The 72,089-nt window shown below is 38.3% G+C and overlaps 5 long non-coding RNA genes across 9 annotated transcripts in view; 4 read left to right on the top strand and 1 right to left on the bottom strand.

Annotated features, from left to right (window-relative positions):
- Window positions 1-9,691, top strand: part of LOC121241961 — a 21,930-nt gene extending 12,239 nt beyond the window's left edge. Inside the window, exon 3 of the long non-coding RNA XR_005935854.1 lies at window positions 9,035-9,691. This is a non-coding gene — a long non-coding RNA (uncharacterized LOC121241961). The remainder of the gene's footprint in view (window positions 1-9,034) is intronic.
- Window positions 9,692-22,669: 12,978 nt separating this feature from the next.
- LOC121242989 lies at window positions 22,670-28,508 on the top strand. 4 transcript variants are annotated; one of them, XR_005936034.1, is made up of 4 exons: window positions 22,671-23,927; window positions 24,232-26,427; window positions 27,979-28,109; window positions 28,282-28,508. It is a non-coding gene; the product is annotated as an uncharacterized LOC121242989 (long non-coding RNA). The 4 variants fall into 4 exon arrangements; XR_005936035.1 differs by lacking the exons at window positions 27,979-28,109; window positions 28,282-28,508 and adding exons at window positions 27,378-27,551; window positions 27,643-27,752; XR_005936033.1 differs by having other exon boundaries at window positions 22,670-23,208; window positions 27,979-28,508.
- Window positions 26,363-26,600, bottom strand: LOC121242991. The gene is made up of 2 exons (XR_005936037.1): window positions 26,499-26,600; window positions 26,363-26,457 (listed from the first exon to the last, which is right to left on the bottom strand). It is a non-coding gene; the product is annotated as an uncharacterized LOC121242991 (long non-coding RNA).
- Window positions 28,509-28,520: 12 nt separating the features above from the next.
- On the top strand, window positions 28,521-30,859 carry LOC121242987. 2 transcript variants are annotated; one of them, XR_005936031.1, is made up of 3 exons: window positions 28,521-29,673; window positions 29,753-30,118; window positions 30,532-30,859. It is a non-coding gene; the product is annotated as an uncharacterized LOC121242987 (long non-coding RNA). The 2 variants fall into 2 exon arrangements; XR_005936030.1 differs by having other exon boundaries at window positions 28,521-30,118.
- Window positions 30,860-35,655: 4,796 nt separating this feature from the next.
- LOC121242990 lies at window positions 35,656-50,083 on the top strand. Its single transcript, XR_005936036.1, has 4 exons — window positions 35,656-36,356; window positions 36,808-36,815; window positions 43,230-43,235; window positions 50,070-50,083. It is a non-coding gene; the product is annotated as an uncharacterized LOC121242990 (long non-coding RNA).
- Window positions 50,084-72,089: the final 22,006 nt, after the last annotated feature.

The following is a 72,089-nucleotide window of genomic DNA, read 5'->3' as shown; positions in this document are numbered from 1 at the left end:
GACCTCAATCTACCATGTTGTGTTTGCTTTCCACATTGAGATGTTGAAGAGCGCTAACTTGGGTCTTCTTGAGAATTCTGTATTGAAACTTGGATCTGGTGCTAGAAATGTGTGTTATTTGCAAGATTTGACTGAAGCAAATTACTTGTTGATGTGATGCTATCTTGTCCCGGTGGAAAATCGGTTGTTATTGAAGGTGGCTACATTAGAATGGAGTTGAATGTAGTTCCCAACAATTCACTTGTGGCCCTGTGTGCTAATGTTGGCTATGTTGACGAAGCTGTCAAGATTTTTGAAGATGTGAAGAATTCACGGACTTGCAAGCCTAACAATTGGTCAGTTTCCTTCTTGATTATGATACTTGCCCGCAATGAGACTCTTATGATCAAATCAAGGAAACTTACTCGCACCTTGTGGGCAAGGTGTCTTGATGGGAGAGGATCTGTAATAGTTCACATGGCCTTAGGCTCGTGGGCCTTATTTTGTTATTTTGCTATGTTAATTTTTTAGCAAGCACCTGCTTGCAACTTGTTGGACTTGAATCTAGTTAACAGCCTGGAGCCCGGAGAATAGGTTTACTTCCTTTGTTTTATTTTGTTGTTTACAATTAGATTGTTTAGTTTTTGCTTGGTAGTCGGGCCAAGCCCAATTTAGGGATAATAGTTACTCTCCACTAGCTATATGTATGAGCCTTAGTGGTCTACAGATAGATAACCAGAAACTAATATAAGCTTTTTTAATCTTCTTCTTCTTTATCTCTATGTTTTTCTTGGAGGTTCTCACCCTCAAAGTAAAGTTGTTCTTTCCACCCTCTGTGGTGTGTTACCCTGTTGCACGTGTGTTTATATAACCCAACTGTGCATATATATATATATGTGTGTGTGTGTGTGTGTGTGTGTGTGTGTGTATGCATGTATGTATCACCGTTGCTAGAAACCCTAGAGAAAATGAGGTTTTTTTTTTTTTCTAGTCAAGCATATTATAGAATAAAAAGACAGAATTTCAAAAAGTTTAAGATGAATCTTTTCCACTATCAATAAACAAAAAGCATCTAAGGAGATTATATAGAGGTAAGCATCCAAAAATATGATTGACTGCTACCTATTGCGCCACTGAGTGCACACATCAATTTTGGGATCAATGAATTTTCGCTAGTTTCCATGATGGGGGAGATTTGCCTAAAGAGGGATGAGTCTGAGATTTCAATGGTTGTGATGACAGATTGGGTGTCGCCGTCATTTATTGCTAGATTTTGTTGAGTTGCCATTTTGGAAGTTAGTAGTGCTACCGAGGCTTTAGCTATCAGAGGGTTTGAAGTTTGAATTTTTTATGTTCTGATTTCCAGGATATCCGCACCGTGGTTCCTGCGAATCGCTGATGCTACTGAGAAATTATTTCTAACTGCGGCATCGAAAGAGAAACTTTGAAAATTAGGAAGTGGAGGTTTCCAAGTTTCTTCTTGCCTTTTTTTGTTTTTCTTCCCATGCTTTATTGTATTCCTCATAAATTGACTCAGATGACTATTTTCCTTTTTTAGGGATAGGGTAGTGTGATTATGAACAATATCATTTTGTTTCCTCAGATAAAATCCATGATAATTACTACGAATAGCTGGAAGTGGTGTTTTTCCTTGTCCCGTTATCCCAATTCTTGTCCAGGGTATATGATCATCCCTATCCAATTTGAAATGGAGTTGATGGGCAAGTTTGCTAAATTTAATGGCCAGTGGCTTTGTTGCCATAGTATCCAGTTTATTATACACTCTGTGAAAAGATGTAGCAAGGTTTCTTCTGTTTGATAGCACAGAGGACATTCTTTAGATTCAAGTTAATTTCACTTAGCCTTAACTTGGTGGGGAGGATGTTCCAGAGTAGCAGCTTGTGACGGTCATGGATTCTTAGACTCCATAGAGGCTTGAAGAGCGCGATCATGAGATATTGTTGCACTGAATCTTGGCTGCTGATTGTTACCTGGTAAGCTATTTTAACCGAAAACTTCCCACTGTGGTTCAGTGTCCAAATGATCTTGTCTTGCCCCGATAAGATTGTAGGCAGCAGAATTTTTTTGATAAATGTAATGCTTTCCAGGTCAAAATGGTTTTGCATTTTTGGCATGTCCCACGAAAATGGATTGTTCATAATTATATCCGAAACTTCGAGGGAAAGGTAGAATAGTTCCATACCTTGGATCGACTTTGGTTTAAAATTTTCCAAAGAAGGAATCCACTGTTCTTACCAGATATTGACTGAAAGACCATTAAGAATTTGGTAACATCTTCCTTTTTTGAGTATGTCTTATGTTTGGAGAATACCATCCCACATGCATGAGTCAAACGATTTTGGTGCTACGTTCCAAAAATTTGTGTTTTGGAACTATTTTGCCGAGAGAATCGAATGCCACAGGCCATTATGTCTTTCGCTTAATTCTCATCCAGTTTTTTCTAGTAACACTTGATTCATTCTTCCCATCAATCTGAGTCTGAGTCCTCCTAGTTTTTTTGGTTGGCATATGGATTTCCATGATTTTAATGTCATGTTATGAGCTTTGTCCTTTGGGAATCCCCACCAAAAGTTTTTAAAGCTTGTGTCGAGTGCCATGCATACATATTTTGGGAGTTGAAAGGAGCTCATGTGGTAGGATAGGATAGTGCTTGCTACTGATCTGATCAACATTGTTCTTCCTGCTTGTGATAATAGTTTTGATTTCCAACCTTCTAGTTTGCTCCCCACTTTGTTCAACATTTCTTTATAGCTCTCTCTTTTATTTTTGTTAAAGGAAGTTAGTAAGCCTAAATATTTCATTCTTGCTGAAGATGCTTGGTAAGGAAGCCAGTGAAATATAGATAATTTGGTTGTTGGACTTTTGTTCCTTGTGATGAAGATGGAGGATTTGCTCTAATTAACTTTTTGTCCCGTCCATTATTGATATTGTGCTAAGCTTTATGAGATAACTTGAGCATTTTTTTCCATAGCTTTTGCAAAGATAATTGTGTCATCCATAAAGAGTAGGTGTGAGATGGGCAAACTATTTCTATTGAGTTTTACCCCTTCAAGTGTACTTTGCACTTCAACTTTTAACATAATTCTTGATAGTGCCATTGTGACTAGTGAAGAGGAAAGGCGAGAGCGGGTCTCCTTGTCTAAGTCCTTTTTGTATTTTGTAGAAGCCTCATGGTGAGCCGTTGATGATGATGGAGAATGTTGCTGTTGTTACACACTATTTTATCAGATTTATCCATCCTTGATTCAGTCCCCATGCTTTCATTATCATGAAAAGAAAATCACATTCAACCAGATCAAATGCTTTTCCATGTCAAGCTTTATGGCCATTAATCCCGTTTTCCCGGTTTTTCTTTTGAGATGGTGGAATAGCTCATGTGCGATTATGGTATTTTCTTTTATGTTACAACCTGGGACAAAAACCATCTGAAGAGGGGAGATAATATTAGTTAGCGTGGCTTTAAAGCAGTTTGCCAGTATCTTTGTTATGATTTTGTAGCTGACATTTGTGAGACTAATTGGGCGGTATTGGCTTGGGGAATTCGGGCTTGGGGTTTTTGGAATGAGAGCTATGTTGGTATGATTAATCTACTTCAAGAGTTTTCCACTTCTGAAGAAATTCTGCATTGGTTGGATGACCTCCTTTTTAATGATGTTCCAATAATGTTTATAAAAGAGAGCCGTCATGCCATCTGGACCTAGCGCTTTGTGGGTTGTGATTTGTTTTAGGGGTCCTAATATTTCTTCTTCATTTGAAATCGCATTGAGCGATTCATTATCACGATCCGAGATTTGCTTGTCGAAAAGATTTTCGAGTAACTCCAAGATTTGCGGATTGGATGAAAAGTATACTGAACTAAAATGATTTATAAATGAAGATTCAATAACGAGAGGGTCCATTGACCAGTTACTTGGTCCAAATTTGATGGAGTCTATGGCATTTCTTCTCCTTCAGATTGTTGTTGTAAGATGATAGAATTTTGTGTTGAGATATGTGGAGATGAGCTAGGTGATCCTTGATTTTTGACACCATAATGTTTCTTTATTTTCTGTTTACTTGTAGAGTCTATGTTGCAAGAACCTTTTTTTTCTTGATTGTGAGATTTCATTTGGCAGCTTTGAACTTCAAGTAAATCTCTTTCTAGATCTTGGATATTATTTTGAATTCGCCCAAAGTGTTTTTTGTTCCATTGTTTGAGTGCATCTTTGGTTGATTTGATTTTCTTGCAGACTATGTAGGCCAGATTGCCTTGATAGCTTTTACTCCATGCTTCTTTTATTATTTGATGGTTGAGTGGCTCGCAAATCCAGAGTTCTTCAAATTTAAAAGATGAGGCTTGACGATGTTTTGTCGTGGTATGAAGCAAGAATGGGTGGTGGTCTAATGCTGATGAGGCTAAATGTTGCAAGGATGCATCAGAGAATAATAGTCTCCATTCCTAATTTGCTATTACTCGATCTAGTCGTTCCCTTATAAGTGCTTTCTCATATATGTTATTTGACCATGTGAATCTTAGACCTGTGAAACCAATGTCAAAGAGGTTGTTTCTATTCATAAGAGCCTTGAGGCCTTTGTTTAGGTTAAAGATGATTGGGCGCCCACCGTGCTTCTCAGACTGGTCAATGAGATCATTAAAGTTGCCCATACATATCGAAGGGCCAGGAAAAGCTTGGTGTATTGAGTCCAGGTGACTCCAAAACTTAGTTTTATAATTCCATTGGGCTGGTGCATATACATAAGTAATTAACCATGGATTATGAGGGGGATCTGAGTAAACTAAAACTGAAATAACATTCATATTAATATGGACAGGTTCTAATTCTACACCCGAACTCTACAAAAGTAAGAGGCCCCCTTTTTTACAAGCAGCTAGAAAGTGAACAAATTAGTGGAAACCTATAATATTTACTATAGATATGGTGTGCTCATCCGACACCAAGGTTTCCAACAAAAAGATTATGTCCAGTTTATAAGTCCTAATATTAGCCCTTAAGTGTCTGATTGCCTTCGGTCGTGCTAGGCCCTGCAATTCCAAGCTAGTATCTTCATTCAGCGGGGGGAGGCATTTTGAAGTTTGCCTCGCTAGCTTGTTTGGACTTTACTAGAGAAGGTGGTGATGGTCTACTATAAGGAGACATGCGAGTTTTCCTTTTGAATTTTTTCTCTTTTCCCGTGAAGCCTAACTGCATTTCAAATAGAGTGAGAGCCAAAGCTGACTCCTCCATTTGTGATGCATTGGTTGTGGGCTCATTAGTTGTTTGCTTTTCTGTATTCACTAGGTGTTGGGATTTTCTCTTTAGGGGTTGTGGGGAGTCCGCTCTTCATTTGTCGCTTGGATGCAAGGATGGCTGGGTGAGGCTTCTTGGTTTGAGAAGGCGAAGTGGCTATTGGGGATGGGGTGTTTGACATGAAAGCAGGTGGTGGTGATTTTATTTGTTGAGTCGCTTGCGTTGTGGGGATGTTTGCTGGGTTCATGGGATTGTTTGGGGGTTGTGTAGTCATGGAGGTTGAAGTCGAGGTTTGTGGTGAGGTTTGACAGGGGTTTGGAGCGAAATAATGGTGGGCTTGCTAGGGCCTTGTTTATATCATGGGGTAGCTTGATTGGGTGGTGGTGTATAAGGCCTGGGTCTGGGGTAAGTTGAGCTCTTGGGCTAGGCAAGGTTGATGCATTTGAGTGCAGGGATTTTGGGATGTTCCACTGGCCTGAAGCAAAGGATTGAATTGGGTGGGTTCTGTAGAAGATTGGCTAGGCTTGGGAGAGTTGTCAGTCTGGCTTTCAGGGAATGGTGTGAGTGGACTTGGTGGGCAAAAGGTTATGGGCCTAGTAGAGAAAATATTTTTCTCTTGCTGATCAATAAAAATGGGCCTTTTTGTAATTGAATTGAAGGGTTGAGACTTGGGCTCACCTAGATGGGCTGAGGAAACCGTGGCCCCATGCTTGATCAGCTGTGTTTTGCAACTCTACATCGCCAAGTATATTTGCCACTGTGCCTTCTAAGGTGTATGTGTCCTAGCCGACATAGAAGAGATCGGCGGTGTGACTCCTAAGAAATTCTGTGGCTTTGCTGCCATTCTTTATGCTGTCTTAATTCCTGGTCCAGCTAATAAAGGGAAAATTGGCTGCGGATTGGATTTATTTGATTTGAGGTAGTAGTTGGTTCTACAGTGAAGATATTGATTTTGGTTGGTGGGGAATTGAATGCACTCGATTCACTGTAGCTGAACAATGGTGAAGAGTTGGAAGGCGTCATTCGAGTGGAGCTTGCTTCGTGTCGCTGGGTAGTCAATGGCGATGGAAAGAATTGAAGAAGCTCTGGAGTCTCCATTGCGAAGGGATTGATGTCGCCTCTGGTAAGTACATTCTGATCCAAGAAAGCTATCTGATAGTTTCTTTGTTGTTAATTGTTTGAAAGTTGGATTCTTTTCCCCTTACTGTTTCTATCCTGAGCCGCGGGTGGTTGAGCTGTGTTTTTCGAAGGGTCCACATCTGCATCTTGCCTTCCTTCTATTTTTTGAAGTATCTGAGAAAAGCTTGGGCTATTGAAATCCGCTCTGAGCCATGGTACATAGTTAAGCTTCATGGGAGTTGATTTTTTATAATTGCAAAAGATTTAGGAGTGACCCAATCTTCCACATGCATAGCAAAAATCAGACAAACAGTCATATTTTATGGAGACCCATATTTCATGATTCTCATACCTTGGCATTGCAAATCCTTGTTGAAGGGGTTTAATGACATCGATTTCGACCTTTATCTTAATGTATTTTCTGTATGCTATCCCATAGATAGGATCTTCTTCAACTTTGATCAAATTGCCTAAAGCTTTCCCGATATTGGTTGCATTCCTCAATGTCATATGGTTGAGGGGTAGCCCATGGATATGCATATTAAACAGTGAGTGTTTTAGAATAATCTCTTGCAAAGTAGCTCCTAGGGGCCATCGCTTGAGGATTAATAGGTGGCCTTTGAAGTTTCAGGATGCTTGGTTTAAGACTCTTCGCTTATCCTGGGGAGATCGAAACGTGAAAATGAACATGCTTGTTACTAGATCTTCTATGAGAAATTTCTGGATGAAGTTCCATGTTTCCTTGATACTAGAGTGGATTGCAAACTTGTTGAGTGGCCTATCTGCTACCGATCTTCCTACTAAAACTGTGTTTGATATGACTTTTGCTGATTTTGGTGCAGGTTCAAGATTTAAATCTTGCCAAAAAAGAGCTTCAGTTTGTGTGATGAGTAAATCCAAATCCATTTGATGTTTATGAGGTTTGAGGCGTTTGCGGTGAATGGTTGACTGGTTCCTGTTTGAGAATGGGTTGTTTTGTGGTGGCGGGAAGGAAAGCACTATAGTGTGTGGAGGGACTCTAGTGAGAGAGTCAGCTGCATGAGCTTTCTTCTAGAGAAAAGTAGGTTAAGCAGCAGCTACCTTGCACTGGTTTCCAGTCACACACACAAACCTAGCTTTACGAGGAAGAAAAGAAAGGGTCTTGATTGCATGGGTTTCTACTTGGGTTGGATATTTCCTTTAAAAAGATAAGCACGGGGGCCAACCAAATAAAATATAGGCTCATTTATTCCATAAATAGAAATTGGGCTTTAACCCATTTATTGCATTTATTGGGCCTAATAAATTGCAATTGAACTCTCCAGTACAACCTGTCAAACATAACTTAAGTCCATTAAGATTTTCTTTAAAATTATTGGGTTGGATCGTTACAATAATATTTCTCTTAATGCTTAATTTAAAAAAAAAAATCAATGCCATAATTATAAAAACACACATCATATTCTAGAAAATATTTAAGAGTAGTATATCATATTTTGACACTTCTATTCCAGTTTTACCCTTGTTTCAAAATTTTGTACAGTTTGGACAATATATTTTTGAGTAAAAATTTTGTATTTACTGTAGTTTTGTTTTTACCAAATTTTATTATTTAAGGTTGATTTTATTTTAGAGCGTCTTTTTTTCATATTTTATACTAATCTATTTTTTTCTATAATTTTTTTCACCGTGGGCCTACTCAAAGTTTTGTTGCCTATCCCTTGAGCCGGCCATGACTTTGTCCCACACCGCCTAAACAAAAGATAGGAAACGGTTTTAAACTTTTATATATGGTTTCAGCCGTCATGGGTATTGCCCGATTAGAGCGAGTGCACAGAGGCGTTGGGATAACATTAACAGCTGACCCGCCAATATTCCAAGCCGAGACTGAGTCAGATCTGGCTCTAGAGTCAGGTCTCGCATCAGAGAGAACGTCAACGAGCGTCTCACGGAACTTTCCGTTCTCGACGGTGGAAGAAGGATAACGGGCACAGCTGCACGTCTAAGAACCAAACACATTTTTTATTTTGTTGTGGATTGACATGGTATCGGCGCTTTTCCAAGAAAAGCTTCCGCAATTTTGCGACGTATTTTTCTCATTGTGGATGTTGACGGTGTTTCTGTAAGTTTAATGAAAAAAAACGGATCTTTTTTTATGATATTTGGTGTTTGTGATGTTTTATGGCCTCATGTGATTTCTGTGGTGATTGCCGCCGTTGTAAGCGCCAGAAATTCTGATCGGGAGCATCGCAAGGTAGAAGACGACTGCTGTTTAAAGAATATCCGTAAGAGGCTGTCCTTGCTCTAATCCAAGACTAGTTAAACATACTTACCATGCTGACCCGCCAATATTCCAAGCCGAGACTGGGTCAGCCTGGCTCACGAGCCAGGTCTCGCTTCAGAGAGAACGTCAACTAGCGTCTCACGGAACAAATAAAACTTTCCGTTCTCGACTGTGGAAGAAGGATAACGGGCACAGCTGCACGTCTAAGAACCCAACACATTTTTTATTTTGTTGGGGGTTGACATGGTATCAGCGCTTTTCTAAGAAAAGCTTCCGCAATTTTGCAACGTATTTTTCTCATTCTTGATTTTGATGGTGTTTCTGCAAGTTTAATGAAAAAGAACGGATATTTTTTTATGATATTTGGTGTTTGTGATGTTTTATGGCCTCATGTGATCTCTGTGGTGACTGCCGCCGTTATTAGCGCCGGAAATTGTGATCATCGCAAGGTAGAAGACGACTGCTGTTTGCCGAATATCCGTAAGAGGCTATCCCTGCACTAATCCAAGACTAGTTAAACGTACTCTGGCCCATTTGCGGAACTTGATAAGCTTCTTGAGCAGTTGCATGTCCTTTCCGAGGTATTTCTCTATCATTTCATTGTAAAAATCAAATTACTAGACTGAGGGTACAGAGGCGTTGATAACAGCTTACCATGCTGACCCGCCAATATTCCAAGCCGAGACTGGGTCAGACCTGGCTCTCGAGTCAGGTCTCGCTTCAGAGAGAACGTCAACGAGCGTCTCACGGAACAAAGAAAACTTTCCGTTCTCGACGGTGGAAGAAGGATAACGGGCACAGCTGCACGTCTAAGAACCCAATGCATTTTTTATTTTTTTGTGGGTTGACATGGTGAACGGATCTTTTTTTATGATATTTGGTGTTTGTGATGTTTTATGGCCTCATGTGATCTCTGTGGTGACTGCCGCCGTTGTTAGCGCCGGAAATTGTGATCATCGCAAGGTAGAAGACGACTGCTGTTTGCCGAATATCCGTAAGAGGCTATCCCTGCTCTAATCCAAGACTAGTTAAACATACTCTGGCCCATTTGCGGAACTTGATAAGCTTCTTGAGCAGTTGCATGTCCTTAATTTCCGAGGTATTTCTCTATCATTTCATTGTAAAAATCAAATTACTAGACTGAGGGTACAGAGGCGTTGATAACAGCTTACCATGCTGACCCGCCAATATTCCAAGCCGAGACTGGGTCAGACCTGGCTCTCGAGTCAGGTCTCGCTTCAGAGAGAACGTCAACGAGCGTCTCACGGAACAAAGAAAACTTTCCGTTCTCGACGGTGGAAGAAGGATAACGGGCACAGCTGCACGTCTAAGAACCCAATGCATTTTTTATTTTTTTGTGGGTTGACATGGTGAACGGATCTTTTTTTATGATATTTGGCGTTTGTGATGTTTTATGGCCTCATGTGATCTCTGTGGTGACTGCAGCCGTTGTTAGCGCCGGAAATTGTGATCATCGCAAGGTAGAAGACGACTGCTGTTTGCCGAATATCCGTAAGAGGCTATCCCTGCTCTAATCCAAGACTAGTTAAACGTACTCTGGCCCATTTGCGGAACTTGATAAGCATCTTGAGCAGTTGCATGTCCTTTCCGAGGTATTTCTCTATCATTTCATTGTAAAAATCAAATTACTAGACTGAGGGTACAGAGGCGTTGATAACAGCTTACCATGCTGACCCGCCAATATTCCAAGCCGAGACTGGGTCAGACCTGGCACACGAGTCAGGTCTCGCTTCAGAGAGAACGTCAACGAGCGTCTCACGGAACTTTCCGTTCTCGACGGTGGAAGAAGGATAACGGGCACAGCTGCACGTCTAAGAACCCAACGCATTTTTTATTTTTTTGTGGGTTGACATGGTATCAGCGCTTTTCTAAGAAAAGCTTCCGCAATTTTGCAACCTATTTTTCTCATTCTTGATGTTGATGGTGTTTCTGCAAGTTTAATTCAAAAGAACGGATCTTTTTTATGATAGTTGGTGTTTGTGATGTTTTATGGCCTCATGTGATTTCTGTGGTGATTGCCGCCGTTGTTGGCGCCGGAAATTGAGATCGGGAGCATCGCAAAGTAGAAGACGACTGCTGTTTGCCGAATATCCGTAAGAGGCTGTCCCTGCTCTAATCCAAGACTAGTTAAACAAACTCTGGCCCATTTGCGGAACTTGATATGCTTCTTGAGCGGTTGCTAGTCCCTGCTCTAATCCAAGACTAGTTAAACAAACTCTGGCCATTTGCTAGTTATACAAAAAAATCCGATTATGAAAATATTTTGCTCAACTCTTTCGGCCTTTTTTGCTCTCAAATGAAATTTCCTTTATTGCAGTGTGTGGCTAACTGGTGCTTTGCGTGGCCTTGAAGCTCCAAATTTTGATCCCAACTATGCGAAAAGAGGGTCACTGTCATATCTTGGAGAAGATATAGTGACTTGACTGATGAATACTCTCACTAATACCCCATCAGAACTTAGGACATGTTCCTTATCCAAGCTAGTAAGGGATGTTGTCTAACTGACATTTGATTTGTTGGGCCATTATCAAATATGGTAAAAACTTAGCTAATATTGATTTGTTGGGCCCTGATTTAAGTTGTATCTATTTCTTCCTTATTGAAAAAAACGTATGTATCTTGTTAATATCTACAAATTAAATATCCATCTCTCTCTAAAGATGAATGTATCTTGTTAATTGACTCCCTGTAACATATTCATATAGTTTTGGGAAAAAGCATAACACCTGGGGGGTGAATAAGCGTTTTTCAATTTTAATAGACTATTTAAAGTTATTGCCAAACAAACAGTCAATCAATGAACATTCATAGAAAAATAATCAACACATAAATTTAGTTACAAAGTGGAAACTCATTTGAAAAGCATCTTATTTGTAAGTCACTACTTAAAATCCACTATAGAAATTTCATTTGTTACAACTAATTTAGAAACAATCACATATTCCTATAAATAATACTTGAAGGTAACACATTGAGATTCATTCATATACATATATTGAGAATATTTCTCTAATTTAGGCATCGGAGTACTCTCAGGCACCTAGTGCTGCCATTTTATTTATTTCAGGTTGTTCGTGCAGTTGATGGTATGAAACACGTCCTTAATAATCACCTTGGTGTAGGGGCTAATCCAAATATTGACTCTCAACCTCTACTATCAAAGATATAGGAAGTGACTCTCAAGTCTTGCAGTTAGGAGTATAAACGTGCGAGCAAGTACTAAGTGGTCAAACCCCATTTCATTTAATTTTTATTCGAATACTAGTTGAGCTCGAACTTTTCATCATCTTATTACTTTTGATGTGGCTATTTGCAATAAATGATCCATACTAGCATCCATCTGCTGGAAAGACAATGGTTTAGTATTATTTGCCAAAACAGATTTTATTAATAATGTCAACCCAAACCAAGGAGAAGCAAGTGCAGCACTTAATGGCATCAAAGAAGTCGAAAGACTAAAGCTGAACAAAATAGTTATGGAAGGAGATTTAAATGTAACCATCCAAGCAATCTCAAATTCCTCTTATGTCTAAAAATGGATTTTGAGCCCCATCATAAATGATATCAGACACCATTTAAATTTATTTAAAGAATAGATAGTGAGAAAAATTCATCGATGCGCGCACAATCTAGCGCAATGGGCAGCGATAACACAAGCCTTCGGCAATATCCCTCTTATCCAAATTTTAACATCCTTACCGTAATTTTATAGTGGGAAGGACCCGCCTTTATCTTTGTAATTGTCTGGATCTCCATCTATGCATCGCACTATTTATGTTTAATATATCACTAGCAACTTGCGGGAAAAAAAAAAAAAAAAAAAAAAAAAAAGAGCTCTCAGTTTGTATTTATGGTCAGCCTCATTTGTTTTCCAGTCTATCTCAACTTATCTCATATAATAATTACAACTTTCCTAAATTTTCATGCAAAATAAAATAAAAAATTCAACTTTTTCAAATCTCAAAACAAAAATAATATTAAAAAATATAAATTCTACTAATATTTTATTCAACTTTTAACTTTTATCTCAATTCATCTGTGAAAACAAATGAGGCTACTCAGCTATGGTCATCATCAATTGATCTCATGAACTTTTTTTTTTTCTCATTCGCTTATCAATAATAAACAAACAAAGAAAAAGGAAGAGGATGGTCACAAGCGGCCTACCGGTTAGGTTGGAGATTTGTGGGTGGCTTGGCATATTTGTAATTAAAATAGTTGTGATTCTTAACACTCCATTTCCGTAGGTTAGGAGTGTCACATAGTTTTCATAAAATATAACCAGGTAAGAGATCTTATATTTAATAATATGAAATTAAAATTTATTTCTTAAAAAGATTTGTCTAATAAAATATCTTCCAAAAATATTAAATGAATAAACTAAATAAAATTTGTGTCATAAAAGCAAATTAAATCAACTGTTACTTCTAATCCTGACATGTCTATTCGTATTCATCATCCTCACCTAAGTGGTTAAGCATAAAATAAATTAAAATAAGTCAAAGACTTAGCAAGAGATTCATCACAATGTAAACGTAAGAAATATATGATTTTTCATAAAAATTTCATACTGAGAGCTTAAATTCATGACTGATCATGAAAATTAGGGTTTTTTTTTTTTTATATCCATTATGAAAATATGTTTGATGTTTTGATGAAATGCTTTCAAAATTGTATTCCAGAAGTATATTCTAGGTCCATGAAGTTCCATAATCCATAATTATGCAGCTCATAGTCAAGCATGCCTCCACACATGCACGCATGTATTTGTTGGAACGTTATCATTTCTGCTTGCTGTTCCCATCCACTGCACTGCACACATGCTAACAGAGCTCAAACTTAAAAAATCTCGGACGTTTTTTAGTATAATATGTAATAAGTTTCACCTTTCTTTGAAGTTGGAAGTATTATATAAACTTCCACGACTCTTGATGTTTGCTTTGTTCGAAGCTTTTAAGTTTTTTTTTTTTAAATAACACCTGAGTTTGTAAATTTAATGGACATCCATGATTTGTAAATGCCGGTATGGAAGCCTTCTATATACGTAGTTGGAAAGAGTTTCTTTTAAGTCTTATACGAATTTAAAGGCTTCAAATAAAAGAGAGATTAGGCACATGACATGCTTGCGCATGATAAAAATCTCAAGAAGATTTTTTTGAAGTTCTGTGTATAATGTTTGTGAAAGGGGTTTGACAAGGCTTCGTTTGGAAACATAAATTATCTCAACTCATCTCAACTCATCGTTATAACTTTTTCAAATCTTAATACAAAATATAATAAACAATTTAACTTTTTTAAATCTTAAAATAATAATAATAATAATAATAAATAATATTTTAATAATATTTTATCAACTCAATTCAATTCAACTCAACTCACTTCAACATCCAAACGCATACTAAATAGACATGTCAGGATTAAGGCCGCTTTTCTGGGATTCTATGAAAGTAGTTCTGATTTTTAACTTTTTTTTTTTTTTTTTTTTTTGCCAGAGGCTTTTCATCATGATGGGCGTCTTGTCTTGTGGTATGCAGATGCCCTGATGTTCAGGTTTGCTAAGCTTTGTATCAAACTGGGAAATGTGATCTTTGTGAGAAAATTAGTATTTTTTCCTTGGTCATGAGTGTCATAGATCGATTATTCTGAAAAGATGCATGTGCATCAATACTCTTGGTATTTATAAATAGAAGATTCAACTACAACAATAGACTGATCATAGAAAATTGCATGATAAAAAGAGAGTCTTCAAATTACATGGAACATTCCTGCACTCATTTCATATAATCAGAACCTTATTCAAGTCCCTAATTTAACTTTAACAAAATATAGTTTGGGCTGCCCAAGCAACACCTCATTCCATTGCATATAAATAACATACTCTCCACTTCACAAGTATTAATTAACACTTACAACTTAACATACAATCATGGAATGAAATACACCAGTTTAATTTTTAAACTAAAACATAAACAATGTATTGTACTTCTCTAACTTAAGTGTAAACAAATACACCTATAAAAGACAAAACCATCAAATGAAAGTATTACCATAAATCTCAGTTTTACACATGTCCACAATACCGTCTAATTCCATTTTCTGTCAGAAAAACAGAGAAACATATATGAGGAACTGAAATAATTTTCCATTAAAGTTACACTAAGAAAAAAAAAAACGTCCTAACAATACCTATAGTCCAAAGAACAGCTCCATATGGACATTATCCTTGGGATTGAAAACCAGATTCCCCATCTACAGCTCCATAAAGCTCTGGTTGAGTCACATCCCTAAGTTGCATATGTGAACATAATCTAACAGTTAAAATTGTAACTCCATATTTATGCGTAAAGTAATTAAACAAGACCAGTTACAATTTCTTGAGTCTTAATTATTGCAAAGTCAAACTGAGTTCCACTAAAGTCCAACACTTTAGAAGTGTTTGGGACGTTTAACAGTAGATAAAAGAAAATAGATCAATTTCAACCCAAAGAGCAAATAGTTAGAATCATATAATTTGTTCCAGTATTAATAAGATTTCTCTACAGTTTACAACAATAAAATCCCATATTTAAATCAATAGAAGCATTTTGAAAAATATACACCCTACTTAAATAATGAACTCATCACCTGTCGAGTTCATGAAGATGGGTTGGCATCAGGACGAGGTAAGAAGGGTGATAACCAAACATGTGGTATTGGTGCATGGCCCTTATGCATATAACTTGCGAAATCTGGATAAAATGACATTGATATTACCTAACATATAGATCAATAATGACAATTAAACAAATATGTAGTAATAAATATAGACATTAATATAACTATAGTGTCGAATTAATATTCAAAATACCTAAATTGCTAGATTGATTAATGGATTTGTGCTAGGAGGTGTTGACAAATATGTATAAAATAGTCGTAGTATCACCTAAGATGTCAACCATGTCATGATAATGAGCAAAAAATTGGATTTTAAGTAATATTCTGAATACCTGAGTTGATAGATTTATTGATGGATTTACGGTAGGAGGTGTTATAGGAGATGCGTGCTCTTTCTCTTTCCCATCTAGAGAATATTTATCAATATTTTATAACAATAAAAATCATCTAGAAAAGTTGAAATCACTTAAGAAGTAAAGAGATAATAAGCGTAAAATAAAATCATAAAAATATTCTTATATTTTTTAAGTGTTAGGTCCCAAAAGATTATAGGTTACCTTTCTTAGAGCATTAACATTGAATTATCCAAATGTCAGTCAAATACAAAATTTGATTCATTTTACATAAAAATTACCTGCATTGAATTATCCAAATACAAAACATATGGCTTTTATCTACAGTATATTGTACTCGGCGGTCATATATGACTCTATTGTACAAACACCAAATTATATTTTATTGAATAAACGTCCCATTTGACCTCCCTCTTTCCCACGAAATTCTGTTTCCCAACCGAGCTTCCTTCTTCTCTCCGTAGTGTCCGTCATACTCTCCCTCTCCTCTTCACCATTTTCGTTCTGTCTAGTGTCCGGAAACCTGTTGAATGATTTCTCTCATTGTCCCAGTGTTTTTCTCGGAGTCCTAGGTGCGTGTGTGCTTTTCCTTCCCTTTTCTTTGCTTCATTTCTATTTTGGGAATTTTCTCTTATTTTGGGTGTTCGTCGCACGCAGTTACACCACTCAGTTGCTAACTCTCTCATCTTCTCTCATCTTCCCTGTGTCAGAATCGACATTAACATAGTGAATCTACATCTCGGTAGACTTGCTTGGTTTTTTAAACAAAAGAGTCCCTCGCCGTCTTGCATATTTCAACCCAAAAACCCTTGGTAAGATATCTTGCTCCTTTCTTCTTGATAGTCATGAATTGGCTTTTGATACTCGTTTGATTTCCTGATTTTGATAGACTAGTGGCTGGACATTGATTTTTGCTTTGTGGTTTGTGGTTCGTGCTTTTTGGTTGGGTCGTGATTTGTGGTTTTTCATGGTCAACTGTGTGTTTGTGCTTCTTGCTGCTTCTGGTTGTGGTTTGAAAAAATTTCATGTTTTTCGTATGCTTGTCGTAACTATAGTTCCTCTATAGTGTAATCTTTCAAGGGAAATTTCAATGTTTTTCATATGATTGTATTTCGTTTGTAGTTTACTGAGTTATTGGTGGAAGTGAAAATTTTCTTTAGGTGCAAAGGAAAAGAAAAACGTGGGATCATATGATCGCAAGCTGTGCCTACAATTTCACCCTTTACAAATTCCAAGTTTTCGAGTTCTTTTTAGTCTTTACTGATGAATCAGAGAAAATTAGAAGAGAAATTGAAAATCCAAGTGCGATGCTTAGAGAATGGAAACCCATCATGAAGACTTTTGAAGTTTGCAACTTCATTTTTACTGTGACATTGTCAATGCATCATTATTTGTCAGCATCTAATTTTAAAGGATTAAAATGGGATATCAGTTATGTTATCTTGAATTACATGCTTGTTCTCAAATATTGAACTCAATGATTTTACTTTGGGCTGCTGGTTTTCTTCTGCCGTGTTACATTATGGCCTGGGCCATCAGTAAATTGTAGCGGCGAAGGCAAAGACAGGTTATCACTTGGTTCTTTTTGGAAGGAAGAGAATTGCAACCAAAATATATAACTTGATAATGGCTAGCTGTAGCAATGAGATTGGTTTGGGAGTCATGTGCATGTTGATCTATTGCTGTTTGTATATTTCTGTTTTCTTCAATAACAGTGGTTCAAGGTTAAGAATGGTTGTTCATGGTGGCTTGGGCTGAACTAAGTAAAAATTGAAAGCTACTTAAGTCGATCACAAGATTGAAGGATATATAGGAAAGACTTAAGAGCTGACTTTATAAAAAAAAATCCCCCAAAACAGAATTAACATACTTGAAGTAAAAGGAAAACTGTTTTAAGAAGTGCTGCACTACGACTTGGACCACACTTATATCAGGTGTGGAGATGAGATTTCTATCTGAGATGGTCAACATTCATTTTGACTCTCATTACATTTATTTTCACCAATATGAGAGGAAAAAATAAATTGACTTCCATACTTTGTTGGAATGAAAGTTTCATGTTAAACTCTGCTCTGAAAGAGCATACTCAAAACTCTAAATGACATATTTCTAGTGGGAAGCATTTGTAGCAACTTAGAGAGGAAATTAGTCACCTTAGAAGTTCTGAAGGCTATCAATTGTTGATCAACTAGTTTAGTAGGACTAATTCTTGTTGAGACGTAGTTATAATTGCAGGGCAGGTTGTGTTATGCTCTCTTTGGGTTTTTTTTTTTTGGCTTGTATGAACTAGAGGTCCCATTTTGATGACCTTAAGATAGTGTTTTCTTTGGATGCTACCAAATCCGTGGTTTTCTTGGGACCTTTTTCTGATGCGTATTAGTTTAAGTTTTGTAGTATTAAAATATATTATGGGACAAATAATAGATGTCAACGAAATTTTGATAATGCTTGCTACAGGGAAACCTGAATATACCTCCCCTCCCTTTGCCTGCCCCCTCTCCCAGTGCAAGGTTGTCGGTTGCTTGCCATTGAACCCAATTCTATGCTTGAGGTTGTAGTCGAGTTTGTTCACTATGTTAGATTTAGAAACATTTTTTCGTAAAATCTCTCTTTAAGTTGAAAGATACAACAAAAATTGAAAGTGTAGATGATTTTTGACTGGAGAAATGGTTTGAGATTGTTTGAAGTTGCTGTACTTTTTGCTGATTTGCAGGGCAGACCACAATGTGCAAGATTTAAGGGCTAGAATCTTCCCTTTTGTAAGGAAAAAGGCCAATGCACCTGAGGTGGTACCCTCAGTTCCATTTTCAGGAAAACGGAAGGAGAGATCCCTCTCTCCATTTAGGGCCAGCACACCTAGAATAAAATGTGCTGCAAGAAAGTGTCTTCCTCCACAGAATTAACATACTTGAAGTAAAAGGAAAATTGTTTTAAGAAGTGCTGCACTAAGACTTGGACCACTCTAAATCCAAGTCTCATATTGTATAATGTTAATATTTCTATATAGCTCTTAATTTAGAAAAAAAAAATTAATAGAACAAAAAATATTGAAAAAAAAATATTATTAAATTTATAATATTTTATTATTATTTTGACTAATATATAGATAATCCAATGTGGGAATAACTTTTAAGTGGAATAGTCAAATGTAAAATCATATCATATTATGCAAATTTTACATTTACATTTGCATAATTCAATGCTAATGTTCTTAGATGCTAACACTATCTGATTGGATCGGTACCGTGACACTTTTTCCAACTCAACAAATTAAGTTGAGAAAAGCTTCAAGTCAGAACGAGTGTGCACTTTAGAATTACACCAGTCAATAAACAACGGACACTTTAGAATTAAAATACTTTTTAATCTCAAATAAATTAAAAAAATATGTTTGTAAAAAAATATCATTTTAATGTTTTTTTTTTTCAAACTTGTTTTTTCAGATAATCTAGAACGTAGTTATAATTTTAAAAAGTCTATCAAATAGCGAATATTCATATAATTTTAAGATCATTACAACTTTCAAACTATCTAAGATAATGTCATAATTTTGGAAAAATCAAATAATCTTTTGTCATTTCTAATTCAAAAAATAATTTTTTAATATTTTTTTAAAATGTAAAATATTTTTAAAAAAATTTAGTTATCAAATAGTAAATAACTTTTTAATAATAAATTTTATTATTTAAATTTTAAATTATAAATCATAAAGTTGAAAACTATATTCAAATTATGGCTTGGTGAATGATGAAACTTCTCTATGGGGTCAAGGTGATAGTCTATAGTGGTCTTTTATTTTATTTTATTTTTGTTTGAGGACAAACAAAGTTTTAAGTTCGGGAGGTGTTTGATGACTTACATAATTTTTTATATTTTTATCACTTTTTAATTTTAAATTTTATTTGTTTTCGTTGATTTTAGGCTTTATTGTCATTATTTAAATTTATTTCAAATTTAAAAAAAATAAAAAACTAATTTTACAAGCCTATCGTTTAGAGACTCATTCTGATTTAAATGAAGAGTTTGACGCTTTAAAATATAAAATCTAAAGAGAATTTTATGCCGAGGAACGGCATGAACTGACGACAAGGAGATCATTTCCTTGTTATTTACGGAGCTGGACGCAAGCTGGCAGTTTGAAATTTGAATAGACGAGGTGAAAACGTATGATGCGGAAGGCTGGTTTTATGGAATGGAGCGACGTTGGTGAAATACGCGGTGCCTTTATTTTGATTTGAAATGAAGACGTAAGATAACTGGACTCTTGGCTTCAGCACGCACGAAAAGGTATTTGGCTGTTTGCTAGGCGGACGAAAAGGGACCAATGCTGAGTCTTCGGTTTCCTGGCTTCTGCACGCACGAACGAAAAAAAAAAAGGGAATTGATTGGAATTCTCATTTCCGGAAGAAAAGGGTGAGCAACGTAACATGGAACGTACGGAAGAAAAGAAACCAAAAAAAAAAAAAAAAGAAGAAAAAAGAGGGACGAATAAATTCAAAAAGAAAGGAGGGTCATGATTACTTTTTCGAATAGTGCTATATAACATTCATTATAGTGGTATACATAATATACACATTACAATTCATTAACTTTTTTCTAGATGAATGGTTAAGATGATGTTATATAAAGTGTGTAAAATGACTGCTCCTAAACAGTAGCTTCTCTCAAGATTATTTATACTTTTCCACCTACCATAAGAAAAGAAAAAAAAAATCTGAAGAGAAGGTTTATGAAAGGATGATTGAAGAAGAAATTCGACGCGGCTTGTGAGGGCGACACTGCAGATTGCAAGGAGTATTTTCAATGTTATTTTTTTTATTCTTCTCTCAGAAAAATTATGGTGAATTCGTTTATGTTGAATTTAATTTTTAGCATGAACTAAATTTTCTTTATTCTAGGAAAATGATGTAATCTAGTTCCGAACTATACTTGCTTTTCTATTCTAATTTGAAGTAATTCTCTTCAATATTTGTCTGATTTATTCTGAGCTTATTGCTTCTAATTAACTGGCCATTAATTAGATGATTTTAATCTTGTGATTTGCTGTCGAAAGAGAGAATTATAGGATAGATTTTAGATATTTCGACATAGGTAAATATAGAGATCGAAAGACTTATATGAACCTATGTAGTACTAAAATTATTGATTTTATTGCTTTCTTACTTTATTAATTTATATACTCTTGTGTAAATTAATGAACAAGAATAATTTTTAATTGACTGTCGAAAGAGGCTTTTTGATGTTTGTGGAGATTTACTAACAAACAGAGAGAATTAAATTCAATTAGCTAGATGAGTAAAGTATAGTGAAGAATTAGGTGAAATCGATTTCCTAGAAGTTTTCTTTCTCATTGATTTGATCTTTGCACAACTATTTTCTTTTGCTTTGAGTATTTTCTTTAAATTAATTTTATTTTAATTTGTAATTACAAAAATCTTAGCGATTTTTCTAAATAAAGTTAAGATTAGTATAATTTTAATATTTATCAAAAGTAAGTTATCAATCTCTGAAAACGATACTCTTCTCATCACTTTATTATAAAATTATGATATTGTACACTTACAGTTTTGTACCGATCAATGACGCCGGAAATTGAGAGCGGCTACCGCGCGGAGTGGAGGCCCGTGCCGAATGGAGGGAGAGGGAGAGGTGACTGCAGAAGAACTCAAGTATATTATCCACCGTAATATCAAACATGGACTTAACTCGTTAAAAGTAAGCTTCCACACAATAACTCTTAGATAAGTTGTTTTTCATGTTGTCGTCTAGGCAAGTCATCATTTCAAAACCTCCTCTGGATGTTTCCCATCACCCCGACATTTCTTTCCTTCAAGAAGTCTCTCCGGCAAATTTAGAAATATATCTCATTCTAAAATTTTTATCTTATTTTATTTTATTTTTTTAAAAATATAATTTAAATACAAAATTTTTAAACTAATTATTATAATATTTTCAAACTAATCTTTATAATTTTTCCAAACTTTTAAATAAAAAATAAAAACAATTCAATTTTTTTAAATTTCTAAACAAAATAATATTATAACACTATATTCTAATAATATTTTAATATTATAATATTTTTTACTCAATTTTTTATCTCTCATTTCTCAAAACTAAAAAAATACTCAACTCATGCCACACAAATATTATTACCCTATCTCATCTCATCATTATAATTTTATCAAATTTGTATACAAAATATAATAAATAATTCAACTTTTTCAAATCATAAAATAATAATAATATTAAAAAATAATATTTTAACAATATTTTATTTAATTTATCTAAATTATCTCATTTTATTTCACTATCTCACTATTATTCATAAATTATTTTATTACTATTTACAAAATTCTCGTTTTTTGTAAGTTTCATTCTAATTTGAATCGTTTTCTCAACAGCACGTTATATTCTCATATTTTAATTTCTACAACCTCCCCAAAACCGTAATTTTCTTCGCAAACACGATCTTTAATTTAATATAATTTTTATTATATATATAATTTAAGTCAATGTTTATCTATTCTACTTATAAAACAAACAATAAAAACATGAAATAAGATGGATAATTATGGATGGATAATTTTTTATACAATTGTAAAAAGTATAAATATCATATAATTATTTTATCAAATAATAAAATTTATTATTAAAATATTATTTTTTTTATCTGCTCATATTTTATTTGTTTATTTTAAACATGACGTGGAAGTTGCAAAAAGAACGGCACAAGATTTGACTACGACGTAAGTGAACAGCTAGTATAAGGTAGGAAAAAGTTAGGAATCCAGATGGGAACTCGCGCCCTTTTTTTTTTTTTTTTTTTTTTTAAACTTAGAGATTAAGAAAATATTATTTATTAATATTTCGATTTTTTTTAAATATTTAAAAATATTAAAAAAATGATGTGATAAAAAAAAAAAAAAAAAAAAAAAAAAAAAAAAAAAACTTTGAATTTGGCCGGCGGGAGCCCCAGCGGTGCGCGTAGACCCACTCTATAAAGTAGTATAAACCGACTTGGAATACGATTACGTGTTTCCACCGCCTTTCCTGACCGACTCCCCCCATTGTCTATAAATACCCACCTCTTCCCCAATCAGATCCTCATCGTTCTAACCTTATGGTTTCTTCCGTTTTAGGTTTTTAGGTATAAGATCGGTCTTGGGGAAGTTCTCCGTGTTGGGCTTTTTGGTGCCGATCATCTTCCTTGTGAAATCCGGGTTCGTTTCTCCTAATTATTTTGTCCGTTAGCTGAAAGGGAAGGATTTTTTTCGTTATAGATTTGTTTCAATACTTAACCGTCGGTGATGGTTTTATGTTTCTTGCGCATCCGTTCCAATTCTACGGAGAAGAGCGACGGTTTCATAGTCGTTCGGATTTATATTATGCTTTTGGATTGTGCTTTTATGGAGGATTGATTGCGAGATTCTTGAATTTTTGAAAGGATGTGGTCTTCTTTGCGTTAGGTTTTTTGTTGCATCGCCGATCATCTTTGCTGTGAAATCCGGGCTTTTTCTTCTGATTGCGTTGTCCTTTGGCTGGAAGGGAAGAATTTTCTTTCCCGTTAAAGGTTCGGATTTTCCTTCAATACTTATCGTTTGTCGATGGTATCGGTAATATTTTTTGCTTCTTGCTTATCCGTCCTAATGCTATGGAGAAGAGCGACGGTTTCATAGTCGTTCTGTTGGGTTGTGTTTTTATTGACGATTGGTTTCTAAATTCTTGAATTCTTGAAAGGATGTGAGCTTCTTCGTGTTGGGTTTTTTGATGCATCGCCGATCATCTCCGCTGCGAAATCTGGGTTTTCTCTTCTAATTGCGTTGGTTGAAAGGGAAAAATTTTCTTTACCGTTAAAGATTCGGATTTTCCTTCAACACTTACCATTGTTGATGGTTTTCTTATGATATCGTTTATCGATGGAGAAAATTGATTTCAGATGGTAACGATAAAGGTTTCTGTGTTTCTTCTTTTCCTTCAATAGTTACCGTGGATGATGGTATTCTTATGATATGGTTTGTCGATGAAGAAAAGTGATTTCAGAAGGTATCGGTAATTCTTTTTTGCTTCTTACTTATCCGTCCTAAGGCTATGGAGAAATACACGGTTTCATAGTTGTTCGGATTTATATTATGCTGTTGGGTTGCGCCTTTTGATGGTTCGTTTCAGAATCGTGCATTTTTTAAAGGATGTCCATCATGGAGAAAGCGACGGTTTCATAGTTGCCAAATCTGGATTTTTCTCCAAATTACGTTGTCCGTTGGTTGAAATGGAATTTTCTTTTTCATTAAGGTCCACTTTGAACTTAACTCATTTAATCTTAGCTTTTTTAAATTCTCACGTAAAATATAATAAATAAGTTAATTTTTTCAAATTTTAAAATAATAATAATATTAAAATATAGTATTCTAACAAGATTTTGTTCAACTTTTATCTAAATCTATCTCAACTTACTATCTAAATCTAACCTAAAGATTGAAATTTTCTTTCAATACTTGTCATCGTTGGTGATGGTTTTCTTATGATGATGTTGTCAATGAAGAAAAATCGATTCCTGATGGTAACGTATAAGTTTTTCCCTTTTTGTTTTTTGCAGTTATGCTTCTTGCATATCCGACTTGATGCTTTGGAGAAAGACTGACAGATTCATATAATTCTTTTTGGATTGTGTTTGTTGATGATTGGTTTTGAAATTCTTGTATTTTTTATTGGATGTGGTTTCTTATTCTTTCAAGTGTTAATTTCAGCAATAAGAATATTTACCTCGTGGAGAATGCGGAAGAAAGGAAATCCAATAAGAGTATATATACCTCATTCAATACCGCTAAATTTTCCTCATATCTTTAAACAATATGATGATATTTATACAAGGTCGTGCTAATTTCAGCAATGAGTATTTGCCTCATTGATTTATATTTCATGACTCCGGCATTTGTCACAAGTTTTCTTTCCCCTCATTTTCAAGACACGAGGAAGTTGTTCTGCATGTTTCGATAATTTTTCTTGTTCATTTTGTGGCATTGAAATTATCTTGTTCATTTTGTGGCATTGGATTTGCATTTTCTTCTCTTAGGCCTCCGATTTTAAGAGGAATATATATTTATTACTTATTGCATGATTTGCTGACAGCTTTGGTCATTTTTGTTCGTAACATAATTTCCTTTTTTGATGGTAATTTGTCAGTTTGTGATATGGTTATGGCTGCCGGGGGCAAATCGTCTTATGGCATTGAAAAACCGGTTTTTGGTTTATTCATCTTTGATTTGACATGAGTTAGGCTTTCTAAGGTTTGTGTCTGCAAATCACATTCTTGGTACTGGTGCAACCAAGTTTGGAACTGGTCCAAAGCTTCCACAATTCTCGATGAATTTCAGCACCAAGTAAACTATGCTTCAATATATTCTTGTGAATATCGCTTGTGGTTTTCTAATATGGAATTCTCGATCGAGTGCATGAAATAGTATGTTCCTGATAGGTCCATAGGACTGTTGAATTCGTCATGGTTTTTCTTGTGATTTGAGCAACAGAGCCCTATTCTTATGTTTATTTTTTCCTTCAAAATCCACTGTGTAGGAGCTGCAGAAGCAAGGGAACTCTAGTTTTTCTTATCATCATGTCACATTTGCTTGGGCTTTTTAACGTTTTTGAACGGTTGCTTTAATCACCTGGATTGCACAATCGCAGAAAATCAAGGCGATGGTTATTTATCTACTCTATTTCACATTTTGGTCTATTCATATTCACACTTCAACAGTAAATCTGTTTAGTATACGATCTATCTCATGGAGTTTGAAGTTGGGCTACAACTCCTTACTGCAGTTGGTTGCAGCAAAGTTTTTTTGGTCCTGATCAATATGGTTCCCCTTCTACAGGATTAAAACCATGAAACACACTACAGTTGGCTGGCTTGCAAATCTGCAACACTGAATTTTGCTTTATGGTTGACTGCCTTGCTTTATCTACTCTATTTCACATTTCGGTCTATTCATATTCACACTTCAACAGTAAATCTGTTTAGTATATGATCTATCTCATGGAGTTTGGAGTTGTGCTACAACTCCTTACTGCAGTTGGTTCCACCAAAGTTTTTTTGGTCCTGATCAATATGTTGCCCCTTCTACAGGATTAAAACTATGAAACACATTACAGTTGGTTGACTGCCTTGGAAAGCACAGGATTGAAACTATGATTCAAACTACACTACGGATGGCTGGCTTGCAATTTGTAACACTGACTTTTGCTTTATGGTTGACTGGCTTGGAAACCATGAGGCCAAATAAGTTCCTCCCAGTGCCCGCAGAAACCAGAAAACTGTTATTTTTCCTTCTCTTCATTCCGCTTTTGCCGAAAAGTCTGTTCATATATAGTTTTCTTTAACCGGATCCTGTTCCTTATTTGATTTATTTAGGGTTGGTGCTTTACAACTTTTTACTGTGTTGGGTTCGAGCAAAGTTTGTTCTTCTAGATCAATTCTGTTTATTCAAGAGGAGTTTAAATTTATAGCTATTCTTTACTTTCTCCGCTGCGGGTTTCTTCTACTGGGGTACAAATAAATCTATCCATTACTTTCTCCATGGCTGCATGATAATCCTTGAATTAATTTAAAGTCTCTTGGTATTTAAAAAAGTGGCGTTTCTGTTGTGAATTATTAATCTATTCCAGAACCAGTTAAAGTCGGATGCTTTAACATGTTTTCTGTCTAAATTCCATTGAGGTGTAGGTTTGGATTTCCTTTCGAAGTTACATCTTTCATGGAGTCCCCATTCTTGATCTTGGGTGATAATGTTAACTGGTACGTGTGATGATAAGCTCTTCATAAAAACTTTAAAGAAAATTGAATTAATAAAAGCTCTTCATAAAAACTTTAAAGAAAATTGAATTAAAAAAAGGAGAAATTTTCTGCTTGTGTACATGCATTTCTTGTTGGTTTGCCTTATAATTTGATACCGCGGTATTAAAACAAGGGGTCATGCAATGGGTTTGAACTAAGGCTACATGATTTTATCTTTTTATGTTCTCTTTGCTTTTCAATTTCCTACATGTTTTTGAGTAGTCTTGCTTTTCATTTGTTTATCTACACTGTTTTTGAAATCCTTGCATGCTGAGCAACAATCAGATTTCCACTTTCATGTGATGCTCGTTTCTATGTTGTAGTGTCTTGTTGTATTGCCATGTTCTTCTCTTCCATATCCTAGTATTTGTGGTTTTACAGATAATTTATGAAATCCTTATGGATATCTGGTGGGGATAATGTTTGAAACCATCTCATTGGTAGTTCCTTGGGGCTTGTTTCGATGGTATTTCTTTATCATTTTGTGGTGTTGGGTTTGCATTTTCTTGTCTTAGGTGTTATTTGGGAACACAAGCCATCTCATCTCATTTCAAAATTTCTCCCAATTTTCTTCCAAACATCACTCAAAACAAAAAACACTTTTCAATTTTAAAATTTTCATCTAATCCTAATTTTTACAACTTTTCCTAACTTTTTCAAATTTCAAAACAAAATTATATTAAAAAAATTATATTCTAACAATATTTTAACTTTATAATATATTTTTATTCAACTTTTTCTCTCATTTCCCAAAATCCAATAAAACATCTTAATTTAAACTATTTCATTATTGTTCACAAAATTTTCATCTCATCTCATTCTCCATTCCAATTATAAGAGGAATATAAAATTTTCGTTTATTGCATGATTTTGTTTGTAATCTAATACTCTTTTTGGTCCTGTAATTTCAGAGTTTTGTGACTTGGTTATAGCTGCTGAGGGAAAATCGTCTTATGGCATTCATCCTTGGTTTATATAGAGGGAAAACCAGAAACCAGGCTTTTGGTTTATTTGTCTCGATTGATGAGTTAGGCTTATTAAGATTTGTGCCTGCAAATCATAACCTCAAATATTTGCTTACATCAGTCTTGGTTAGTGAAATCGGAGGGAAAATTGTCTTTATGGCATTCAGAAACCAGGTTTTTGGTTTATTTATCTTTATCTTGGTTAGGGAAGTCAATGAGTTCTGATTTCATATTTGTCCAATCAAGTTTGGTACTGGTCCAAAGCTTTCACAGTTCTGGACACATTTCAGCACCAAGGAACCTATGGGTATATCTATATAAATATATATATATATATATATACATATCCTTCTGATTATTGCTTGTGTTCTTCTGATATGGAAGTCCCGATCAAGTGCACTTGAAATACTAAGGAATATGATGAGAAGGTGTTTGAAACGATGTTCCTGATAGGTCCATGAGATGAATTCGTCATGGTTATTCTTGTGATTTGAGCAACAGAGCCCTATTCTTATGTTTATTTTTTCCTTCAAAATCCACTGCGTAGGAGCTGCAGAAGCAAGGGAACTCTTATTTGTTCCTATCTTCATATCACATTTGCTTGGGCATTTTAATGTTTGAGATCAGAGGGCCTTGTTTATGGTCTGGATTGCACGATCCCATAGAAGCAAGGCACTGGTTATTTTTTCTGCTCTCACTTTTCGCATATATGTCGAGTCATATTTTCCCCCTCGACCACAAACCTTTAGCATATGATGTATCTCATGGAATTTGGAGTTGTGCTACAACTTCTACTGCAGTTGGTTCCTGCTATGATTTCTTGTCCTGATCAATATGGTGCCTTATACAGGATTAAAACTACTCTGTATGGTTGGCTGGCTTCCAACTTGTAATGCTGACATGCTTTAGGTTTGACTCGCTTGGAAACCATAAGCGCAAATAAGTTCCTCTAAGTGCCTGCAGAAACAAGAATACTGTTATTTTTCCTTCTCTTTGTTTCACTTTTGCTGAGATGTCACAATGATGTTCCTTATTTGATTTATTTACGGTTGGTGCTTCACAACTTTTTCCCTTCGAGCAATGTTTGTTCGGAATACAAATATATATCTGTCCTTTACTTTCTCCACGGCCTTTTCTTCTACAGGGGTATTAAGATATCATCTGTCCATTACTTTCTCCACGGCTGGCATGTTAATCCTCAGTTTAATTATAAGTCACGGTGTATTTGAAAAAGTGGCATATTTGTATTGTGCATTTTTAATCAATTCCCGAACTAGTTAGAGTTGGATGCGTTAACGGGTTCTCTCTAATTGCTGTGAAAGTGTATGTTTGGATTTCTTCTTCCGCATTTTCCATTTAGAGTTAAGTTTTCAAAGTTAAATCTTTCATGGAAGCCCCGCATTCTTGATCTTGGGTAATAATGTTTGACTGGTACGTGTGATTATAAGCAGACTGTATCTCGTGTTTTGAAATCGTAATATTTAAAGAGATCCTAATTAAATAAAGGAGCAACTTTGTGCTTGTATATTTGCCGGTCTTGATGGTTTGACTCATAATTTGACACCTTCAGTTTTAAGAGGTTTATACGTTAAGTGCTTAACAAGGGGTCATGCAATTCCATGAAGGTCATGCAATTCCATGAAATGGGTTTGAACTAAGGCTTTGTGATTTATCTTTTTTGTTCTCTTCTGCTACTCAATTTCCTACAGTCTATTGATTAGTCTTGCTTTTCATGTCTATCTACCGTGTATTGTCAGGTTGCATTTGCGTGGTTTAAATAAATAATTCCAAGGGGGGTCATGCAATGCCATGAAATGGGTTTGAGCTAAGCCTACGTATTTTGTTCATTATATTCTCTTCTGCTTCCCAATTTCCCACATGCTTTTCATTCACTTATCTACATTGTGTCTATTGTCAGGCTGCATTTGTGTGGTTTAAATAAATAATTCCAAGGGGTTAGGCAATGCCATGAAATGGGTTTGAGCTAAGATTTTGTTCTTTATGTTCACTTCTGCTTCTCAATTTCCCACATGTTTTTTGTTTGTTTATATACTTTTTGTGTATTGACAGGCTGCATCTGCGTGGCTACGTGAGTTTGTTCCTTGTGTTCTCTTCTGCTTCTCAATTTCCCACATGCTTTTCATTTGTTTATCTACATTGTATATTGTCAGGCTGCATCTGCGTGGCCTAAATAAATAATTCCAGGGGGTCAGGAAATGCCAGGAAATGGGTTTTAGCTAAGGTGTTCTTTATGTTCTCTTCCTGCTTCTCAATTTCCCTCAAGCTTTTCATTTGTTTATCTACATTGTGTGTATTGTCAGGTTGCATCTGTGTGGCCTAAATAAATAATTTCAAGGGGTCATGCAATGCCATGAAATGGGTTTGAGCTAAGGCGTTCTTTATGTTCTCTTCTGCTTCTCAATTTCCCACATGCGTTTCATTTGCTTATCTACAATGTGTCTATTGTCAGGCTGAATTTTCGTGGTTTAAATAAATATTCCAAGGGGTCAGGCAATGCCATGAAATGGGTTTGAGTTAAGGCTACATGAATTTGTTCTTTATGTTCTCTTCTGCTTCTCAATTTCCCACATGTTTTCATTTGCCTATCTACTTTGTGTGTATTGTCAGGCTGCATCTGCGTGGCCTAAATAAATATTTCCAAGTGATCATGCAATGGCATGAAATGGGTTTGAGCTAAGACTACGCTATTTGTTTTTTATGTTCTCTTATTATTCTCAAATTTCCCATATGCTTCTCATTTGCTTATGTACTTTGTGTGTAGTGTTAGGCTGCATCTGCATGGCCTAGATAAATAATTCCAAGGGGTCAGGCAATTCCATGAAATGGGTTTGAGCCTAAGGCTACGTGATTTTGTTCTTTATTTTCTCTTCTGCTTAATTTCCCACATGCTTTTCATTTGTTTATATCTACATTGTGTGTATTGTCAGGCTGCATCCGCGTGGCCTAAATAAATAATTCCATGGGGTCAGGCAATGCCATGAAATGGGTTTGAGCTAAGGCTACATGATTTTGTTCTTTATGTTCTCTTCTGCTTCTCAATTTCCCACATGCTTTTCATTTGCTTATCGTATATTGTCAGGCTGCATTTTCTTGGTTTAAATAAATAATTCCAAGGGGGCCAGGTAATGCAATGAAATGGGTTTGAGCTAAGACTACTTGATTTTGTGTTTTTTTTTGTACTCTTCTGCTTCTCAAATTTTCACATGCTTTTCATGTGTTTATCTACATTGTGTGTATTGTCAGGCTGCATCTGGGTGGCCTATATGAATAATTTCAAGGGATCATGCAATGCCATGAAATGGGTTTGAGCTAAGGCGTTCTTTATGTTCTCTTCTGCTTCTCAATTTCCCACATGGTTTTCATTTGCCTATCTACTTTGTGTGTATTGCCAGGCTGCATTTTGCGTGGTTTGAATAAATAATTCAAAGGCAATGCCATGAAATGGGTTTGAGCTAAGGCTACGTATTTTGTTCTTTATGTTCTCTTCTGCATCTCAATTTCCCACATGCTTTTCATTTGCTTATCTATGTTGTGTGTACTGTATATTGCCAGGCTGCATTTGCGTCTGTTAAATAAACAATTCTGGGGGGTTCAGGCAATGCCATGAAATGGGTTGAGCTAAGACTACTTGGTTTTTTTTTTTTTTTTTTGTTCTCTTCTGCTTCTCAATTTTCCACAGGCATTTCATGTGTTTATCTACATTGTGTGTATTGTCAGGCTGCATCTGGGCTGGCCTAAATGAATAATTTCAAGGGATCATGCAATGCCTTGAAATGGGTTTGAGCGACGTTCTTTATGTTCTCTTCTGCTTCTCAATTTCCCACATGGTTTTTCATTTGCCTATCTACTTTGTGTGTTTTGCCAGGCTGCATTTTGCGTGGTTTGAATAAATAATTCAAAGGGGTCAGGCAATGCCATGAAATGGGTTTGAGCTAAGGCTTTGTGATTTTGTTTTTGTTCTGTTCTGCTTCCCAATTTCCCCCGTGCTTTTCATTTGTTTACCTACATTGTTTGTATTGTCAGGCTGCATCTGCGTGGCCAGAATAAATAATAACAAGGGGTCGTGCAATGCCATGAAATGGGTTTGAGCTAAGGCTACGTGATTTTGTTCTTTATGTTCTCTTCTGCTTCTCAATTTCCCACATGCTTTTCATTTGCGTGGCCTAAATAAATATTTCCAAGTGGTCATGCAATGGCATGGAATGGGTTTGAGCTAAGACTGCGTGATTTTATTTCGTCTTCTCTTCTGCTTCTCAATTTCCCACATGCTTTTCATTTGCTTATCGTATATTGTGAGGTTGCATTTTCTTTGTTAAATAAATAATTCCAAGGGGGCCAGGCAATGCAATGAAATGGGTTTGAGCTAAGACTACTTGATTTTGTTTTTTTTTTTTTTTTTTTTGTTTTTTGTACTCTTCTGCTTCTCAATTTTTCACATGCTTTTCATTTGTTTATCTACGTTGTGTGTATTGTCAGGCTGCATCTGGGTGGCCTATATGAATAATTTCAAGGGATCATGCAATGCTATGAAATGGGTTTGAGCGGCGTTCTTTATGTTCTCTTCTGGTTTTCATTTGCCCATCTACTTTTGTGTGTATTGCCAGGCTGCATTTTGTGTGGTTTGAATAAATAATTCAGAGGGGTCAGGCAATGCCATGAAATGGGTTTGAGCTAAGGCTTTGTGATTTTGTTTTTGTTCTGTTCTGCTTCTCAATTTCCCCCTTGCTTTTCATTTGTTTATCTACATTGTGTGTTGTCAGGCTGCATCTGGGTTGGCCTAAATGAATAATTTCAAGGGATCATGCAATGCCATGAAATGGGTTTGAGCGGCGTTCTTTATGTTCTCTTCTGCTTCTCAATTTCCGACACAGCATGGTTTTCATTTGCCTATCTACTTTTGTGTGTATTGTCAGGCTGCATTTTGCGTGTTTTGAATCAATAAATCAAAGGGGTCAGGCAATGCCATGAAATGGGTTTGAGCTTGATTTTCTTTTTTGTTTTTTTGTACTCTTCTGCTTATCAAATTTTCACATGCTTTTCATGTGTGTATCTACATTGTGTGTATTGTCAGGCTGCATCTGGGTGGCCTATATGAATAATTTCAAGGGATCATGCAATGCCATGAAATGGGTTTGAGCGGCATTCTTTATGTTCTCTTCTGCTTCTCAATTTCCCACATGGTTTTCATTTGCCTATCTACTTTGTGTGTATTGCCAGGCTGCATTTTGCGTGGTTTGAATAAATAATTCAAAGGCAATGTGGGTTTGAGTTAAGGCTTTGTGATTTTGTTTGTGTTCTCTTTTGCTTCTCAATTTCCCCCTTGCTTTTCATTTGTTTATCCACTTTGTGTGTATTGTCAGGCTGCATCTGTGTGGCCTGAATAAATAATTCCAAGGGGTCATGCAATGCCATGAAATGGGTTTGAGCTAAGGCTACGTGATTTTGTTCTTTATGTTCTCTTCTGCTTCTCAATTTCCCACATGCTTTTCATTTGCTTATCTATGTTGTGTGTACTGTATATTGCCAGGCTGCATTTGCGTAGGTTAAATAAACAATTCTGGGGGGTTCAGGCAATGCCATGAAATGGGTTGAGCCAAGACTACTTGATTTTGTTTTTTTCTTTTTTTTTTTCTCTTCTGCTTCTCAATTTTCCACACGCATTTCATGTGCTTATCTACATTGTGTGTATTGTCAGGCTGCATCTGGGCTGGCCTAAATAAATAATTTCAAGGGATCATGCAATGCCATGAAATGGGTTTGATCGACGTTCTTTATGTTCTCTTCTGCTTGTCAATTTCCCACATGGTTTTCATTTGCCTATCTACTTTGTGTGTATTGCCAGGCTGCATTTGCGTAGGTTAAATAAACAATTCAAAGGGGTCAGGCAATGCCATGAAATGGGTTTGAGCTAAGACTACTTGATTTTGTTTTTTTCTTTTTTTTTTTCTCTTCTGCTTCTCAATTTTCCACACGCATTTCATGTGCTTATCTACATTGTGTGTATTGTCAGGCTGCATCTGGGCTGGCCTAAATAAATAATTTCAAGGGATCATGCAATGCCATGAAATGGGTTTGATCGACGTTCTTTATGTTCTCTTCTGCTTGTCAATTTCCCACATGGTTTTCATTTGCCTATCTACTTTGTGTGTATTGCCAGGCTGCATTTTGCGTGGTTTGAATAAATAATTCAAAGGGGTCAGGCAATGCCATGAAATGGGTTTGAGCTAAGGCTTTGTGATTTTGTCTTTTTTTTTCTGTTCTGCTTCTCAATTTCCCCCTTGCTTTTCATTTGTTTATCTACATTGTGTGTTGTCAGGCTGCATCTGGGTTGGCCTAAATGAATAATTTCAAGGGATCATGCAATGCCATGAAATGGGTCTGAGCGGCGTTCTTTATGTTCTCTTCTGCTTCTCAATTTCCGACATGGTTTTCATTTGCCTATCTACTTTTGTGTGTATTGTCAGGCTGCATTTTGCGTGTTTTGAATAAATAAATCAAAGGGGTCAGGCAATGCCTTGAAATGGGTTTGAGCTAAGGCTTTGTGATTTTGTTTATGTTCTGTTCTGCTTCTCAATTTCCCCCTTGCTTTTCATTGTTTATCTACTTTGTGTGTATTGTCAGGCTGCATCTGCGTGGCCTAAATAAATAATTCCAAGGGGTAATGCAATGCCACAAATTGGGTTTGAGCTAAGGCTACGTGATTCTGTTCTTTATGTTCTCTTCTGCTTCTCAATTTCCCACATGCTTTTCATTTGCTTATCTATGTTGTGTGTATTGCCAGGCTGCATTTGCGTAGATTAAGTAAACAATTCTGGGGGGTCAGGCAATGCCCTGAACCCTGAAATGGGTTTTAGCTAAGACTACTTGATTTTGTATTTTTTTTTTGTTCTCTTCTGCTTCTCAATTTTCCACACGCTTTTCTTGTGTTTATCTATATTGTGTGTATTGTCAGGCTGCATCTGGGTGGCCTAAATGAATAATTTCAAGGGATCATGCAATGCCATGAAATGGGTCAGGCTGCATTTCAGTAGCTTTGCCTTCACTACAATTTTCCTGCAAAACTTGACTGCCCAGCCCAGCCCAGCCACCCACTTCATTTTCCTAATATTTGTGGTTTTACATTTGATTATGAAATCCTTATGGATACCATATCATCTCGTCTGTAGAAGGGCTTGTTTCGATATTTGTTTTTTCATTTTGTGGCATTGTGTTTGCATTTTCTTTTCTTAGGCATCTGTTTTTAAGAGGAATATAAATTGATAACTTATTGCATGATTTGCTGAGGGTTTTGGTCATTTTTGTTTTTAAGAGCAAAGTTTTATCGTCCTGATGAATATGGTGTCGTCTGTGAGATTAAAACCAATAAGTTATCTGGTTAGCTGGTTTCCAAGTTGTAACCATCAGCACAAATGGTTCCTTATGATTTTTTTTTTTAAGTCAAAAATTTGTTGTAGTGTGGTACAGCAAATTTCTTGTTGCTTCCAATGAAGTTGTCTTTTCCAGATTGATTTGGCTTTATTCTACTGGAGCACACAGATGAATCACGGTCCTTCCCTTTTAAGTTGGCTAGCTTGGTAAGAATGAGTTTAACCGTCCTTTCCTTTTAGGTTGGTAGCATGGTAACGACTACTTAAAAAAATTTAAATTCAATTATTTAGTATGTGATTCTAGAAGCACATTCACTAAGAAGAACATTTATCCTGTTTCTACTGGAATCCACTTGCACATTCATTACTCTTAGCATCATATTGCATGAACAAAACCATCTATCCTTAATCTTTCACAATGTTTCACAATTTGTCCTGTTTGAAACTTCCCCCGCTCCAACCTATGTTCATTCATTATAACTCGCACCGTCCCAACTTCATGTCAAACCTGTTCTCCTTTTATTTCATCGTGATTGGATTCCACTTGTGTCTTATTATTATAAAAAATACCTCCTTATATTTATTTTATCCATTTATATATAATTAGCACTCGAGCCAAATTATTTTGGATATCTGAATCAAATATTTTTTATAGTTCTAATAATTAACACGCTGTGTTATTTGGTTTGAGGGGTTCTATTATGTTAATATTGAATGGTTTGACATCAATTTTACTACATCACACAATGTGGCAATCCATATGGGATTTATTATGTTTGATGGTCTCAGCAATGTCTGCCATACAAAACTAATTCTCTCTTCTACTCCAGTGTCCCTATCTCATCTATTGTTGCCTTTCCGGCAACTTTTGACTACACCACCCACTCGCCTTCTCCTCATGATAAGTTGTGTGTCATTCCGCATTACAACCTCATTGTATGTTGGATCTTTAAGTAACTTTTGGTTTATTTTTGTTTGGCTGTTATCTAATACATTTGCATGCTTTTAAGTGTGGTTGCACTTCATGTTTTTTCCAGAATCCACTTGCACATTTTCCATACTTGTTACTTGTTAGACCTTAAGATGATAAGTTGTATCATTCTGCATTACAGCCTCATTGGAAGATGGGATTTATCGGTGTTTTTGGTAGTTATCTAAGAGATTTGGATATGCTTAAGTGTGATTGCGCTCTGAATGGGAAAAGTATAGTTTACTTCATGCATTCTGTATAGGAGTTTGGATTTTGAAGTCAGAATGGATTTGAATTGTTGGATTGTGTGGGGATATAATGGTTTGATGATTTGGTGGCAGTTAAAAGGCTATGATAGTTAATGCTCTCATTAGACTACAGAAAAAACTTATTGAGGATAGTGACCTCCGATCAAGGATTTCTTGTACTGGGTTACAAATATGGAGCACTGCCCTTATTTTTCCTTTATTTTACGGTCGACAGTTTTACAATGTTTGACAGTGTCTTTTACTTTATGGTTGGTGTTATGAATTTATGATGGTGTAGATGGTGCTATGAAGATTTATTGTAAGGGAAGAATATATTGACTTATTAGGCATGTATTGTCGAGATCAATTTGGTTATCTTCTACAGGATTACAAATGTGGAGCACCGTCCTCAGGTTTACAGTCGGCATTTACCAGTGTCTTTTCCTTTTTGGTTGTATGGCTCTATGAACTGAATGCTGAGATGACTATTTGAGAGCTTATTATCGTTGTGATTTATTGCATTGCTTGGAAATTCAAAATTCATGTGCACTGTTTATTTTTGTAGAGCTGTTCATGCATGTTCCTTTTAAATTTACATTTATAATTAGATTTGGACTGCTTGGGTCTCCATTAATGGTTCGGCTTGTTACGAGAGGCTTATTTATTTTGGAGTTATTTTTATTGTTTGAAGTTCGTTTAACTACAAATACATCGGTTGGAGTCTTGCAAGTTTATGAACTTTTGTGAGGATATCTACAAGCACCGTTGAGGGTCCCTTGTCCGAGTTTTTCTTAGGGATCCTGTGAAAGACTCACAGGAGTTCTATAAATATGAAAGTAATGGTAGATATAGTGCTTGAAACATGAAATTTTATTTTATTTTTTCCGTGCCAGCTTGGTGGTCTCAATTGGATAGTGGCAGTACTCGACGAAGCACTCTAGTGGGTCACCATGAAACTATTACCATTTTGTTCTTACCTTCCATAATATGAATATTCTCAGAACCTTCTCGGAACACATTTTTTTACACCATTTACAAAATCCTTCTTTCATAACTAATCATACACTAAAATGCTTAGAAGGGAAGAAAGGACAGAGAGTTCATATTTGCAAACAACTACCAGCACTAACTGCAGGTCTTTTTCCTCATTTTTTAACCTTTCAAAATGCTTGTATTGTACTTCAATTAAACCTAGAGAAATCATCGTAAAAATATGCGAACATGTGGACAGATCATAGAACTTTTGTTTTCTACAAATTCCTTTTGTGTTTCTTTTAACTTCATGAATTTTTTATTTAAATTTTCTCTCTCATTTTTTAAAAATTTTAACTCAGATTATTTTATTACTATTTAATTATTTATAGATTTTTCATTTTGAGGCACTCACATGTGTAACCAATTGAGATGCAAGTGTTCACTCTCATTTCGAGGCACTCACAGGACCTACTATTTTATGCATTTGCACCGACTGAGGGGGTCCATTGGAAACCTATCTTTTCATTAAAGGACAAGAAAAAGGAAAGGGAGGAAAGAGGAAAGACCCAAAATTTGTCATCCCAAACAACTTTCAACAGCAGAAATATATATGCAGATATATATATATATAAATTTTATATGAAAATCTTATACCATAGACTTCCAACTAATTAATATGTAATTTGTTATTTTGATTTTTTTATTTAAATATTTGCATATTTAAGTATTAAACAAAAATGACTTCTATATAACATTTATATACACACACACGTACACATATTGCTAACAAATTATGTTGGTCAATTGTTGGGTACTTCAAATCAAGAGTAACAAATTATGTTGGTCATTCTTTTGCTGTATATTAATAAAAGTAAAATATTTTAGACACAAAGGAATTATACAAAAGTAAATCTACAAATGCCAGATTACTTTCTCCGTGGCTGCATGATAACCCTTTAATTTGGTATTTAAAAAAAGTGGCATTTCTGTTGTGAACCAGTTAGAGTAGGATGCTTTAACATGTTTTCTATCTAAATTCCATTGAAGTGTAGGTTTGGATTTCCTTTCGAAGTTGCATCTTTTATGGAGTCCCCCATTCTTGATCTTGGGTGATGATGCTTAACTGGTACGTGTGATATCTCCTGATTTGAGCTCTTAAAACATTAAAGAAAATTGAATTAAAAAAAGGAGAAATTTTCTGCTTGTGTACATGCATTTCTTGCTGGTTTGCCTTATAATTTGATACCGTTTTTAAGAGGTGTTTTTGTTGAGGGCTTAACAAGGGGTCATGCAATGGGTTTGAACTAAGGCTACATGATTTTATCTATTATGTTTTCTTCTGCTTCTCAATTTCCTACATGTTTTTGAGTAGTCTTGCTTTTCATTTGTTTATCTACACTGTTGTCACGTGGATTAAATGAATAATTCCAAGGGGTCATGCAATGCCACGAACTGGGTTTGGACCAAAGGCTATGTCATTTTATGTTTTATGCTCTGTTCTGCTTCTTAATCTTTACATGCTTTTGAATACTCTTGCTTTTCTTTTCATCTGTTTCTTTTACAATTACATTCTTTTACTTCACAACTACCATGAAATAGAGCTTGGATTTTGTGTCTTTCAGTGAAATTTTGCAAGGAATTGAATGCGAGCAACAATCGGATTTCCACTTTCATGTGATGCTCGCTTCTATGTTGTAGTGTCTTGTTGTATTTCCATGTTCTACTCTTCCATATCCTAGTATTTGTGGTTTTATAGATAATTTATGAAATCCTTATGGATACTTGGTGGGGATAATGTTTGAAACCATCTCATTGGTTGTTCCATAGGGCTTGTTTCGATAGTATTTCTTTATCATTTTGTGGCGTTGGGTTTGCATTTTCTTGTCTTAGGTGTTATTTGGGAACACAAACCATCTCATCTCATTTGAAAATTTTTCGCAATTTTCTTCCTAAACATCACTCAAACAAAAACACTTTTCAATTTCAAATTTTCAAATTTTTCATCTAATCATTACCTAATTATTCCAACTTTTCCTAACTTTTTCAAATTTCAAAACAAAAATTATATGAAAAAATTATATTTTAACAATATTTTAACTTTATAATATATTTTTATTAAATTTTTTCTCTCCTTTCCCAAGATCCAATAAAACATCTTAATTCAAACTATTTCATTACTGTTCACAGAATTTTCATCTCATTTCATTCCCCAAACATTCCCCAAGACATCCAATTATAAGAGTTATAAAATTTTAATTTATTGCATGATTTTGTTTGTAATCTAGTACCCTTTTTGGTCGGTAATTTCAGAGTTTGTGACTTGGTTATAGCTGCTGAGGGAAAATCGTCTTATGGCATTCATCTTGGTTTATATAGAGGTCAAACCAGAAACCAGGTTTGTGGTTTATTCGTCTTTGATTGATGAGTTAGGCTCCTGCAAATTATAACCTCAAATATTTGCTTACATTAGTCTTGGTTAGTGAAATCAGAGGGAAAATCGTCTTATGGTATTCAGAAACCAGGTTGTTGGTTTATTCATCTTTATCTTGGTTAGGGAAGTCAATGAGTTCTGATTTCTTATGTGTCCAATCAAGTTTGGTACTGGTCCAAAGCTTTCACAGTATTCGACACATTTCAGCACCAAGTAACCTATGGGTATATATATCCTTCTGATTATTGCTTGTGTTTTTCTGATATGGAAGTCTCGACCAGGTGCACTCAAAATACTAAGGAACCTTGCTCAAAACTATGTTCCTGATAGGTCATGAGACTGTTGAATTTGTCGTGGTTATGCTTGTGATTTGAGCAACAGAGTTTATTCTTGTAATTTAAGGAGCCGCAGAAGCAAGGGGAACATTTATTTGTTCCTATCTGCATATCACATTTGCTTGGGCATTTAACGTTTGACTAAGAGGGCCTTGTTTATTGTCTGGATTGCACGATCCCATAGAAGCAAGGCACCGGTTATTTTTTCTGCTCTCACACTTTTCGCATATAAGTCTAGTCATATTTTCCCCCTCGACTGCAAACCTGTTTAGTATATGATGTATCTCATGGAATTTGGCACAACTTTTTACTGCAGTTGGTTGCAGCTATGATTTGTTGTGCTGATCAATATGGTGCCTTCTACAGGATTAAAACTACACTTTATGGTTGGCTGGCTTCCAACTTGTAATGCGGACATGCTTTATGTTTGCCTCGCTTGGAAACCATAAGTGGCTGGCTTCCAACTTGTAACGTGGACATGCTTTATGTTTGCCTCGCTTGGAAACCATAAGTGCAAATAAGTTCCTCTAAGTGCCTGCAGAAACAAGAAAACTGTTATTTTTCCTTCTCTTTATTGCACTTTTGCTGAGATGTCACGATGATGTTCCTTATTTGATTTATTTACGGTTGGTGCTGGCATGTTAATCCTTTGTTTAATTTTAAGTAACGGTGTATTTGAAAAAGTGGCATTTGTATTGGGCATTTTTAATCGGCGGGTGGCTGCATTCATGCGGTATATTTTTGCTGTGTGTTGATCCTGGTTCATGTTTCTATATTTTCATCATGGTGGATTCAAACGTAGTTGGCTTCTGCATACCAATTTGGTATTCTTTTATAGGAGCAGAAATTTTTATCATTGACCTTTCTTTTATGGTTGGCTAGCATGGAAAGCTTGAATCTTTGGAAAAGTATTTGAAAATTGGCGGCTGTGTGTGGACAACTCGTTATGCCTTAAGATGATTGGTTTTGCCATTCAGTATTTTGACATTTTTTGCAGGTTGGAGTTTTATGCAAGATTTTGATTTATTGTGGTTTGGTTGTCGTCCAAGTGTTGGTGGCTTTTGAAGCGGTTTCACACTGAATGTTAGGTTCGTATATGCCTGGGATTGTTTCCTCATGAATTCTATATGGAAGACTTTGGACATTGCTGTAGCCAAGTTCCTGTGTTAATGATTTATATATAATAAACTTATGTCATGTCTAGTAGAAAATTTTGATTAAGCCTTTGTTTAACTGCAACGAGAAAGTGTGATTTTCTTGAATTTTTTTCTGGTCTCCTTAGGAAGTCTTTCTACTTGTTTGAACAATTATTTCTCTACTTGTGCAATTGGTCTTGAGGGTCGTTTTAGGCATATGATTTTTTGAAGATTATAAACTATGACATGATTTTTTGAGCTCTTTGGTCGTTCTGTGTTGGTGACCTCATAAACCATCTTGGACAACTAATTTATCAGAGTTTCTGACCTGATTATGGTCATAAAGGAAAATCATCTTTGGGCAGGAAGATTATTTATGCTTATGCAGCTGAGATGCGTATCTTTTCCCAAGCTTTTTGTTCACTAACTTATATTGTTGGATTTGTTTCATAATTGCTCTGTGTCGAATATCTGCTTACCTCCTTCGGGGCCATTGAAGAATTGTTTACTAGGTACCGAGATAGCGATTAGGCTAAGATATGTACTATGTATTGAGATTAGACATACACTCTTTTTTGGAGAGAGAACTCCACAATAGCATTAGTTCATAGTACATATAGTGTTACAACCTATTGTAGAGGTGAGTGAGTGGATTCTTGCTTCCTCACCGTGTGAGTCCTATATGTAATAATTGATGACCTATATTATTTAGGCCCTTAGGAGATAGTTGACCATGTCATGAGGTTGAGGTTTTAGTTTATGCTACTTTGATATGTTATCTATGACCATGAATGATGCGGTCTAAAGAGACATTGCTGCGAAAGCGGTTGGATTAAAACCAAATGACATGAGGGCGAAGGGAAGACTAATTGGTAACACATCAGTATTGTGTTTGTATTCACTGCTTGCAAGTTATGTTGTTTCTTGGAAGTTGCGACATAGCTGTGGATACATAACATTTATGGAGATTGGGCATTGCTCTGAGTGATTTGGGCTTGAGAGGGATTAAGGATGCTTAATTTGATGTAACCAAATGAGTCGAGACACTTTTAGAGATGTTTTTATCTAGGTATCTCATAGAGAGTTGGTATCATGTTCCCATTTTTCTTTAACATGTGTTCTCGGTGGTCGTACAACCTAGTTTCTATCACGGTGGATACCAGTGAAATTGGCTTCTCCAGACCAATTGGATTTTTATCAGTCCTTTTTTTTTTTTTTTTTATGCTTGGCTAGCATGGAAATCATGAATCTTTGGAAAAGTATTCGAAAATTGGCGGCTGCATGTGGACTACTTTTTGCAATGCTTATCAGCTCATTTGTCTTGGCTCATGTTTCTAGCAGTATCTACTTGCACGTGCACAACTCGGTAGGCCCTAAGATGATTGGTTTTGCCATTCAGTATTTTAATCTTTTTTCCAAGTTGGAGGTTTATGCAAGATTTTGATTTATTGATTGGTTGCTGTCCTTGTGTTGGTGGCTTTGGAAGCGGTTTCACACTGAATGATAGGTTGGTATATGCCTGGGATATTGTCATCATGCATTCTATATGGAAGAGTTTGGACTTTGCTGTAGCCAAGTTCCCATGTTAATGATTTATGAAGAATGAATTTCTCTCATGTCTAGTAGAAAATTTTGATTAAGCCTTTGTTTAACTGCAGCGAGAGTGTGATTTGCTGGAAGTTTTTTTTTCGTCTTGTTTTCCTTAGGAAGGGTTTCTAGTTGTTTGAACAATTATTTCTCTACTTGTGCAATTGGTCTTGAGGGTCATGTTTAGGCATATGATGTTTCGAGGATTATAAACTAAGAGGTGATTTTTTGAGGTCGTTGGTCGTTTGTGTTGGTGACCTCGTAAGCATCTATATAGAAGAGTTTGGACTTTTCTGTACCTAAGTTCCTATGTTAATGATGTATGAAGAATGAACTTCTCTCACGTCTTGCTGAAAATGATTAAGCCTTAGTTTAGCAGCAACGAGTGAGTGTGACTTGATGGAAGTGTTACTTTTGTCTCGTTTACCCAGGGGAGTCTTTATACTTTTTTGAACAATTATTTCTCTACTTGCGCAATTGGTCTGGAGGGTCATTTTTAGGCATATGATTTTTTGAAGATTATGACTTTTTGAACAAATCTACACAGACCTTCTTGGACAACTAATTTTTCAGAGTCTCTGTAGATTTGTTTTATGTAGTTCTATACTAGGACAAATATGTAGATCCTTTTTTATGCTTGGCCGGCTTAGTTGAACACAAACCTATGATTTATTCCAAAGATTTTGGTGGTGTGGTATGACATGTTTTCACGTTGGGTTCTGGTCCAGTTGGATGTCCAAGAAGGATTTGGTATTCTTCTATGGGAACACATATATGTATTACTATCATTTCCTTTGTCATTGGTTGGTGGCAGGTTACCAGTGTGTAACATGATCTTTTCCTGTATGGTAGGTTTGCTTTGTGACGATGGGTGTAGATATGTTTTTCTGTCAGGAAAGCCTCTGTTCCGTACGTGATTTTTTCTGTAGGTTTTACTGCCATTGCCACATAATTTTTGCGTGGTGAGTTTGCTTGTGCATATATATCTATTGCTTTTCATCTATAGGAGTACAAATACGTACACACTGTTTTAGCTTAAATGGCTTAGTCACCTTAAGCACATACAAGTTCTTTGAAACACGATGTTGTGGCTTCTGTTCGATTTAGGTCATAGATCTTTTTGGTGGAGTACTGCCATTTCGACTGTGGGTTCTAGCGTAGTTGGCATTTCGAGAAGGATTTGGAACTTCTATTTGAACAAAGATATGTCTTGTCAGCGGGATATGTGCTGGCCACACATTATACGACTTCCCTTCTTTAGGTGAACATATATGACATGTATATATAGCTGTACAAACCTTTTAAGTAGTCATAGTATCCTTATTTAGACATATTCTATTGCTGTAAATGGCTTGATTCTAGCCTTGTAATGTGCATGACAGTGCCTTTATAATGAAAAGAAATCCTCACAAATGAGGTAATGGTTTTAGAGCCATCACTTAGAAATCCTCTCGGTTCTTTCCCGTGAGATTTTGTTTTCATTGGTGGGTGACAATTTTGAGACTGTTGGCACTTTTTGTGATTTTTTTTGGTTGTGGCTGGGCTAAGACATTTTTTCGTTGGTGGGTGACTACTTTGACACTGTTGGTTGTCGGCATCCTTCTTTTGGTTGGTTGTGGTTCTGTCGGCATCCTTTGTTTAGCTTTTTGGTGGCTAGCACACATTTGGTGGCTCGGTTTGAGGTGCTAGGCTTCAATCGGCACATTTTGTGGTGATTGGGCAGGTATTCTTCTTGGTTGGACTTGTGTTTTTTTTTCTTTTACGAGCATCATGTCTTTAAACTCCTTTGCTGTGAAATTCACAGGTAAGAACTATTCTGTCTCGAAATTTCAATTTCGCTTATTTGTTATGGGAAAGAATTATGGGGTCATATAGATGGTAGTGTTCCCGCTCCTATTGAGCTTCCTAGGTTGGCTCATTGGAAGATCAAAGATGCTTGGGTGATGACATGGATTTTAGGATCTGTTGATCCTCTTATTGTTCTCAATTTGTGGCTATATAAGACTGCTAAATCTATGTGAGAATACTTAAGAAAAGAGTATAATCAAGACAATTCTGCTTGGCGTTTTTAGTTGGAGTACGAGATCGTCAATTACACTTAGGGCGATCTCTCATTTCAAGATTATTTTTCTGGGTTTCATAATCTCTGAGGAGAATTTACTGACATGATTTATGCCAAGGTACTAGAAGAATCTCTCTATTGTGCAGGAAGTTCATGAACAAAGCAAGCGAACTCAGTTCTTGAAGTTATCTGAATTTAAGGCTACTCGCTCAAATTTGATGAATTGTGGTCCATTGCCTTCTTTGGATGTTTGTTTTGGAGAGTTATTTTGTGAGGAACAACGTCTTGCCACATAGGCCACTTGCCAGCAAGACAAAATGATACCAAATGTAGTGGCTTATGCTACTCACGAGAAAGGCAGATGAGACATGTGAAAAGTTCAATGTTTCAGTTGCAAGGAATACAACCATATTGCTGCTCAATGTGCATGGAAATCTTGCAGCTACTGTAAGAAGCCAGGGCATATTATCAAAGAATGTCCTATTCGTCTCAAAAATCTTCAGGCTAATGATTATTAGGCTACTGTAGGTCCTTCTTTCGCTAATTTTGCTATTGTTGGTGATGCATTTGCTTTTGCTTTTGAGATGGTCTAGCAGATGATTATTTCAACCTTTTCCACCTTACCAAGTTCACTACCATCCTTATCTTGGCTTGTTGATTTTGGTGCATCTAATCACATGATTAGGTCTTCTGCTACTCTTAGCAATGTTCAGACTTATAATGGATCGTCGCACATTCAAATTGCTAATGGTAGTCAGTTATCTATTCATGTTGTTGGTGATATTAACTCTACAGTTAGAGATATTGTGTATCTCCTGAGCGTCCTACTAGTCTTATATAAGTAGGACAATTGGTTGATAACAATTGTGATATTCGTTTTTCTCGTGGTGGTTGTCTTGTGCAAGATCAGGTATCGGGGAAGATACTCGTGAAGGGGCCTAAAGTTGAACGATTGTTTACTCTGCATTTCTCCATTCCTGCTGTTATTTCTTTAGCTTGTCTAACTGTAAATAATAAGGGTGAAGTATGGCATAAACAGTTGGGTCATCCTGACTCTGTTGTTTTATCTCATTTAGTAAACTCTGGACGGCTGGGCAATAAAGATCAATTTTCATCTCATCTTTCTTTTGATTGATGCTCCACATGCAAATTAGGTAAAAGTCAGTCTTTTTCATTTCCCTCATGGTAGTCATATTGAATGTTGTTTTGATTTGATTCTTAGTGATGTGTGGAGAATTTCTCCTGTTATTTCACATGCGAATTATAAATACTTTATCACTTTCATTGATGATTATATCAAGTATACCTGTATTTATTTTCTTTGTTCTAAATATGAGGTTTTCTCTGTCTTTCAACAATTCATCGCCTATGTTGAGAATCAATTTTCTTTAGGGATCAAAATTTTAAGGTTTGATTCAGGTGGCGAATATATATCTCGTGAGTCTCATGATTTTCTCCAACAAAAAGGCATTGTTTGTAACCATTCTTGTCCTTATACACCTAAGCAAAATGGTGTTACTGAACGTAAGAATAAAAAATTGTTGGATGTTGTTCGTACATTGTTGCTTCAATCTTTTGTTCTGCCTAAATTCTTTGTTAAGGCCTTGTCTACAACAGTTTATTTAATTAATAGATTGTCTTCTAGTGTCTTGAATTTTGAAACTCTTTACTTTCGTCTTTATCATTATCATCAACATCCTAGTTATCTTGATATGCATACTTTTGATTTTGTTTGTTTTGTTCATTTGCCATCCCATGAACGTCATAAATTATCATAGAAAGGCTATGTCTGCTATGATCCATACTCTAATAGATTTCGTGTCTCCCATTATGTTGCTTTCTTTGAAAATCAGTCGTTCTTTTCTACTCATGTTGAGTCTTCGCCTGATATGCATGTTTTGCTGCATTTTGATGACTTGGACTTGTGTATGAAAGATGACGGCCAACTTTGCCCCTTTTTGAGCCCGATCTGCCTTCCGAACTTGTTTAGACTGTATCTTCTACGGGGATTCGGACTCCCGCTCCATGAGTATCTTGTCCTCTTAATCGGTGTTGTTTTTTGCATACATCTCTCCATGTTGCTTTATCTTCCATTCCCATTCCATCAGGTTATTATGAGGCTGTTAAAAATGAATGTTGGTGTGAGGCATATCAAAGGAAAACTAGAGTTTTCTTTAAGATATGACAGCTAGGCAGCTAATCTCCTATTTTACTGGGATACAACAGAACTTAATTTCAATAAATTAGGATTTATTTACTAATCTTATCTTGTATTTAAATTAAACTTGTACATATTTAGATAGGATAAAATCAGGTTAGTTTAGATAAGAGAAATATGCAGTTTGTTGAGATTCAAATTGAATTTTCAATCTTATCTTTGTAATTATTTATGGAACTATTTTTTATATAATGAGAAGAAAGCACCTCAAAGAGGTACTAGACCAAAATCTGACATGGTATTAGAGCTACTCTGATTTTCTATTTTTTTGCACTTCCTCGGCCAACCCTAAAATCTTTTGGTTTCTATTTTTTGTTTTTTCCAGAGGCTGCTTGTAGTTTCTTGATTTTCCTGGGGTCCTCTATTTCATGGCAGCAGCTCTCTTTTCTTGCTCTTGGTCTGTTTTCATGGCATCTGAAAAATATGATTCCTTGTGCATTCGGTTTAATAGAAAAATTATTATGTTTGGGCATTTCACTTTCAGCTTCTTGTCAAGGGTAAAGAACTCTGGGGTCATGTTGATGGGACTATTCCAGCCCTTGATGGTACAAAGGAATTGTCTACATGGGAGAGTGAGGATGCCAAGATCATGTCTTGGATCCTAGGTTCTATTGAGCCTCACATCATCCTCAATCTATGACCCTACAAGACCTCCAAAGCTATGTGGGAGTATTTGAAGAGAATCTACACTTAGAATAATTTTGCTCAAAGATTTCAGTTGGAATTGAGATGGCTAATTTTTCTCAAGGTGGCTTATCAGTGGAGGACTTCTATCAAACCAATTGGTAGTAAATGGGTATACTCCGTAAAACTTAATTCTGATGGCTCATAGGAACGATACAAATCTAGATTGGTTGCTTTGGAGAATCGCCTAGAGTATGGCATAGATTATGATGAGACTTTTGCTCTGGTTGCCAAGATGACTTCTGTTCGCTTGTTATTTGTTCTTGCTGCTTCTAAATCTTGGCAATTATGTCAAATGGATGTCAATAATGCTTTCTTGCATGTCGATCTAAAGGAAGACATCTACATAAAACTTCCATCCGGTATGCCTATTTCCTCCCCTGCGGCTATTTATAAATTGAAGAGGTCTTTGTATGGTCTTAAACAAGCTTCTCGAGCTTGTTTTGAGAAATTTCGCTATACTTTGCTAAGGTTTTCTTTTAAGAAAAGTAAGTACGATGCTTCCTTATTTTTGCACAAGGGCGATGCTAGAGTAGTATTTTTATTGGTATATGTAGATGATATTATCATCTCTGGTTCAGATGGACTTTTGATTTAAAAACTTCAGCAACATCTTCATAATGTGTTTCACATGAAGGATATTGGGGATCTTACCTACTTTCTAGGGTTGGAAGTTAGGTCTCAGCCACATGGTTTTTTTCTCAATCAACACAAGTATATTCAAGACCAAATTCAGTTAGGGAGATTGGAAGATACTACTCCAGTTGATGCTCCTTAGGAGGTGAATGTTAAGTATAGGCAAGATGAAGGCGAACTTCTCTCGGATCTTACTTTATACCGTAAGTTGGTTGGCAGCTTGATTTATCTCACCATCACGCGCCATAATATTTCCTATGCCGTAAGTTTCAGAACTCGGCTTTGCACAGGCACATTCCATACCTCTTCATGGTGATAATACAAGTGCCATTCAAATTGTAGCCAACCCAGTTTTTCATGAACGTACGAAGCACATTGAGGTTGATTGTCACTATATTCGAGATGCCTATGAGTTTAAAGCTATAATTCTTCCTCATGTGTCCACTGAACACCAAGTAGCTGATATCTTCACCAAAGATTTGACTCGTCAACGGCATCAATACCTAGTTAGCAAATAGTTGCTAGTCGACTCACTAGCATCAATTTGAGGGAGGGTATCAAAGGAAAACTAGGGTTTTCTTTAAGATATGGTAGCTAGGTAGCTAATCTCCTATTTTACTAGGATGGATTCCGCCTTGATTACTCGACTGCAGCAGCATCTTTAGGCCTCATTTCATATGAAGGATCTGGGTCCTCTTACGTACTTCTTGGGGTTGGAAGTTTATACTGATCCATTAGACATCTTTTTGAATCAACATAAATACATTCAGGAGTTGATTACTATGGCTGACCTTCATGATACTTCTTCTATGGATACTCCTCTGGAAGTAAACATGACATATCGTTGTTAGGAGGGTGATCTCCTTTCTGACCCTACTGTGTTTCAACAGTTAGTGGGTAGCCTGAACTATTTGACTATTACTCGGCTTGATATTTCCTTCGCTGTCCAGCATGTTTGTCAGTTTATGCAGGCTCCACATCATCTACATCTAGCTGTTGTTCGTTGCATTATTTGATATCTTCGAGGGTCCCCTAGCCGTGGTTTGTTCTTCCTCGCTGGGACTTTTCTTTGCCTTGTCGCTTACAGTGACGCTGATTGGGCCAGATGATCTGAGACGCGACGATCTGTCACGGGTTGGTGTATGTTTCTTGGTGACTCTTTGATATCTAGGAAGAGTAAGAAACATGATTGTGTCTCTAAATCTTCCACTGAATCTAAATACCGTGCGATGTCGGTTGCTTGTTCTGAGATTCTCTGGCTTTGTGGGCTCTCAACTGAGCTTCGTTGTGCTTAGTCGGACCCTACTACTCTCCATGTTGACAACACTAGTGTCATTCAAATTTCTATCAATCCCCTTTTTCATGAACGTACAAAAGAAATTGAGGTGGACTGTCACTCCATTCGAGAAGTCTTGGACACTCGTATTATTTCTCTCCCTCATATTTCCATTGACCTCCAGATAGCTGATGTGTTTACAAAGGCCATGACATGACAACGTCATCAGTTTTTGGTGGGCAAATTGATGCTTCTTGATCGACCGGCATCAATTTGAGTGGGGATGTCAATGGGATATGTGCTGGCCAGACAACATACGACTTCCCTTTTTTAGGTGTACATATATGGCATGTATTTATAGTTGTACAGACCTTGTAATTAGTCATAGTTTCCTTATTTAGACAGATTCTATTGCTGTAAATGGCTTGACTGTAGCCTTGTAATGTGTACGGCAGTGCCTTTATAATGAAAAGAAATCCTCACAAATGAGGTATTCAATCCAGTTGACATGTATTGCTATCATTTACTTTACGTATTGTAATCATGGTGACCTTGAATATAGCCTATGCAATTTAAATTCATAGGCCCGACTTGAGCGAAGGCATAGAGTGTTGGGTTCACTAAATACTTCTGCCGACCCATTAATTCCAAGCTAAGACTAGGTCAAATCTGGCTCTTGAGTCAGGTCTCAGTTTAGGGAGGAAGTCAATGCTGAGACTGGTTTCACGGAGCAAAGAAAATCTCCTTTGTCAATAGTGGAAAGATAACGGGTGGCCGCATCAACACGGTATATTTTTGTAGCAGCAATCAGTGTGTTGGTGGTCCTAGTTCATGTTTCTGGGTTTCTATCATGGTGGATTCAGGCAAAGTTGGCTTCTCCAGACCAATTTGGTTCTCTCTTATTAGAGCACGGGTTTTTATCACTGTCCTTTTTTTTTTTTTTTTTTTTAATGCTTGGCTAGCATGGAAAGCACGAATCTTTGGAAAAGTACTTGAAAATTGGCGGTTGGGTGTGGGCTACTTCTTGCACTGCTTATCAGCTCATTTGTCCTGGCTCATGTTTTTACCAGCATTTACTTGCACGTGCACAACTCGGTATGCCCTAAGATGATTGATTTTGCCATTCCATATTTTGACCTTTTATGCAGGCTGGAGGTTTATGCAAGATTTTAATTTATTGTGGTCTGGTTGCTGTCCTAGTGTTGGTGGCTTTGGAATCGGTTTCACATTGAAGGATAGGTTGGTATATGCCTAGGATATTGTCGTCGTGCATTCTATATGGAAGAGTTTGGACTTTGCTGTAGCCAAGTTCTCGTGTTAATGATTTATGAAGAATGAACTTTTCTCATGTCTAGTTGAAAATTTTGATTAAGCATTTGTTTAACTGCAGGGAGAGATTGTGATTTGCTAGTTTTTTTTTGTTTCATCTCATTTTTCTTAGGAAGTATTTATCCTTGTTTGAACAATTATTTCTCTACTTGTGCAGTTGGTCTTGATGGTCATGTTTAGGTATATGATTTTTTGAGGATTATAAACTACGACGTGATTTTTGAGGTCTTTTCTCATTTTGTGTTTTTGACCTCGTAACCTTCTATATAGAAGAGTTTGGGCTTTTCTGGTTTGTGCAAATCTGTTTTGTGTACTTCTGCTGGAGGACAAATATGTAGATCCTTTTTTATGCTTGGTCGGCTTAGTTGAGCACAAATAATTCTCTCTCTAGCACAAGCCTATGATTTATTTCAAAGATTTTGGTGGTGTGGGACAACATCGTTTGGTTCTAGCCAAGTTGGATGTGCAAGGAGGATTTGGTATTCTTCTATGGGAACAAAGATATGTATTACTATCATTTCTTTTGTGTTGGTTGCTGGCAGGTTACCTGTGTGTAACATGATCTTTTATTGTATGGTAGGTTTGCTTCGTGACTATGGGTGCATAACTGTCACAAGGGCTAATAGTTCATTGTCATACGTAGATAATGCTAGGGCTTCTCCCTTTAGGGCTTGACTCAAGTAAGATATGGGTTGACCTGATTGCATTAAAACAATCCCAATTTCGGTTCCACATGCATCACATTCTATAGTAAATGGCATGTTGAAATCAGGTAATCTCAACACTAGTGGCTGTGAAACAGCCCTCTTCAAGGCCTCAAATGCCTTTCCCGCCTCATCACCCCAAATAAAAGAATTTTTCCTTAACAAAGCCAGGCATCAATGATTCTGTACCCTTTTATAAATTTTCTGTAATACTCTGTCAGCCCTAAGGTTCAGACCAATCTAGCATAGATGCAATCTTAGAAGCATCTGCCATAACATCTCCAGCATTAATAACGTAGCCTAGATAGTCGATTTGCTCCACTGCAAACCTACACTTTGACCTTTTAGTGAACAAACAGTGTTGCTGCAGCAAGGCTAAAACCTGTTTCAAGTGTATTAAATATTCCTCCTTAGACTTGTTGTACACCAATATGTCATCAAAGAATACGAGTACGAACTTCCTTAAATAGGGTTTGAATATATCATTCATTAACCCTTGGAATGTGGCTGAGGCATTAGTTAGGCCAAATGGCATAACCAAAAACTCATAATGTTTTTTCATAAGTTTGAAAACTCTCTTGGGAATATCAACTGGTATTACTCGGACTTGGTGGTAACTCGACCTTAAATCAAGTTTGGAAAAAACTACTGACCCAAATAATTCATCCAGCAAGTCATCAATTACTAGAATAGGGAATTTAGTCTTCACCACCTCTTTGTTTAAAGCCCTATAATCTAAACATAGTCTCCAACTCCCATCAACTTTACGAACCAGCAATAGCAGTGGGTTGGGTTCCTTCTTTTAGAACTATTTGATGGCCATGGCTAAGGGGTAGAGGCGGCCCCTTAGGCTCATTAAAATCCCCTTGGAACTCTTCCAATACCTTGGCAACATCACCATCTAGATTTTTAGGATCCTGCCCTTCACTCTCCACTACCATAATCTGTAACAGAATCCCCTTGGCTTTAGACACAGTAGTCTTAATCATCTTGTGGCCATCCTCCACCACTGAGGGTTCCAGCCTTAATCCTTGCAACTCAATCAACTTTCCCTTATGACTAAAGCTCATTAGTAACTTAGAGAAATCCCATGTTATGGGGACCCAATGTCTCTAACCATTGGATTCCTAGCACAATATCACAACCAGCCAGATCAAGTAAGTAAAGAGAGGGTTTAAACAAAGTACCTTCCACCTTCAAATTCACTGCATTGCACACTCCCCCACTCCTCAAGCATTGTTCATTCCCTACTCTTTGACTCTTAAAGCAATCGAAGGGTCCACTACCGACTTCAAATTTGGAACCAAAGTTGAATCTATGAAATTATGTGAGCTGCCCGAGTCCATAAAAAATTACTAGTTTCTCCCCTTTAATGCTGCCCATTAGCCTCATTGTATTGACTGTAGGAGTTCCAGCAATCGGAGCCAATGAAATTTCAGGCTCCTCCATCCTATCTTCAGCCTTGCCATCCTTAGCCATTTCCACCTTACCATCTGGAAGGCTGTCCTCTTCCTCCACTTCTTCATCTTCATCAGTTTGTAGGAAGTAAAACCTTGGTTTTCTGTAATTATGGGCTGGGCTCCTGTTCTCATCACAGTGGTAGCACAACCATTTTTTGTATTTCTCATCTATTTGGGTTGAGGATATTGGTTTAGTATTACCTGTAGGTCCAGTCCATTTGCTGCTATTGTTACCTGAGTAGGACTCTCTGGAAAAAAACCCCCACTGTTTCACCACTCTTTTCTACTGTGGGTTTGTTGGATTTCTTTACGCTTAAGAGGTATTCCTCTTGTATTCTTACTAATCCATATGTTGCATTCATAGTTAGTTTGTTTTAATCATGTCAATGCCTTCATGGGGTTGTCATAGGCCATCGACCTAAAATGAAGGACCATGGATATTGTTACGGAAATGGCCCCCCTCCGAAGACTCTTGGTACCACACAAGATCTTCTCCATGCATGTGGAATAAAGCCATGAGCATGTGATGAGGCATAGGAGTCTAATGAAACTCAAAACACTGATTGGCTTTGAAGATCCAAGTAGCTAGTTTCTCTCCTTGAAAGTGAGGAAACTCTAATTTGACCCTCCCTGAAGTTAGCCCTCCTCAGATTTGGTGCTTTCTGGTCCTCATTCTGCAATTGGTGGTGCTCATGGAACTGCTGTTGATGATTTTGTTGCTGATGATTTTGTTGATGTTGGTGGACGATTGTGCATATCATATCATTTAGTGTCTACCTTAGTTTTCAAATCTTGCATAGTCTATTGTTGGTGCTCATGTTGTTGTTGGAATTCATTAAGCTGTTGCTGGAAATTTTCTTGTTGTTGATGCTTGGACCTCATATTATCTGCCATAGGATCGGTGCATAGTGATACCACTTGTTATTTTCAAGGACGTATGTAGGTATGGATTTTTGGGTATTGGGTGATGTACATGAGTGTGTGTAAAATGGAAGGGACACCAGGTGTTTGATGAAAAGCTTCAAAGCTATACTAATATTGATAAGAGATTTTACTTCGAGGGAAAATACAACCTCCTGACACAGAAAAGGTAAAAGCAAAATACTCAGAATTTTCCATAATGTCCCACTTCCATTCCATCACTATATGTCAGTGTCCCTAACAAACTATCCTTTCCTTTGCTAAACTGACCCACAAGTATAAAAAGTACATCACAGACTCAAACAATGCACTGTTTGATGTTGCTAAATCCCAAACGGTGCTTATTACAATTTCCAACTAAAGATACATAAAACACCGTCGCTTCTTCAAGAATTAAAACCCATTTCTTACTTCTTCAAACTCCCCATTTTGTCCTCCTACTAACACAGTTTCCTTCATTGGAACAACAAACAACGTCAGTTCTTCACTCCCTTTATCTACACTTCAATTCTCCACTTCAGTTCCTCTTCTTCCTTTTAGATCTAGGTCACATGCTGCCATCGCTAGCACCATAACAACCTCCCCTCTTTTAAAGTACCTTGCCCACATGGCCCAACCCATTTCTATAATAATTGATTTATGTTGCCATAGGCCCATCCAACGTTAGATGAACGTTCTCATTTTTATTCCCTTTCATTAAAGTAGAAAGTTAGTTAAAAAAAAAAAAAGAGAGAGGAGTGTGCCTCCTAATGAAAAAGAGTATGAATAAGAAATGTTTTAATGTTAATGTGATTGGGGTCAAGTTATAATACAATCGTTTTAACCTTTAATATGAGTAACGATACATGCACCATCATTTTTACGATTTTGTACAATTATATTTTAAAATGAGGGTATTTATATAAAGTCATATTGTTGTTTTAAGTTATTTTATCAAAATGTCTTTCATTTAAAATATAGTTGTATAAATAGTTAAAAAAAAGATTGTGTATTTGTCATTTTCCTAATAAGATAAAATGTCACTATAGTCATGTTTAGTACCTTTCTATGTACCCATAAAAATGTGTTTGACAACAAAAAAAAAAAAAAAAAAAAAAAAAAAAAACTGTTTATGTCAAGTGAAAATTCTTGAAAGAGGGAATGAATCAATGTTACTCAGATGGATAATTATAGTAAAAGAAAATTAGTTCAACTTTGTAAGGATCTTTCATTCATGATCAGTGAACATGTTAAACTACCCCGAGATAGATATTTGTCTCCACATGCTTTTGTTAGAAAAATAATATTTGGTTCCATGTGTTTACTTTAAAATTATCGTTTGAGTATTTTATTTTTATTTTTATTTTTTTTTAATTATTAAGAAAGTGACTATTAGTGAAGTGATGTATTTTTTTTTATTATTTTTAAAAAATGTTTAAAAAATATCCGTCAATGATAAATTTGAGAAGACAAACTCATAGGTTGAGTAGCATCCTTCTTACTATCCTCAATCTATTGTCTCTTCTATTGTCCTTGGCTTCAGCTTCACAAGTACTACTCGAGTCGATTCACTAATTCCAACAAAGACGACAAAAGCCTATATATTTTAACATATAACTGATTTCGATATGTGAGGCGAGTAATCCCCAGGGGTCGGCCCAAGGTAAGGCCTGGGTCCCAGGCCCACGGATAAGGCTTGGGCTGAGCTGGGTTGACTCGGGAGGCCCAAAAGGAGGAGCACTGGGCAGGATACACTGACAAAAAGATGGGAGGTAAGGTAGGACAGCCTGACACAGCAACTGGCCGACTGTCAGGGATATCCCTTGTATTTGACCCTACTGTCCGGTTGGTGTAGGAGGACAAACGTGCCTGACTAGGACCCCGCTGCATTTACTAGAACGGAAGCAGGTATGCCATAGCAAGAGCTACACCGCATTTAATGTGTCCGAGAGTTAGCATGCTACAACATGCCCCATGGGTGTCAGCGACAACCGTGATCAGCCCTGGTAGGTCTGTAGGGAAGCAGGAAGCTGGCAGGGACACCCGATCCAGGTACGAAGCTGTATACCAATTACCACCACCTTAGGGTTCACATCGGCCAGGTATAAATACTCCCTCTCTCGGCCGAAAATGGGGTTACTGTCACTCTAGAATTCTTTTACTCATTCTCCCTAAGCACTCATTTTCTCTCTTCATCTCCTATCTCAAGCTAACTTGAGCGTCGGAGGTACCACGAACCCCAAGCCCCTCATTCTCCATCTTAGCAGGAACCAGGCCTGAGGCCAACAGTATGGAGTTGCCAAGTCGCGAAACACAACCTCAATAGTGGCACCTTCTGGGGGACTTATTTCCTATAGTAGCGTGTCCTTCGTATGCCTACAACAACGCACTCTCAAGCTTCACGACATGAAGAAGAATAACCTGAAGTAATGGAAGGAAGAACCAACGAACAAGCTAAAATGATACGGAAACTCATGGAGGAAGTGACATCTCTTTGCCAAGAAAGTATCTCCCTGTGAAGGGCCAACGGGGAGCTAGAGGGAGACTAGCAGAAGCCACCACTTTGAGTCCCGTCGCCCCCCCGAGGTAGTAGCAACTGAAGAAGAGCAGCCTAGAATGCGCCTCGAGCTTCGGGAGCTCAAGGACAAATAGACAAAAATGGTCAAACGGGTAGGCACGTCGTCCACGGTGGACTAGATGCTCACCAGTGCAGAGCTGCCATACAGTGCCAAGGTCATGGCAGTCCCTCTCCCTTCGAGGTTTAAAGTCCCCCAGATTAACTCGTATGATGGGTCAAATGACCCTTTGGAGCATCTTGAGACGTTCAAGGCCCACATGACCCTACACAGGTTTCCTGGAGAGGTTGTGTGCAGGCCATTCCCTCTAACTCTGAGGGGAATAGCAAGAGCATGGTTTGGCTCCCTGCCGCCTGCGATAGCTGACAGCTTCGCCGAGTTGGCCTGACTTTTCTTGATATAGTTCATGGCAAGCTGGAAAATGAGGCGATCCCTAGCCTGAAGTCGTACCTCTCTCAGTTCAACATGGAGCTCATGACGACAGATGACCAGGATGAAAAAACTATCCTGGTGGCTCTCCTTGGGGGGGGGGGGATTTAGCCCCGAAACCCTTTCATGACCAAGATCATGCAGAAGACCCTAACTTTATTGAGGGAGTCCATGGACTGAGTTGACAGTTTTATCAACGCCCGAAAGATTGAGTTAGATAGGGCAAACAAGAAAGTGGCTGGCCAGGGAAGCAGAGTGAGCCGGGAAGGTAATAAGAAGAAGACACACGAGACCAAACGCAAGGAGGAGTAGCCCACGCCAGGCGGGTCGGACCCCACACCCACTCCAGCCTGGCAGTAGAGGCTAAAAGAGATCCAAGCCCACAGGGAGAGTGTCGATAGGGCTCAACCCATTATAAGTATTGCACCTATCACACAATCGATAGCCACCGAACGGATGAGTGCTTCACCAGAAAATGGAAGATGGGGGAGTTGGAGGCCGTATTAGATCAGTGGGGTGATGAGAGGCGCAGCCCACGACCCAATGACCACGCAGAAGTGAAAATCTAGTAAGAAGGGTTGGAGGGTGGTCTAGCAAGAAAAAGGGTTGGAGGGCAGCCTAACAAGGAAAAGCTCGGCTAGAAGGGGATGGCCCAGTGGGTGAAATTCGTATGATAGCAAGAGGGTATGCCGAAAGAAAAACCACCTCGTCGACAATGAGGGTCCATGCAAGAAAGGCCAGATACGAGGAAGTGTTTACCATTTACGGGGCAGCCCCGGGCGCCAGGAGCCATTCGAGGGAGCCTGTCATAACCTTTAACAAGAAGGATGAGGAAGGCGTGTTGCGCCCCCATGATGATGCCCTAATGGTGACCGTGCAGATCGCTAACTACGTGACAAGAAGAGTCCTGATCGACAACGACAGCTCTGCCGACATCCTGTTCTAGGAAGCTTTCATTTGGATGGGGATCACGCCCAACTGATTGCAGCTGACCTTGACACTCCTCAAGGGCTTCACCGAATATGTGATCCAACGAATCGGAGCAATCACTTTATCCCTCCTAGCGGGAACGGCCCCAAGAAAGGCGGCTACCATGGTGGGTTTTCTCAAAGTAAAGGCTCCCTCCTCCTACAACGCGATCCTGGGGCATCAAACCTTAAACCACTTGAGGGCGGTGATGTCCACCTATCACCGAAGATGAAGTTCCCAACTACCATGGGGGTGGGTGAAATACGCGGCGAGCAGAAACTAGCAAGAGAGTGCTACGCTCGAGAGCTGAAGCCCAAGGCTATCAAGCTCTGAGCTCTCGAAGGAGTGCGAGAGGAAGCAGGCTAGCCTCTGGCTCCGACCCTGATGGAGCTGGATGAGGAAGTAAGGGATGAGGAGGCCCTACAACAAGTAGAGCCTAATGAACCTATAGAGTTAGTAACGGTGGATCCGCAGAGACCCGAGCACACTATTCGGGTAGGAACCAAGATGACCTTCAAACTGAGCCAATCCATGAAGCAGCTCCTCGCCTATCATCGAGACGTGTTTGCCTGGAGTCATGAAGAAATGCTAGGGATCGACATGTCTGTCATCGAGTATCACCTCAGCGTGGACCCCAAGGCAAAGAGAATCAAGCAAAAGCGCCACAGCTTCAGTGCGAAGAGGTGGACCGGCTCCTAGTCGCGGGGTTCATTAGGGAAGTCCACTAAAGGAGAAAAGCTAAAGAAGTACCTCATCAAGTAGGAGGGGAGCGCGACCACTTCAAATACTTCCACATTCAGCAGATACACACTATCCATTGGGATCGGTGTGTCCAAAGTATAGTCGTTGCAAACGCCTGAGTGGGTTGTCGACATCATAGAATTCCTCAAAAAGGGCTTGTCCCGAAAGATCGAGAGCAGCACACTTCTCGTTGGTGGAAGGAGTCCTGTATAGGAGAGGTTTTTTGGAGCCTCCATCTCGCCTGAGGAAGCCTAGTACGTGCTAGCCGAGATACATAAAGGAATTTGCGGAAACCATTCGGGTGGAGGAGTGTTGGCAGCGTGGGTCACGCGCGCTGGGTACTACTGGCCCAACTCCCTCCGGGACTCGGAGGACTTCTCGAAGAAATGCTCTAACTGCCAAGAGCATGCATCGATCCCTCACTGTCCAGAAGAGTTGACCTCTATTGTCTCCCCTTGGCCCTTCGCACAGTAGGGGCTCGACCTTATCAGCTTGTTTCCCAGGGGTAAAGGAGGAGTGAAGTTCGTAGTGGTGGTGGTCGACTACTTCATGAAATGGGTGGAAGTAGAGGCACTGGCAACGATCATGACCTGGGCCATCATGAGATTCCTATGGAAATCCATAGTCTATTGGTTTGGGATCCCTCAAAACTTCATGTCGGATAACGATAGGCAGTTCGATTGCTCCCATTATTGGGAATGATGCGCATAACTCAGGATCAAGACCAAGTACTCATCTCCGGGGCACCCATAAATAAACGAACAAGTAAAAGCCATCAACAAGATGCTACTGAACATTCTGAAAAAGAGGCTGGGGGACCAAAAGGGGAGATGGGCTGAAGAGCTCCCCAATGTGCTATGGGCCTACTAAATGTCCATCAAGACCCCCACTGGGGAATCACCATTCCCCTCATCTACGGGACCAAAGCTGCGATCCTAGTAGAGGTAGGAATGCCCACGTTCCGGATCCAACACTTCAACCCAGACAACAATGATAAAGGACTAAAAGGAATCTGGACCTCTTGGAAGAGAAATGGAAAGAGGCAGCAAGTTGGACAGCAAGCAACATGTGAGTCTGATCTCGGGCATTCTAGATAGGAGACACTAAAGTAAACAGGTGTCACGACCCAAGAAGAAGGAAAGCTCAAACCCTGATGGGAAGGACCCTTTGTGGTGATGGCTAATGGAAGACTTGACTCGTACCGATTGAAGGATTGGGAAGGTCATGAACTGCCCCATCCATGGAACGCCGAGTACTTGAAAAAATATTTTATGTAAAGACCACGGGTTCGCCCGATTATGTAATTAGCAACTTATGAATAAAAAGTATGAGTTCGCCTCCATTTAAAGTACTAATCATACAAGCCCAGTCTCTAGACTGGCCGCGATGCATTGGCTAAGAGCTAGAGCCTCCGGAGCTCTGCCCCCTCACGATGCATTGGCTTGCTCTAAAGGGCAGAGATCGTATTGTTCGCACGAAATAGCTCAGATTCAAGACCATGGATTTGAGCCTCCCTCCGCTACACCTCGACCTTTTAACGTTAGACTTCTTAGATCAGGGAAAAATGCTTGAACATGAGTTGGGAGCGTCGCCTGATGGCTATGGCCAACTCTTGGGTCAGCTGGCTTTTCTCCCCTCGAAGCGCTAGGACCCTTTTTCGAAGATCCTCCTCTCTCTTCTGCGAATCCTTCAGCGCGTCTCGGAGGCTTCGGATCTCCAGAGAAGCTTGGATGAAGTCCACCTTAACGTTGGCCAGCTCCACCTTCAGCCCAGACTTCTTCCTCTTCACCTGCTGGACCTTGTCCCACAGGTCCTTACGACGCTTCTTAAATTTTTTCAGGTCCTCTGTCAGCATGTCACGCTCTATTGAGAGGGCCTCAGTTTCCTATTGAGCCTTGCAAACCTCTAAGTGGGCAAGGAAAATAAGGGAATGGAGCACTCGGACCTCCTCCTCGAGCTCCCCGCGCTATTCGACAATGATGCCTGCCAACTGATCCGCAGCCTGCAAAGTAGGAAGGCATTATAAGTAAAAAAGGGGAAATCCTTGTGAGGAAAGCTAAGAAAGAGGAGACTTGTACCTATACAAAGAAAGGCCCCAACTTTTGAGCCTCCTGCTCGATTGCCTCGGCTCGGGCCTGCATGAAGCCCAAACCGACACAAGAAGAAGAGGCGCCACCTGCCAACTGCAGCATAGGCTGCAGTACACCCTTGACGGGCTCTTGTGAAGGACCCTGACTGAAGGCCTCGGGAGGGCCGGTCTCAACTGGCACGGGGACCCCCGGTCCCTAAGGAAGGTTCCTCAGCGTTGGGAAGTCCTCTGTCTGTCATAGGTTGACCCCCTCTTGTGCCGGGCATGGCCTATCTGTTAGGGGCTCGACGAATGAGCCTTCTCAGGGGAAGCGAAGTAGGAGTCCACCTCCGGCTCCAGGGAGGATCAAAAGGGGGTGGACGGGATCGACACGAAATCATCACTTAGCTCCATGATGAAAGGGGAGCTCGGGCCTGCTTTTTCCCTATTGTCTGTCTTCGGGACTCGAAAGCAAGAGGGGGCTCAAGCGTCTAGGAAGATTGAAGGGGAAGCATCTTCCCAAACAATGACCTCTGGGAGAGAATGGGAGTTTGGAGACTCGACCTTGGGCAAAATTGGGGAAGCGGTCTCCCGAGCAAGGGACCCATTGAAGGACAGGGAAGAGTCCATAGTCGTGCCCCTACGACGGGCTGGCTGAGAGAATTCATCCAGAAAGACGACCTGAAAGACTTCACCATCTCCCTTCTGTTCAGCTAAGAACGCCAGGATGGTTGGCGCCAACAGAACTAACATTGAGGCAGACATGGAGGGCTTTGGCGGAGGGAAGGAAATGGTCCCCCATGTAGAAATGGTGGGGCCCGCTGGGTGCAGGGGAGCACCTTGGGATCCCTCGGCCTCAGAAGCCCCTGAGTAGAAGGAGCAGGAGCTTCTAGACGATATGTGCATTGAGGCACCAGGGAGGAAGAAGTCGGGATCTCGGAGTGTTTGGGGTGAACGCGCTAGGACCCCCCAGCTTCACCCCTTGGAGTCTTGTAGGGGGAAGGGGGCCTGGTCTTTCAGGCTCCTATCCAAGATAAGACCTCTTTTCTTCGGGACCCCCTGGCAGCATCTCGGGAGGCACTGCCTAACTTGCCTTTGTGGACCATGCCTTCTTCGTCATCTGCCACCTTCGGACGCTTTCCTTTGCCATGGTAGGCGGGAGAACTTAAGGGTCGCTTCTAAGCCTGAGGCGATGTGGGGTCTATTAGGAATTCCCACCTAGCACATACAAACGGTTAGGAGAAGTCAGGTAGCTTCTTATATTGACTCTCGATAGCATGGCGTCAGATTTCGAGTCGTAGGGATGGGTCGATACCCAGGATAGTATGGTCTCTAACCTGGCCTTCTCCCTTTGGTACAGGTCAATAATCAAGCTTTTGGACAAGGGAACGTAGGACTAGACATCTTGAACATTGAACTCTTGGTGATCCCTTTCTCCCTCGGGGTATTCCCATCTCGAGTCCAAGATGAAGAACTTTCGGGACCAATCCTTGATGTGTGAGTGATGCAACTTAAGGCTGGCAATGCACCTCCTAGGGGTACGCGCTTGAAAGCTGCCAAAGCTCCCATCCAGGCACAGAACGCGATATACTGACAGAAACTCTCGAGCTATTAAGTTGGGATATTTCTTTGAACTGGCGCTGAGCACCTTTCGGTAAATGATGCAGCTGGCCACCAGGAGGCGCCTGTTCAAAGTTTCCCTTTCTTTCCCTTCAGTCAAGCATTTGGATGAAGCTATGCGGGGGCCAACCCCAGAAAGTGGAGGACGTCGTAAATTGGGCAGAAGAAGGGAAGCAGAAGCCCATTTGCAAACATAAGGGGATATAGTGCCACGTGGCCCTCCAACGTCAACGACAGACTCACAGCGATTAGGGACCTTTAGAATCGTTGACGAGGGAATATTGCACTTCACCCTGAGAGCTCGAAGGCCGTCAGTGGTAACCGATGACACCCAATTTTTCCCAGCAAAATACAGAGGCTTAGAGGACGAAGAACTTTTCGGGGCCATAGAAATAGAAGGGACGAAAACGAATTACGTGGATGAGGACGGCGAAGGAACTAAGGACAAGGACGGAGGACTCGACTGAAAACGGTGAGGGACTTGGATCAAGGAAGGAGAAAGCAAACATAGAGCGAAGGAGGGAAGCAAAATGACAGGAATGGAAGGAGAAAAGGGCCTTATATAAGGTCACACACAAACCGAGGCGCCGTTTGACGTTATAGGTAGGTGGCTTTTGGAACCAAACAGCACAGGGCTGCATAGAAGTGGGGCGTCATGTCGGACGCATGAATGACACGTGCCAATGAAAAGCTCGGGGTGTGGGTAGACACACTCTACCCAGTTCAATCGTCCAAAGGCATAGAGGCCTCGGAAACCGAGGCGTTGTAGCATTGAATGACCTGGGCTGGTGGCCTCGGGAAGTCCAAACGGCAGGGGACCATAGATGAAGGGGCGTCTTGTCGGATGTGTGAAGGGCACGGGCCAATGAAAAGCCTAGGGCATGGGCGGACACGCTCTGCCCCAAATCAAATGTCAGAAGATATAAAGGCCTTGAAAATCGAGGCAACACCGACATTAAATGACTTAGGCAGGTGACCTCAGGAAGACCAAACGGCACGGGACAACATGGACGAAGAGGAATACGTCTGGTGCGTGACATGAACGGGCCAGGGGAGACGCCTTCCGAATCTAACGATTTGTGGTTGGAAAGACAACAAAAGCCTGAGTGTCCTCGCGCACTAATTACGAGAAGAAGAAGAGATGTTTAAAAATTCCCACCACATGTGTGTGCTGGGAATTCGCAAGATATTGTGAGGGAAGTAATCCACAAGGGCCGGGCCCGAGATAAGGCCCTGGCCCCAGGCCCATGTATAAGGCCTGGGCTGAGTCGAGTCGGCCCAAGAGGAGGAGCATTGGGTAGGGTACATTGGCAGAAGTACGGGAGGTAAGGCATGACAGCCTGACACCACAACTGACCGACCGTCAGGGACATCCCTTGTCTCTGACCCTGCTGTTCGGGCGGCGTAGGAGGTCAAACGTGTCTGACCAGGACCACGTTGCATTTAATGTAAGGGGAATGGGCATGCTACAACATGCCCTTAGGTTTCACTAACAACCATGGTCAGGCCTGGCATGTCTGTAGGGAAGCAGAAAGCTGGCAGGGACACCTGATCCTGGTACGGGGTTGCATACCAACTACCACCACCTCGAGGTTCACCCTGGCCAGGTATAAATACCTCATCTCCTAGCCAGGAAGGGGGTTACTGACACTCTAGAATTCTTCTACTCTCATTCTCCCTAAGCACTCATTTTCTCTCTTCATCTCCTATCTCAAGCTAACTTGAGCGTCGGAGGTACCACGACTCCTGAGCCTCCCATTCTCCATCTTAACAGAAATTAGGTCCAAGCCTAACAACATGGAGTTGACCAGACCGCGAAACATGACCTCAACAAGATGTGTTTTTGTTGGCTTTTGATCCATTCTACCCAATCTAGACCGTTTCATGAAGTCTAATCAAATTACTATAAACTAATAAACCTATTGACTAATCTATAAAGTAAGAAACTTTAGGCTGCCCTTTCAATTTACGGCTATTCGTATTCTTCACGCAACTATATCGGCAAGACCATCAAATTTAGCAAACTGATCGGAACCAGCTTTAGGAATTGTTCAAAGACTTTGTTCTCAAAGTTGCAGAGAGCCGTGTGTTGGATCTATAAGCCAAGGCAGGGCAGGACGGAGGGACCCTGGAGGCATGTGTCGCGATATGGGATAAAGTGGACCCTCTCCTACAATAAACTAAGCTTTCCATAACTTTTTCTTTTTGTATGTTTCTTCTTTGAATTTTAGCATTACCATATTCGGGGGTTGAAGTGCAAGATTGAAAACTTGTCTGAATCTGAAGTGAGCTTTGATTCCTACCCTCCTGTCTTTCGCCAGCAGAACTTTGACACAGTTGGTGCTATAAACCAGGTCCCAGACCCTATACCTGTCATAGATCTCCAATGCTTAGATCTTGACCAGCTTGGGGAGGTTTGCAGCGATTGGGGTCTTTTTCGTTCGGTCAATCATGGGGTTCCTCCAACCCTTATGAGCCAACTTCAAGACCATGCCAAGAAGCTTTTTTCTCTTCCCTTTGAAACCAAGCAGGCCATATTTAGCAGCCCTTTGTCAGACTTTGGGGCACCCCTGTCCTCACTCCTTCTGGTGCAGCCCTACAGATAGGTCCCCAGAATGTCAATTGGGTTGAAGGACTCAATGCTCCTCTTCTTCAACTCTCGCAATTGCAAGCTGACATCTTTCAGGTACACGTACGTTTCATTTGCTAGTTCTTTTTTTCTTCCTTCCTTTTGCTATAATGGAAACATAAATTTGTAAGATAGGTTTTGATGGTATTAAATAATAACTAGTAGAGAGAAAATTTACTTGTCAGAGTTATTAGAAGCATATGTTAAAATCTTGAGATATTATGATAAATAAAATAGTTAGGCTAGTTATACGTTTCATTTTATTCTGTAAATGTTGCACTCTTCATTATTTTTGGATCATTTTTGAAAAAATAAAATAAAATAGATTGATAGACAATGTCACCCCATTATATATAATGAAATAAGAGTATATTTAGATAATAATTTTCATTAAAGCTAAAAATACGATTCTAGAAATTAAAACTTAGGAATCCCCGTAGTAATCTTTTGTGATGCATGGTCTCCAAGCATCGAATGACAATTTTTTTTTTTTTTTTTTTTTCTAATTGACCAAAACATGACTTTTTGGTCCTAATTAATCGGTTCTTAGTATTGCCGGATATTATGGCCGGATTGTATTCAGTCATGTTTATCTTTTTTTTATGAATATGATAAGTGTGATTTATCATAATTAAAAACATATTGTTAATTTGACTTTTGTTACAAATTAATATAATTATAAGCTCTACAAAAATTGATGTGTTACATCAAGTAAAGCTAGATTGTAAATAATATAACTCAATCTATCTCTAGTAACGTTCCTACATATTTACTGTTACATTCTACTAAAATATAAATTAAATAATAAAATTTACATCTTTCTATTAGTTTAAGTTTATGAAACACGTGTTGATTTTACACATATTGTATGAAAACAAAGATCCATGTTAATACTATAATTAAGATATAAATTAAGTTATATAATCTATCACTTCGCATTAGTTTAATTAAAGTTATGAACCAAGTGCTGATTTCACACGATCTAAATAGGACACATAGCTAACGAGCCCGTCATAATCCCTGTGCATCGACTGATTATGAGGTCTGTCTCTTATAAGCATCGTAACAGGCTGAGTATTAATCATATCGTCTTCTATCATATATTTCTTTTTCTTTTCGGTACTGCACACCGTTGAATACTCCTCTGCAAAACAATTTCAATAAACAAATTTATTTACAGTAAATCAGGATATATAGAGAGTACGTACGTAGATCAATAAAGCCTATTTAAAATAGTAATGAAATAGTTTGAGTTAATATATATTTTTTTGATTTTTAAAAAATGAGAGAAAAAATTAATTACAAATATTATAAAGTTAAACAACTAATTGAATATAATTTTTGAATATTATTATTGTTTTAAAATTTGAAAAAGTAGTATTATTTTTTATATTTTGTTTGAGAGTGTTAAGATATAAAATAAATAATAAAATCTATCACTTCTCATCAGTTTAAGGCCTCGTTTGTTTTCAAGAAACATCTCATCTCATCTCATCTCATCTTACTTCATCATTACAACTTTCTCAAATCCCCACACAAAATAATATAAACAATTCAACTTTTTCAAATTCCAAAACAAAAATAATATTAAAAAATATATTCTAACAAGATTTTATTCAACTTTTTAACTTTAATCTCATCTCATCTCATCTCATCTCTGAAAACAAACAAGCCCTAAATTTTTGAGACAAAAGATTATATCACATGATATCTTAACATAAATTTTCAATTCGAACCTTATGAAAAAGTTAAAAGTTTTATATTTTAGTAATATTTGAAAATAAAATATATAAAAATACTGTAGTACTGTAATATTAATTAACCAGTACACAATACTTACCACGCTGAATGATCAGGAGATGAACTCCACACTCCACTCCAACGTACTCTAGCGCCTGTGAACACTCGAACTCGAAGGACACCTCGATTTCCTTTCCATTTATCATGTCTAGATCATATGGCCGGATTTTACTACCTCCACCCACTCCTACCTGAAACGTATAACTAGCCTAACTATTTTATTTATCATATTATCTCAAGATTTTAACATATGCTTCTAATAACTCTGACAAGTAAATTTTCATTCTGAAGCACCATTTCCTTATAAGCTAATTTTTAAGGGTGAGTTCTACCTAGTAAGTTCATAACACTCAAAAAGAAAGAGAAAGAACCTGGAGCTGGAGTACACACTTCACAAAATCAGTATCTTCTTCTCGTTCGAGGCACCCTTCCAGGCAAACCGCTATTGTAATGCCAAATTCTCAAAGCCTTGAATGTCAACTAGTTTGTGGCAGTACCTAAGTACAAGTGCATCCAATCGTGACTCCGAAATTGAGATTCTTTCCAGTGATTCGCAGCTAAATGCAAATAAGATCCTTAAATTTGCAGGGGGAGTGGAAATTGAGCGAATGGATCGAGACTCAGCTAAATTTAAACAAGCTAGTTTGGGAAGGTGACAAATGCCATGAGGGAGTTCCAAATCTTGGAGTGAAGATAAGCCCCAAAATCAATGGGAAAGTCACCTTCCAATAAATTGCTGTTACGGAGACATAGTTTTACCAAAGACCCAAAAACATGAAGGGAAGCCCTTAGGAAATTTCTGGGATTCCATGATCTATTTGGTAGGTTAATAGTAGTTCTGTCTGCGATGTTCCGCATGATATTGAAGCAGCGACCCATGTGAAAAAATTTGAGAGATTTTAAGTTGGAAATGCTTTCCGGAAGATTCATATGGCTCTTGCATCCGTTCAAATTCAGCAAAACAAGTCCTTTCAGATATCCAATAGACTCATGCAGCTCTACCAAGCCTCTGCAACCTTCAAGTATTAGTTCCTCTAGATTTGGGACTTATAAGAAGTTCGGTGATTTGGTGAGATTTTCGCAAAAACTAAGATTAAGAACTTTCAACTTGTTGAGTATCTGCCAAAACAAGATTTGGAAAATGAGTAAAAAACCTCGTGAGTTCAGCGATTAACATCAAGTTCCATTGAATAAAAGACATAAAAGCGAGGCATGGTAAGATTTTGCATACATTCTTCTCCAGCTTCCAAACTTGTTTGATTTTGCTATACTGCATGTCAAGTAGGCCTGCAATCTGAGCAAAAATTATCGGGTTTGGACCCGACCTGACCCAACCCGAAAATAACTATTTAAGGCATCAACCTGATCCGAACCAACCCATCAAAACAATATCGGGTCGAACCCGTATGACCCGACCTCGTCTTTAAAAAAAATAAAAAAAATACTACTCTTTCTTCTTCATCGGCAGAGGACCTTGTTTGTACCCATTTTCTATGGATGAAAATTCTCAATCCAATCAAAAAAAGCAAGTTGCATGATAGAGTAAGCTTATACATTTTTAGATCATTTAGCCAATAAGTTATGTTATTTTTTAAAACTCATCGACCAAACACGAGATCTATAGACAAGAAAAAATGTATCGAAGACAACAAATACCCCAACAAATGAAAACCCAGAAAGCCCCCAACAAATCCTTCTCCAACAACAGATCTATAACAAATGAAATTAGAAATCCAGTAAACAAACAAAATCACTGGACTCGAGGAAACAAGGAAAAAAAAAAAAAGACAGTGGAGGTACCAGGCCCTTCTAGACACCATCAGGATTGAAGGTCTGCTCCATATTTTTCTCCCTTGAAGGCTTTTGGGTTGCAGCTCTAAAAAGTGAGCTGGTTTTTCCAGATGATTTTTTTTACCTGGTTTTATTTTTTCTCTGCCGAAGAAGAACAGATTCTGTACCAACATCGCTCTCAGCGGTTCTTTGTATCTACATCCGTCAATCTCCATCTCTCTCTCGCAATTATTTTGGTCATTCTTTCTTTAATTGTTCAATTAATTTTCTAAAAAGTGGACCCCATGCCCAGTAGACCCTTCGCAGTAATTAGGTAGTGGTTTAAGTTGTTTTTATCAGTCGGTTTACACCAAAACTAAAACCCATTGCTTTTATCGGATTGGTAAATTGATTATTAGTAACCTGTCAAATGCCGGATCGGGTCGGATCGAGTAGCTCGGGTTGCACAGGTTGGCGGGTCATATGCACAGGCCTAATGTCAAGCACAACAAGATTTTCAAGATGAAGTCTTGGCGGAAGAAATCTTAGGGGACAGTTATGCCAGCAAATCCACCTTAGCTATTTGGAAAGATGCTAATCCGCGCATCCTTCGAGTTTTAAATTTTTTACGCCCTTGATTTGAAGCAATCTCAAATTCTTCATGTTTGCAAATGCTTCAGATTCCAAAGATATGACATGATCTTCATGTATGGGCGGATTTAGGCTAAGACCCTCCACTACTTCCGATCCCTTCTTACCGTATGGTATTTTAGTACTTTCAACACGTCTTCATGAGACCACAATCTGCTACGTTTTCCTGGATGACGTGACTCTTGACAAACAATCTCCCTTCTCATATCTCGAATAAGATCATGCATCCTCAAATTGGGATAATCAGTTTTCACGAGAGACTTTTGAACGAGAATATTGATAGCAATATCTGGAAAAAATCCACATTCCTCCAGTATTTTGAAGACGTATTCTATGTTGACACCCGTAAAGAAACATGCAATATCTAGAAACACCTCCCTTGTAGTATGCTCTAGTGACTCGAAACTTATTCCCAAGTATTTTCTAAACTTGGGCATCTGGACTCTTTTTAAATCTTTCTAGTGTAGTTTTCCATTTATAAGTAACGCTTCTTCCCCACAGTTCAGAACCCAAAACTTCTAGTGCTAATGGAAGCCCTCCGGCATAATCCACTACATCAATGGAAATATCACGAAAGTCTTCTTTTGGATGGGGCATGTTGAAGGCATGCCAACTAAAAAGCTGAAGAGAATCCGAATGATCCATTTTTTCAACTTTGTAGGAGTAATTTACTCCTAGTTTAACCAACAAATGTTCATCTCTGGTCGTTATAATGACTCTACTTCCAGGACCAAAAAACCATTCACCATTTCTGGCTAACGCATATATTTGATCAAGTCGATCCACATCATCAAGAACAACAAGAACTCTTTTTCAGTGAAGTCTTTGTTTAATCAAACTGATTCCTTTGTCAACATTACCAATCAGCAAGATTTTCACTTTCAAGATATCACAAAGAAGTTGTTCTTGTAACTGAATTAGACCATTGGATTGTTCTGAAACTTCTCTAATATTTAAAAGACAACTGCTTTCTTCAAACCTGATAATGTTTGTAAAACCACCACAGTTTTGGTGGAGTCCGAATGTATTATAAATAGACAAGTGTAGCTATACAAGTAAGGAAAGAATAATGAAAGATTACAACGGTTACAAACCAACAATTAAGGGTCAACTATTACAAAGAAGGAATGATGTCTAAGAATCAGGAGAGGATTCTGAGGAATCCTTAACACCCCCCTCAAGCTAAGCGTGGGATTAGAGCACACACGTAGCTTGGATCGAAAGAACGTGAAGAGAGGTCGTGAGACACTCTTTGTAAAGACATCAGCAACTTGAAGTGTGGTAGGAATATGTTGAGTGCGGATTCGACCAGCGACCACCAGTTCTCGAAGAAAGTGATAGTCCAGATCAATGTGCTTAGAGCGCTTGTGAGAGACGAGGTTGGAGCTCAAGAAGATGGCACTCTTGTTGTCACAGAGAAGAAGCGGACGAGCTGGAGTGGAAACATGCAGGTCACGAAGAAGATGGTCTAACCATAGAACTTCAGCAGCAGTGGAAGCCAAGGCACGGTATTCAGATTCACAACTGGAGCGGGACACTGTGGGTTGCTTTTTGGCACTCCAAGAGACAAGATTGTCACCCAAGTAGATATAGTAGCCTGAAGTAGAGCGTCGAGTGTCAGGACAACCGGCCCAATCAGCATCAGAATAGGCAGTAATACTGGCAGAGGAGGAGGCAGTGAATGATAAACCAAAGTGAAGAGTGCCTTTGACGTAACGAAGGATGCGCTTTACAGCCTGAAAATGTTCATTAGTAGGAGCATGCAAATATTGGCTGACAGAATTGACCGAGTGGGCAAGGTCAGGGAGAGTAATAGTCAGATATTGTAGTGCACCAACAAGAGAGCGGTAGAGAGTAACGTCCTCAAATGGAGAACCATTGGAGGAGAGATGCTGGGCAACAACCATAGGAGTTGTGACAGGTTTGCAATCAAGAAGCTGAGCGCGCGCAAGGACATCGCGTGCATACTTGGTCTGGCTGAGAAAAAGACCTGTCGAAGTGGGAGTGGCTTCGAGACCCAAAAAATAGCTAAGGGAACCCAAATCCTTGGTGGCAAATTCGGAGTGAAGCTGCTGAATGAAATGGTTGAGAAAGGACACATTATTGCCAGTGAGAATAATGTCATCAACATACAGTAAGAGATAAATGATGTGCTGCTGGCGATGAAGAATGAATAAGGATGTATCCGCACGACTACAAGTGAACCCAAGCTGCAAAAGAAATGAGCTAAAACGCTGAAACCAAGCACGCGGAGCTTGCTTGAGACCGTAAAGGGCCTTCTTGAGTTTGCATACATGATGAGGGAAGCGGGGATCAACATAGCCAAGAGGTTGCTCCATATAAACATGTTCCTGCAAGATGCCATTGAGAAAAGCATTTTTAACATCAAGTTGGCGAAGAGGCCAACCATAAGTGACAGCCAAAGAGAGCACAACACGGACAGTTGAGGCTTTGACCACTGGACTGAAGGTATCGGTGTAATCAAGTCCAGGAAGCTGAGTGTAGCCTTTGGCAACAAGACGGGCCTTGAGGCGGTCAACAGAGCCGTCAGATAGATACTTGGTGCGAAAGACCCATTTAGAACCCACAATGTTCGTTTTGGGAGGCCGAGGAACAAGATCCCAAGTGCAGTTATCACGAAGAACTTTAACCTCTTCATCCATAGCAGCAAGCCATGCAGGATTTTTAGCAGCAGATTTGAAACCGCGAGGCTCAGATGTAGTAAGAAGAGCATGTAAGAGACCCGAGACATGATGACTGAGGTAGGTAGGGTACCGTGGTCGAAAAACGCCTGCCTTAGCTCGAGTGACCATTGGGTGAGAAGAGGAAGGTACGGATGAGGTACTAGAAGCTGGAGCATCAGATGACGGCAGAACCTGTACTGGAGAGTCATGAGCAAGAGGCTCAGTAGAAACCTGCATAGGCTCAGAAAAAGAGTCAGAACATAGTCGACATACATGAGACCCAGACCGAGAATGCGGATCAGATAAAGTTGTGGGGGGCAATGGGGTAGGAGGTGGGGGAAGATCATGTGTTTGCATGGGTTCAAGAAAACAGGAGAGATCA

This window comes from Juglans microcarpa x Juglans regia, chromosome 8D (assembly GCF_004785595.1).
Source record: "Juglans microcarpa x Juglans regia isolate MS1-56 chromosome 8D, Jm3101_v1.0, whole genome shotgun sequence".
NCBI classification, from domain to species: Eukaryota; Viridiplantae; Streptophyta; class Magnoliopsida; order Fagales; family Juglandaceae; genus Juglans; species Juglans microcarpa x Juglans regia.
Note: the sequence above shows the minus strand (reverse complement) of the source record. Positions and strands in the feature narration are given on the sequence as shown.